Source organism: Squalius cephalus, assembly GCF_949319135.1.
Source record: "Squalius cephalus genome assembly, chromosome: 4".
Classification (NCBI taxonomy): Eukaryota; Metazoa; Chordata; class Actinopteri; order Cypriniformes; family Leuciscidae; genus Squalius; species Squalius cephalus.
In genome coordinates, this window is record NC_137125.1 from 25,904,895 (window position 1) to 25,976,983 (window position 72,089).

Consider the following 72,089-nt stretch of genomic DNA (forward strand, 5'->3'; position numbering starts at 1 on the left):
GTTATGCCGATGATACTCAGCTCTATATTTCTTCAAAACCTAACGAAACTTATCAATTCACAAAATTAACGGAATGCATAGCGGATATAAAAAATTGGATGACTTGTAATTTCCTACTTCTGAATTCTGAAAAAACAGAGTTTCTAATTATTGGACAAAAAACTTCCTCACGTAATAATCTAGAATACTGTCTAACACTTGATGGCTGCTCTGTTAAGTCTTCGTCGTCGGTTAGGAACCTGGGTGTGCTCTTTGATACCAATCTTTCATTTGAAAGTCACGTGTCTAGTATCTGTAAAACTGCATTTTTCCATCTTAAAAATATATCTAAATTACGCCATATGCTCTCATTGACAAATACGGAACAATTGGTTCATGCGTTCATGACCTCAAGGCTAGATTATTGTAATGCTCTACTGGGTGGTTGCCCTGCACGCTTAATAAACAAACTACAGCTGGTTCAAAACGCAGCAGCTCGAGTTCTTACCAGAACCAGGAAGTATGACCATATTAGCCCAGTTCTGTCAAAACTGCATTGGCTCCCTATTAAACATCGCATCAATTTTAAAATATTGCTGATTACTTACAAAGCACTGAATGGTTTAGCTCCGCAGTACTTGAGCGAGCTCTTAACGCATTATAGTCCGTCACGTCTATTACGATCTCAAAATTCCGGCCAGTTGATAATACCTAGAATATCAAAATCGACTGCTGGCGGTAGATCCTTTTCCTATTTAGCACCAAAACTCTGGAACAGTCTTCCTACCATTGTCCGGGAAGCAGACACACTCTGTCAGTTCAAAGCCAGATTAAAGACACATCTCTTTGACCTAGCTTTCACATAATACATTATAGACTTCTATAATTTAATGTTAGGCTGCATATAGTAGGTCAGCCGGAACCGGGAACACTTCCCAAAAATCCTGATGTACTCGTTACATCATGAGAAGAATGGCATCTACGCTAATTTTAGTGTCTGTGTTTATCCCGAGGTTTTCCTGCAGCCTGCCGGATCCAGGCCGTATCCAGATCTGACGAAGGACCTTCGCCTGGACCGATGACAACGCAGTGCTGAAGTGCCAACTAGTCTCTCCCTATGGAGGATCCCACTACCACTCTACAGATAAGGCGTTGTCGGGAAAATTCGTCTCGCGGTCATACCCCAAAGCAACAAATAAAATAAAATTCCTTATCAAAATTTATAAGGAAAGACAAGTATTTTGTTTAGGCTTGGCTTGTAGGGAATTCCAAACCTGCATATATTCAAACGCACATAACTATAGAACTCATTCTAAATGCGCATGTGAACGCCATCAGTGTTTCTCACAGGTTCGCGTTTAAAGTCTGTGTAGAGAGAATGGTGTCGTCTTAGCGGCCTCTAATTTAATAACAAATGATCATTGCGACGGAAGCAAATCAATTAAAACTAACTTTAGATGGAAATAACTTAATTCTGCTGTAAAGCCGAAACAATCTCTGTTGCCTTAAATTATACGCTTATCTCTGTAAAGCTGCTTTGAGACAATCTACATTGTTAAAAGCGCTATATAAATGAAGATGACTTGACTTGACATTGTAAATTTAATTGTTGAATAATTCTAATAATAAAACTATAATGATAAACTTATACAACAAAAATGACTGTGCCCCCAAATATTTGTCTGTGCTCCTAATTTTTTTTATTTAGGCGCACCAGTGCTCCTTGTTCAAAAAGTAAGTGTAGAGCCCTGGTATAGGGGGCGATTTCGGACTCAGCCTTTGTGTTTCGTCTTTGTCTGCCTTAATCATTCATTTGTTGTCACTGACACTAATTATGTTCTGCAGTGCACTCATCAATCATTATCACCTGTACATAAGTTCAGTTCTGTTTCAGTCCAGCTGTTCGGTCTCATCTATTGTATGATTGTGTCAGTTTGCTGTTTTCCTTGTATAGTTTTTTATTAAATAGTGCCTACTTTCTTCATCTTCGTGTGCATTTGCATAGCGCAACCCATGACAGAATGAAGAGGACGAGGAAAAGGATCTCAACGATTGGCAAATGTATTCAAAGTATGCATTTATTATTATGTATAAATAATAAATGTATGTAAGAAGAAAATTTATGTCTGAAAAAAATATGTGTATGTAAGAGAATAATGTATGTATGTGTGAGAGAAAATATACTTCGTGCAGGTCTGGCACGATCGGGGTCACCGGACTGTTGTCAAGCCAGCCGCTGTTTGAAAATGCATGGTCAAGCCATTCGCCAAAAAAGTGGGTGTACGCCTATTAAAGGATTAGTTCACCTCAAAATGAAAATTTCCTGATAATTTACTCACCCCAGTGCCATCCAAGATGTTCATGTCTTTCTTTCTTCAGTGGAAAATAAATAAATTTTTTTGAGGAAAACATTTCAGGATTTTTCTCCACGCAATGGACTTCAACGGTAACCAAATTGTTGAAGTCAAAATCAGCCCTTCAAAGGGCTCTGCACGATCCCAGTCGAGAAATAAGGGTTTTATCTAGCGAAACGATCCAGATATAAAAAATGTTTTATCCAGATATCAATAGCTGTATTAGTATCAGTGATACTGGCCTTCATTCATAAAAAGATGGCATTAAAAAAGTATTTAAAATATACTGTCTTTTTGTTGTCTCTACATTCATTTTATAAATAAGCTGATATAAACCTATAAAAATATAAGTGTTTTAATTGCGATTAATCACAGAAAAAATGTGTGATTAATCGAGTTATTTTTTTTAATCGATTGACAGCACTAATATATGTGTGTGTGTATATATATATATATATATATATATATATATATATATATATATATATATATAAAATATTCGTGGTTAGTCATGGGTCATGTATGGCATTAAAAATGTAAACATTTAATTTAATTTGAAGATACCTGCAGAAACCCTGCCACCCTCACCTGTTGAACTTTTTACGGTGCGAGGACACGCCTTTATTCTATTCATCAGGAACAGTGTTCATGTTTTATGAAGAGTTTATGTTAGTATTTTTTTTTTTACCATTGTAACTGTTGTTTCTGTAACCTTAACCCAAAATATCACTTTTATACATTGCGTCATTATAAAAAAAAATGTATGACCTTGTTGGCTAATACCAGCTCACTAACTGTATTGTATTAACAAAAAAATTGTTTGGGACTGCAATTCAATAGCCTTGACTTATACTGTTTATTTATCAGTGTTAGTGATATTCTTACAATTGATGTGTATCTAAGGTAAAGTGTGTGTGTGTGTGTGTGTGTGTGTGTGTGTGTGTGTGTGTGTGTGTGTGTGTGTGTGAACCATTTTTGAGCAATAAATTTGCAATATCTTAATAACCATGTAAAAATGTTGGTCACATGGCCAAACCAGTTGAGAACCACTGCTCTATTGTATATTTAGCAAGGAAAGGCCAAAAGACAAACTGCTTTGGATTGTTTATTGCACCAAATTGATTTGAAAGGAAACAGTAAGTATCAACAAAGAATCAACTGTGCTGATAAAAAAAAAAAAAAAAAACTTAATCTTGACCATTATTTTAAAATTAAAGTCAGGAAATTCAGATATTACAACAATAAATAAAAAATTACATGACAAAATAAGCTATAATCAGCAGAAACAATTAATGTTCATTTCTTAGTCCTGGAGGAATCCCAACACTGCACATTTTGAAAGTCTCCTCTGAATCTGAAACTGAATCAGGTTTGTTTTAGGGAGGAACACAAAACATGCAGTGCTGGGGGTCCTCCATGAGCATGGTCAAGTATTATTTCTTTCAGTTTATGTCCTTTATTTATCATCTCTGTTACATTGTGGCATTTCACAGCAAGACAGAAGTTCAACTATATTTTGATTCAGAGGCATCAATATATGGAATTGAGTAGGGGTGTAACGATACCTTCATGTCACGATTCAATACATATCACAATACTGGACTAATGATACAATATTATTGCGATACTCCAAGACATATGATAAAAGGTTAACAAAAAATGTACTTTTGATTAAAGTGCTAAATTTGATATTACATTGTGGTTGTAAATGAATAGGCTTGGACTTGGTGCTGGAAACCCAATGCACAGGACAATAGAGACACCAGAATAAAAATATTCATGATTCTGAAGCTGAAAATACAGAATTACTTTAGACGAATATGCTTGCACTCTGTCACTGACTAGATATATTTAAAATAATGTAGGCCACTTTTTACTGGCAACATCAGATATTTGGCATTATCAGGACCCACAAAAATTCCCCCATAGCATTATTATACATTATATTCAACATTTATATATAGTGGGGTAATGTAGTACTGACACTAAAACTCTGAAAACTTGAATGTTTTCTCAGAGTAATTTTTATTTTGGGTGAGCTATCTTGCATTTTTGAATTGCGATATATTGTGACACGATATATTGTTATACCCCTAGAATTGACCCTTCGCAAAGACCCGCCCCCCTTAGTTAGTGTCGCTATGTCCGACAAGCTACGCTGCTCTCACGCCACACCATGTTCTCACGCAGTGAAAAACACATCGCGGAGCAGAGAAGAGACTGACAACACGCTGACAGACAGGACAGACCAGGTTACTTTTCGGTTACTTTTGATATTAAACATATTAAACAAAGTCTCACCTTTCAAATTTAGTAATTTTTTAAAAGAAATTTAAACGATACATACCGTTTTGTGGCTCTTAAATGTGTCTGACAGATCGCTGTAGACAAAGCATCAGTTAAAGCTGCTCGTGAACCGATCATCTCTTCCTTCTAGTGCATTTATAGCATCAAATAAACATGAATGAACATAAGAAGGAATGTTGTTTTAAACCGCGGAAAGGCGTCAGTACATTCCGTTTTTCAAGTTAAAATCCTCCCATGTTAATCTGCTATCTCTCCTGACTGCTTTGTCGGACAAAATGGCGGATGGCGGATTATGATTGGTTAGATCGCCTGTCAATCAAGCTCCCTGCGAAGGGTCAATTGAGTGATACCTCTACATAGTCGAAATTATAGGACATCTACCTCAAACGCTCAATATTTGAAACTATAGCAAAGATGACGGTCAGGTGGGGCCAGAGGATTACACATGCACATAAAAAAATAAAAAGCCACAAGTCAAAGTATAAAGAGGTGAAGGATGCAAATAATATAAGTGGTCATGAAGGTAGACAACCAGAAATGGCCCATATTCAGCTGCGGTTAATTTGACACAGATATGCATTTTCTGTTGCCCTACTCTTTAACAAATAATACAAACAGGATCTCACATTTGCATTAAGTGTAAGTGCAGTAAGTAAGTGTTAAAGGCAAAAAAAAAGTTTGTATTACATTGATCACAATTGAATTGTCTTCCTCCAGAGTGAATGCACAGGTGATTTTTGAAATTGCTAGTCTTTCTAAACCTCGTCACACCACGGAACACTGCATTTTCTTTCCAGAATGAGTTTGCAAATGACGTTTCAGGATTGTGTGATATGTGAAACTCTTCTCACACTGAAGACACTTGTAAGGCTTCTCTCGAGTGTGAACTCTCATGTGAATGTTAAGGTTTCCTTTAACTGTGAAACACTTTCCACAGTGAGAGCAGGTGAAAGGCTTCTCTCCAGTGTGAATTCTCACATGATCCTCACGGTTTGCTTTCTTTGCGAAACACTTTCCACAGTGGTGGCACATGAAAGGCTTCCCTCTGATGTGAGTTTTTACATGCCTCTTAAGGCGTTTCCTGTCTGTGAAACCCTTTCCACACTGATGGCATACACAACATTTGTCTCTTGAGTGAATACTCGCGTGCTGATTAAGGTTTTCTTTACATCGGAAACTCTTTCCACACTGACATATGAACGGCTTCTCTCCGGTGTGAATAGTCATGTGAGTCTTAAAACTTTCTTTTCGTGAGAAGCTCTTGCCACAGAGATCGCATAAGTAGGGGCTCACTCCAGTGTGATGTCTCATGTGGGTATTAAGGTTTTTTTTGTGTGTAAAACTCTTTACACAATGAGGGCATTTGAATGGTTTCTCTCCATTGTGAATTCTCATGTGAGTCTTAAGATTTCCTTTTAGTGAGAAACTCTTCTCACACTGAAGACATGTGAAAGGCTTCTCTCCAGTGTGAGTTCTCATGTGGGCATTAAGGTATTTGTTCTGTGTAAAACTCTTTGCACACTGAGGGCAACTGTAAATCTTCTTTCTGGTGTGAATTCTTATGTGCCTGTTAAGGTTTGCCTTTTGAGTGAAACTTTTTCCACACTGTTGGCAGGTGTAAAGGCTCTCTCCCGGGTTAAATTTTTCTTCCAAATCATTCAGTTCTTGACACTCCTCTTTCAGCAGCATCAGGTCTAAGTCAGAAACAGACAAATACCAGTTAACCCCAGTTTAATTGGCACAAAGCAACAGACATGATGATATGCTGGATCCTATATTTCTTTAGGACATGCCCCAAATACTTTCAAGCAGGCACTAATCAAACCCCTTATTAAACACCCAGGATCCTGCAGCACCAAACAAAAACCTTGAGGGAGCAGGTAATTATATACACTAATCTAAAATAAAATATAATAGTATATTAATAAAACGACTAAATTCATTCTGCTCCATCAAAAAAAAAGGGATCGAGTCTCTTCAGAAAATTTGGACTAAACCGCTCAATTAATCCGTATTAGGTTTATTACGATCTCTTTATGAACTTTTTGAAGCGTCAAAGTAGTGGTTGCGTAGCTGTCAATGGAGGAACAGAAATCTCTCCGATTTCATCAAAAAGATCTTCATTTGTGTTGACACTTTAATAAGCATCAAATGACTGAGTTCAGCTTTGAGAATGTAACCAACCTTTTTGTTCCTCAGTTTCTTCTTGTTTTATGCTGAATGTTTCTTCAATCCTTATTTCTTCACTCTCCTCTTTAATAAACGCCATCTTTATAATAGTGTGTCACATGGATCGCAGTCGCTTCACCAGGACTTTTTCTGTTTAGACAAATTGTCATGATTAAAATGAGAATAATTAACAGAAAGAAAAGTAAATCCAAACTAAATCTCTGGGTGCGTCTCAATCTGCTCTAGTTCAGTGAACTGGTAAGAGAGTGATACCTAGTTAATGGCTTGATTAGCTAAACTAGCGCTACAAATAAATAAAAGGACACCCATTATACAAACACTTCATACTTAGTTACTTGTGAATTATATTTAATTTTGATGATTTGTAGATCTTGTTTAAAACGTCATTGTCATTATTCACATTTATGTAACGTTAGTGCTCTTGTTGTATTTACACCAATTTGACCAGCATGTGTTCGAGCTATACGAATCACTGAATCATTTTAGGAAGCAATTGATTCAAATGAGGTGGAGTTTCAAACCCCCGTTTCTCTCAACACTATTTGCCAGTGACCGAATTCAGTTTTTTGAATGAGCGAAATGAGACGCACCTTTTCTGTTACTCATGTCTACATGCACTTTACTCACAAAAAAAACGTTCATAGTGTCAGATAAAGTATTACAATGGTACTTTCAATACTAATTAATTCAGTTCACAGTTCTTGTAAAATTATATAAAAAGTCCTGAACTGTTTTACACTGATTTAAACACTCTAAATGTTTAAAACACAAACCTTTTTGCAGCCGAATCACAACACAGGAGCGCGGCGCGACCTTGTGACGTCATATATCCAGACCAAAATAAAAGTCCCGATCACACACTGCTGTCTAAAAATCATGAGAGCAAATTTTTTTTTTTTTTTTAAAATGCATACAAATAATAAAATAGATGTCCGAGGTATTCAAAGTTGTATTCTTGATCATTTTTTCTAAAAGGCAAAACAGTAATGTTTGCAGATGTTTCTAAACACTGTATAAAACATTCTTCAGTTCCTGAATTCTTCACTGATGAAGCTGTGTACCAAGTTTGTCCTGGTAAAAAAATAACCATGCTAAGTATTTTAATGTTGGCATACTTTTCAGACTAATGATCAGCATACTTCAAGTGTGTTGATGATTAGTTTACGTAAAGCTGGCTATTTTGAAACAATACATTTTATACTAAGCATATTTTAGTTGTAATTGAATTGTAGTGAAGCATAATTTCAAGACGGATACTTAGTGCACGTTAAGTATGTCCCTGTTTAGGAACTAATTATATGCTTGATTAGTGAAATTAAAGTATACCTTATTTGTGTTATTAGTACATTACAAATTCTTGTAAACACACCAGCAATATACCATTAACACTAGAACTACTGGAATTATATGGCCATAGCAGTCGTTCTGACCGTTCATAGACTGCACCGAATGTCATTCTTATCATGTCATATTTACATTTGAAGCTTTTGGATGTCTGTCATCATATTTTATGACGTCATCACCCTAAAAATGTTTAAAATCCTCAAACAAAATCCTCAATTTGAATTAAACTGAAAAATATGGATTCAATGGAGCACCGAGCGCCAAGCGGACACAGATAGGCCTACATAATATGTAATGGTACATAATATGATATTTTTTGTAATGGTGAATTCAGGTTGATTGGGACACTTTTTCCAAATCATATCAATGGAAAAAGTGCCCTAATCACCCTGAATTCACCCGATAAAACTGAGTAAAGGCTACTAGACCGCTCACAGAGATGCGCACCTCGCTTTGTGTCTGTCAAGCGGGAGAGCAAAGTTTCTAACCGCAGTGAAATGGTTGTTTTTGAAAGTCAAAATGCCAACAAATGTGGATTGAAGCAGAATATTTCGTTTGAGAAAAACATGTGAATTTTGGAAATGATTACATCTATCTTTATTCAAAACATTTTGACTTTTGGACTTTACAACACTCTGGAGTTACTGGAAATATTTGGATCACATGAATCGGAAACAATCCTATGCAGCCACCACTGAAACCAAAAACCATGAATAAATGGATCTGTTATGTTAAAATAGGTAATAATAAACATCAGGACATGAAATTGAAATTCTAATGAATGTGAAAATATATAAGTTCATCAACAACCACAGAACAGCTAATTACAGATACAAATTCAAATTAGATAAATATTCTGCTAATTTCTTTGTAAAAAAAAAATCTTATTAACTAATAAATAATAACTAATAAAAACATCTCTAATGTGAATTTCAATGCATAGTAAAAACTTTTATGTACATGTATGAAACACATACACTCTAAAAAACGATTCGTTGGCTGAACAACCATTACTTACAAAAGTAATTCTATTAAACACAAAAAAAAAGTATTCATAACTTTTCAACCTCTACTTAACATATATAGTGTGTGTAACAAAAAGTTACCAGGTGAACTTAAATGTATGCATAAATAAAATGAAAAAACGTAAGTAATGTCAACTACTATAATAATTGCTTCAAAATTAAGTAAATCTAGCATAACATTTTAAGTAACTATACAGCCACGTGATATGCAATTTCCTGTGATGCCTTTCCAGCCAAAAATTGGAGCCATTTTGTGAAGCACATGTGAAGACGCAGAAAAGAGGTAAGCTTAACTTTTTTTAACTTAAGTTACACTTGATCGTTTATTGCATTTTTGGTCAAGAAATTAACTTTTAAACTGAATTTCAGAATTGCTACGAATTTTACATCAACAATTTGAAACGTGATACAAACACGTATGAAAACGTTTGTAGTCTACATGTTAATGTATGAAATGAGTGACTTTGCCCGCGACTATATATTTGAATTATTAAGCGAGTGTGCTTCCATTGAATGTATCAAGTGTCAAGTGTTTATAGTAGTCAGAGTATTTTATTGTGTTTTTCGAAATATATGACCATGCATCGCGTTGGCACGTATGCATTAAGAGGAATTCGGACGGCACTCTCCCCCACGGATAAATTCATAGGCCTACTTTATTCACTAGTTGTCATGTAGCTTATACTTTAGTATTTTTTAAGTAGGCCTAAATGTAATTGCCATTTATTATATGCAGGCTATGAGTTTTCGGATAAAAAAAAAATTGTACTTTGCGTATTTACAAATTCCCATATTCTCTAATCTCTATACATGGATCACGGGAAAGTCAAGTCAAGTCAAGTCATCTTCATTTATATAGCGCTTTTATCAACGTAGATTGTTTCAAAGCAGCTTCACAGAGATAAGCGTATAATTTAAGGTAACAGAGATTGTTTTGGCTTTATAGCAGAGTTAAGTTATTTTCCATCTAAAGTTAGTTTTGATTGATTTGCTTCCGTTGCAACGATCATTTGTTATTAAATTAGGGGCCGCTAAGACGACACCATTCCCTCTACACAGACTTTAAACGCGAACCTGTGAGAAACGCTGATGGCGTTCACATGCGCATTTAGAATGGGTTCTAGTTATGTGCATTTGAAAATACGCAGGTTTGGAATTCCCTACAAGCCAAGCCTAAACAAAGTACTTGTCTTTCCTTATAAATTTTGATAAAGAATTTTATTTTATTTTGTTGCTTTGGGGTAGGAACACGAAACGAATTTTCCCGACAACGCCTTATCTGTAGAGTGGTAGAGGGATCCTCCATAGGGAGAGACTAGTTGGCACTTCAGCACTGCGTTGTCATCGGTCCAGGCGAAGGTCCTTCGTCAGATCTGGATACAGCCTGGATCCGGCAGGCTGCAGGAAAACCTCGGGATAAACACAGACACTAAAATTAGCGTAGATGCCATTCTTATCATGATGTAACGAGTACATCAGGATTTATGGGAAGTGTTCCCGGTTCCGGCTGACCTAATCTATGCAGCCTAACATTAAATTATAGAAGTCTATAATGTATTATGTGAATGCTAGGTCAAAGAGATGTGTCTTTAATCTGGCTTTGAACTGACAGAGTGTGTCTGCTTCCCGGACAATGGTAGGAAGACTGTTCCAGAGTTTTGGTGCTAAATAGGAAAAGGATCTACCGCCAGCAGTTGACTTTGATATTCTAGGTATTAGTAACTGGCCGGAATTTTGAGATCGCAATAGACGTGACAGACTATAATGCGTTAAGAGCTCGCTCAAGTACTGCGGAGCTAAACCATTTAGTGCTTTGTAAGTAATCAGCAATATTTTAAAATTTATGCGATGTTTAATAGGGAGCCAATGCAGTTTTGACAGAACTGGGCTAATATGGTCATACTTCCTGGTTCTGGTAAGAACTCGAGCTGCTGCATTTTGAACCAGCTGTAGTTTGTTTATTAAGCGTGCAGGGCAACCACCCAGTAGAGCATTACAATAATCTAGCCTTGAGCTCATGAACGCATTAACTAATTGTTCCGCATTTGTCAATGAGAGCATATGGCGTAATTTAGATATATTTTTAAGATGGAAAAATGCAGTTTTACAGATACTAGACACGTGACTTTCAAATGAAAGATTGGAAAGGGGGGCAGCCAGACCTTGGGTGCGGGTTAGCCTACTTTTGGTAATGTTAACATATTAAATTCGAAAACACATTGGCTACAGCTCCATATGTGTGCACGATTTATCATTAAATAATAGCGATCTTGATTCAAACACAATATTATTCCTAAATGACAGCGACAACCCTGTCTCTTAAACCTTCAAAATTATTATCAAAATAAGTAAATACCCTTTAAAGGTCCCGTTTTTCGTGTGTTTTTTAAGCTTTGATTGTGTTTACTGTGTGCAATATAACATGTGTTCATGTTTCGCGTGTAAAAAAACACAGTATTTTTCACACAATTTACTTATCTGTATACCACTGTTTTCACTGTCCTAAGAAAGGGCTGATGACTTCCTTGTTCTATGAAGTCCCTCCTTCAGAAATACGTAACGAGTTCTGATTGTGCCAGCGGTTCCTGTGTTGTGATTCGACAGCAGCTTAGCGCACGTTGCCCGGAAAGGTCACGCCTCTTACCATAACGGGGAGATGCATGCGCTCAGGGAAGGCCAAACAAAGGTGATTAGACTCTGGGATGAAAATAACAGCGTCTCGACGACATGGCGACAAACACACTCTACAAACGCAACTCTTCCTCTTCTCCGTGGGAGCGCAACAAGACCACGCCCCCTTTTTTTGTGTATTCCTGTGGGCAGAGGTTAGTCAAAAAACTGTTCTAGTGACGTCATTAAAGAAGGAAGTAGAGGGATGTAGTCCAAATCGACCGTTCGCTGTAGGCGACTTCTGTTAAATAAATATCTCGCTTGGCATTGAACTTTGAGCTTTATAATTTTACAGATATTATTTATACTCTAACAACAACATTACACACTAACTAAAGTTTGAAACATGGGATCACGAAGAACGGGACCTTTAAACAAAAGTTTAGCTTCAAATAACGATTGTAGATCTTTATTTACTGTTTGGCTATTCCAGTTTGGACTGTTAAAATGTTTTCGAAGAGATTCGTTCAAAATCTCTGGACAAAAGTCTACATTAATTAACTCCTGTTTTGTTTTTAATAGATATTATTTAATAGACTCATTTTTAACCTAGGCTATTTTAATAGACTCATTTTTAACCTAGGTCATTTTTAACCTAGCCATTAGGGAGGCACAAGCCAGTGCACTCTTAGTGCCGGTCCCAAGCCCGGATAAATGGGGAGGGTTGCGTTAGGAAGGGCATCCAGCGTAAAACATGTGCCAAATCAAATATGCGGGTCACGAATAAGAATTTCATACCGGATCGGTCGAGGCCCGGGTTAACAACGACCGCCTCAGGTATCGTTAGCCATCAGGGTACCGGTGGAAATTGGGCTACTGTTGGCCGAAGGAGGAGGAGGAGAGGAGGAAGACGTCTACAGAGGCGACAGGGAAAGGAGAAGTGTAGGAGAGTGGAGGTTCGGGTTGGTACTTTAAATGTTTGCACTATGACTGGTAAAGGGAGAGAGTTAGCTGATATGATGAAGAGGAGAAGGGTAGATATGTTGTGTGTTCAGGAGACCAAGTGGAAAGGGAGTAAGGCCAGAAACATTGGAGGTGGGTTTAAACTGTTCTATCATGGTGTGGATGGAAAGAGAAATGGTGTAGGGGTGATTCTGAAGGAAGAGTACAGTAAGAGTGTAGTGGAGGTGAAGAGAGTTTCTGATAGGGTGATGATCGTGAAGATGGAAGTTGAAGGGATGATGATAAATGTCATCAGTGCCTATGCTCCACAAGTCGGCTGTGAGATGGAGGAGAAGGAAAGATTCTGGAGTGAATTAGATGAAGTGGTAGATGGTGTACCTAGAAATGAACGATTGGTGATTGGGGCAGACTTTAATGGACATGTAGGTGAGGGGAACAGAGGTGATGAGAAGGTTATGGGTAGGTATGGCCTAAAGGAGAGAAATGTGGAAGGGCAGATGGTGGTAGATTTTGCTAAAAGGATGGAAATGGCAGTGGTGAATACGTATTTTAAGAAGAAGGAGGATCATAGGGTGACCTATAAGAGTGGAGGAAGGTGCACACAGGTGGACTATGTTCTATGTAGGAGATGCAACCTGAAGGAGATTGGAGACTGTAAGGTCTTGGCAGGGGACAGTGTAGCTAGACAGCATCGGATGGTGGTCTGTAGGATGGTTTTGGAGACGAAGAAGAAGAGGAGGAGAGTAAGGACTGAAAGAAGAATAAGATGGTGGAAACTGAAGGAGGAAGACTGTAGTGTGAGGTTCAGGGAAGAGGTCAGACAGAGGCTCGGTGGTGGTGAAGAGGTGCTGGATGATTGGGAAACTACCGCAGGAGTGATGAAGGAGGCAGCTAGAAAGGTACTTGGTGTGACATCTGGAAATAGAAAGGAAGACAAGGAGACATGGTGGTGGAATGAGGAAGTGCAGGGGAGCATAAGGGGAAAGAGGTTAACAAAACAGAAGTGGGATCGACAGGGTGATGAGAAAAGTAGGCAGGAGTACAAGGAGATGCGGCAACAGGTAAAGAGGGATGTGGCGAAAGCCAAGGAAAAGGCATACGAGGAGCTGTATGAGAGGTTGAACACTAAGGAAGGAGAAAAGGATTTGTACCGATTGGCCAGGCAGAGAGATCGAGCTGGGAAGGATGTGTTGCAAGTTAGAGCAATAAAGGATGGAGATGGAAATGTGTTGACTAGTGAGGAGAGTTTGTTGAGAAGATGGAGGGAGTATTTTGAGCAGCTGATGAACGAGGAAAATGAGAGAGAGAGAAGGTTGGATGATGTGGTGTTAGTAAAGCAGGAAGTGGATAGGATTAGTAAGGAGGAAGTGAGAGCAGCGATTAAGAGGATGAAGAGTGGAAAGTCGGTTGGACCAGATGACATACCGGTAGAAGCATGGAGATGTTTAGGAGAGATGGCAGTGGAGTTGTTAACCAGATTGTTTAACAAGATTTTGGAAGGTGAGAGGATGCCTGAGGAATGGAGAAGGAGTGTGCTGGTACCGATCTTTAAGCATAAGGGAGATGTTCAGAACTGCAGTAACTACAGGGGAATTAAGTTGATCAGTCACACCATGAAGTTATGGGAAAGAGTAGTGGAAGCCAGGCTGAGAGAAGAGGTGACCATCTGTGAGCAACAGTATGGTTTCATGCCGAGGAAGAGCACCACAGATGCCATATTTGCTTTGAGAACGTTGATGGAGAAGTATAGAGAAGGACAGAAGGAGCTGCATTGTGTATTTGTGGATTTAGAGAAAGCGTACGACAGAGTGCCAAGAAAGGAGTTGTGGTGTTGTATGAGGAAGTCAGGTGTGTCAGAGAAGTATGTGAGGGTGGTGCAGGACATGTATGAGGACAGTGTGACTGCAGTGAAGTGTGCAGTAGGAACGACAGACTGGTTCAAGGTGAAGGTTGGACTGCATCAAGGATCGGCCCTGAGCCCTTTCCTGTTTGCAGTGGTGATGGACAGGTTGACGGACGAGGTCAGACAAGAGTCTCCCTGGACTATGATGTTTGCGGATGATATTGTGATTTGTGGTGAGAGTAGTGAGCAGGTTGAGAAGAGCCTGGAGAGGTGGAGGTACGTGCTGGAGAGGAGGGGAATGAAAGTCAGTAGGAGTAAGACAGAGTACATGTGCGTAAATGAGAGGGAGGGCAGTGGAGTGGTGCGGTTACACACAGTAAATTTTGCAGTGTTAAATTAACTCTATAAGAGTTAAATTTAACACTTGGTCAGAGTGTATTTGGTCCCACTCAGAATTGGTGATAAATTGACTCTAGTCACAGTGTTCAATTTTCAGAGTAAAATTAACTCTATTTTGAGTAAAAATGCAACACTGCTCTACACTGAATAGTGTTACCACAGTTTAACACTGGGGGAAATTAACTCTGTTTGGTGTTACCACAGTTTAACACTAGGCGGAAGTTAACTCTGTTTGGTGTTACCACAGTTTAACACTAGGGGGAAATTAACTCTTATTGGTGTTAATATTTCACTAATGTAGAGTTTATTTAAGTTTTTTATAGTGAAAAATTCTCACTCAAGTGTAAAATTTTTAAAAACCCATTTGTGGTGCAACCGGTTAATAAGTGTCAGTATTTCTCTTTGTGTGCAAGTATAGTAAACAATTACTCTTCTATAATGTCAAATTAACTCTTAAAACAAGTTTTCAAAACAAAGAAAACAACTTCAACAATGTCAAATTTAAAACATTTATTAAAACAACATTCTGGCTCAGGACAAATGCACATACATGAACAAAAACACATCACATCTGCATTAAATGGCAATACGGCACTACATGCAGTGCAGAATCTGTTGTACCATATTTCATCTGAAGATCAAATGGTTTGAAAGAACACAGCTCATTAACATTCACTACCTTAAAAACTCTGTCTGGATGGAGTCTGACTGTAAATGCATGGTAATGGTCATCAAAACATATAGGCTAGTTTCCATCAGTGTTCCACACAACAGCACATTTTCGTCTTTTACAGCAATAATCTTGATCTTACAAAACACTGGCATCTCACATGCTACTTCTGTATGGCTTCAGAATTTAACAAAGTAAATGGATTTTCTAAGTCTTGAAATGAATTTTCTATTTTTCTTTTAGTAGCAGTGTCCTGTGAAGGCAGACAGAGCAAAGCTGCATCCTGGGCCTGACTATGAATCTCAGAAACCATTTCCTCCATAGATGAAACAAAACCATTTATAGCAGATTGACTTAATCCAGCAACTTTTAGTTGTGCAATAGCAGACGCACACATATTGAAAGTGCTCTTATTTGACGTTAACAATTCAGATGTTGTGGCCACCTCTCCGGCACTGTCAATCTGATCAAATATTTCAGCACTACTTTGTCCATCTGCCTGGGCAGTCTCATGGCTATCAGTGGTGTCAATTCTGCTCACTGTCAATTTGCTCAGCATGTTTTGAGTGCAGATGTTTCCTAAAACCTGAAAACGTACCAAACACAGAACCACAACCTGCTTCTATGCATTTAAGGCGAAGATTATTTCCAGGAACAAAACCATGAACTAATCTGAAGTGCCTAAGAAGCATTTTAGAACCACTTAAATCAGCTTGACAAACAAAACACTTCATGGGGCAGAAAAACTTAAGGGACCTAACTAAGCAGCCTTGCTCTGACCTCAGCAACACGAGGACTCTCTTTCACTTTGCCAACATCTATGTTGTACACAGTGGTCTGAATGAAAGTGTACATGTTGTGTAGCATAGTGTTGTAAGAGGTACCGAAAACAAAGTGTGCCTTAAACAGTTCGTCAAAGGCACCAAGAGAAGAGGTTGACTTGCATGGAATGGCATGCTGATCGAGAATGATGAAGTACTGGTGAACTGATTTCTTCTGAGGTCCCACAGCCAGAAGATAGGGCTGAGCACTAGCAGTGATGTTTCGAAGATGCTCCTCAATGTTTGTTCCACTCTGAGAACACCAAGCAAATTTAAGAGAACCATCACTCTTCTATGTTAAATAAAAGAAAACTATAAAAAAAAAATAAAAAACGAACCTTCTTGAAGACAACAAGATGTTTCTCTGCTTGAGAAGCAGACACCTTTCCTGGTCTCTTCCGGCCTTGGGCAGAAGGTGGGATCAGATGCAACAGCAGTAGTATAGAAGAGAGGTCAGTGTCCCAAACTGTTTAGACAATATTAATTATGTTAGCAAAACTTCATCAATAATGAAAACTGATACTAAAGAATAAATATTAAAAACATTTGTAGGGACTAAATACCTCAACCTTATGTTCCTCAAAATACACTGCATGGCCAAAAAAAAGTCACTGTTTGGATTTAAATAGGCAAATGCTTAAAAGAGTTTATGATTGGATCATCATTGCAGTTATTATTATGTTTCTATCATGTTATATGTTTGGGAACAGTTTTTTTAATCCTATAATTGATGGAGTGTGTAGCTTTTCATTTCTTAAACAACTATGTAGGAAGACACAGCATGGTCATATTCCAGGATTGACAATGTGAAGATTCATCAGGCTCAAACTGTGAAAGAATAGTTGGGAGGTGCATTAAGAATAATTTCCACGTATGAATTGGCATCTCTGAATCCAGACCTTAAATGAATTGAAAGTTATGTTAAGGGAGACTTTACAGAGTGTTTAACTCTTGCATTGTCAATACAAGATCTTGACCATAAATGTCTGCACCTCTCAGAAAAGCTTCACTCTCCATCAATTAGGATTAAAAGAACTGTTCCCAAACATATGACATGATAGAAACATAATAATCACTGCAATGATGATCCAATCATATACTTTTTAAGCATTTGCCTATTTAAATCCAAACAGTGACTTTTTTTTTTTTTTGGCGAGGCAGTGTGTTGAATTACTAAATTAATCTTAAAAGTCTTACCAAAATTAACACCCTCTTCAGAGTCATCAGAAGGAGATTCAGCTGCTAGCAGGAGTTCTCCAACATCACTGGTGGTTGGAAGCTTTTTGCACTGCTGAATCACTTTTTTCTTGAACGCAGTCGTCCACTTCTCCAGTAGCTTGCCTGACACTCCTTCTCCAAACATCAAAACAAAGTCTTGCTCAATCTAAGAAAGGGAATCATTATTAGATATAAACCCTGAAGAAACTTATTTTTAGAAAACAGCAATGAATTTTTAAAAATCCTTAAATATTTGATTATAAAGACTTTACTTACCAAACCTTTAACGTCTTTGAAACGTGGAAAGACTGTCAATATATCGCTTGACTGCATAGGGTCAAGAACCATGTTGCGGCGATAGTCGAATGTCAGTTTCATCTTCTTCTTGACTGCATCCTCGTCAGCAGAATGGTTCATGAATGCAATAGCTTCCTTGATTTCATCCTCACTCAAGACAGTCTCCGGAGTAAACTCTGACTCCCGTCTTACAGTTGGTCCACCAGACATCACCTCAGCAGACAATCCTTGTCCTGATGAATAAAGCATTTAAAAAGCTTCAACACTGCATAAAGAATACTATATACAGTTCATACTATAAAAAAAAAAAAAATTACAAATTGAAATGTCACAGGCACAATGAGCTATGAAAAAAAGCAATAAAGGTAATTTCTGAATTTCATTCTGTACCTTCAAATGATGCTCTTCGTTCTTTAGCCAGGCCTCTCTGTATAGTTTTGATTCTCCATGCTAAGTACCCAGTGCCACTCTCACCATCATAGTAATGCTCCTTAGAAAGACAAGAATACATAGACAAAAAAAAAGAGTCTTAATTCAAGAGCAAAATACACCACCTGTATTGTGTGTGATCATCAGCATTTAAGACATGTCAACACAGAATTAAAATTTAAAAAAGGTGTGATACTTACGTATCCATTTTTGGACATGGGGTCACTGAGGTAAGGGAACAAGGACACAATTCCTCTGGCGTATTTTTCTTTAACCTGCCTTGGTGGTGATGTACTGTATAATAATAAAAATAAAAAAAAACCTATCTTTAGCACAGGTTAAAAAAAACAAGAAATGATAGAACTACAGTGAGAGATCATATACACCAGTTAAAGATATGCAGATTACCCATTCTTTTCTGTCAGGTCAGCTGCCAGGATGTTCACCATTTTCCTCCTCGTTTCATCTCCCAAAGTCTTAAATCGGTTGTATTCATTTATTATATGCTCCCCACCAGGTTTATGGACAAGAACGGATTCCACCAACTTAATAATAATAAATAAAAATAAAATAGCATAAGTTTGGCATGTTAAGTACAAAACATTACCTCAAACCAGATGCGTAATTTAAAAAAAAAAAAAGGCTGTTTCAGATTGATGAATTTTAACTTTTCCCCCCAACATTTATAAATAATAACAACTTTGATGCTCACCTTTTTAGCTTCATCATCTAGTCTCATTCTTTTACTTGAAGAGCTTTCTTCAATAATTACTGTATCCTGTGAGTCAGTGGAGTCAATTGATGAACACAGGGACAGATTCAACTGCACATGAGAGGCTTGTGGAGAGGAAGATTCCAAGTCTAGTTGCATATAGGGTGGTCAAAGTCTTCATGATACTAATAAATAAGCATTGAGAAATGTTCTAGAAAGTAATAAAACAAACACGAACCTGCACCATGTTTTATGGTGAGAACACCAACTGAGGGATCCTTAACAACATCCTCAAAAACATCATCATCCACCTCAGTCCCCGATTCATCAATAACCTTCACATTCTCGGGTACAGTTGGGACACCGAACTTTAAAAAAGCTGGAAAAAAAAATGTATGCAAATTAATGAGAAAGGGTATACATTACAAGGTTGATCAATTACTTGCTGGTAACTCTTAACATCAGAGCAAATATAACATGTGACAGTATATTCTAAAATAAAATGATCAAATACCAAACACATACATACATATATGTATTTTTATTATATTATTTTTTTACAAATTCATTAAAATACTAAAATTAATTGAGAATCATGATTTTTTTTTTTGTTTCAAACTGAGATTATGGTTCACCCATGATTCTGAATAGACAACAAAATAACATGTAATTTACTAAAGACTCCAACAAAATGTTAATTGCTGCAGTCCAAATATTTTTTTTTAACTTGAATGAATTATTTAATTAAATTAAATGTTTCTTTGCCGAATGAATCAGCCTTTTGAACTAATCTTTTGAATGAATGATTCAAGGACAAATACATTTTTTACAGTCTCTTGGCGCCATCTTGAGGCGTAACGATGTAATTGGTAGCTACAATCTTAATTTGAAGTGTAAAAAAGGTGATTTGCTCGATTTTTAATCTCTACCATGGACATCAACTGGGGTGCGTTTCCCGAAAGCATCGTTAGCCAACTATGGTCGCAAGTTCCCTCGTTACCAATAGAGTTCAATGGACATTGCGATGAACTTGCGACTAAGTTATAGTTGGCCAACGATGCTTTCGGGAAACCCACCCCAGTGCTTATATCCAGACATTAAACGTTTATCCCAATACTTCAGTTATTAATTGTAATATTTGCAACACAGAAACAAGGATTCGAAGGATGCGTGTTTGAAACGACTGAAAAGCAGAACACATTTAAATCGAGAACGCGATAATTAAACGATTCACCGCAGTAAAAGTATAAGTTATTTTTCTTACCAGCAGACAAAAATTCCTTCACACTCAGTTCGGTTATTTTAACAAATTTTTGACCATCCCCAAGTTTCACCTTAACCAGCATACTCTGTAATAGGAGACAGACACATCTTTTACACAGATGACAGTGGAAAAGGGCTGCTATTTATAACAAATAAATAAGAAACAAAATTCTGTTGCAACATGTTGCATACAGTATTTTTTAAATAACGTTAACGTTAGCCTAACGTTAGGTCTTTGAATTTGAACATTGCCATTTTGACCGTCCCATAAAATCGGGCGGCTAATGCATTGCAGAAAACTCAACGTTCAAAAATAACAATATACAAATTATCAGGATATAACAATACCAACTTCAACCAACAGAAATACAAATTAAATAAGATTTTTGACATCATTCTAGATTAAATTACCACATTGTGACGAAAAAAATATTTCTCCACCACATGAACTCACCGCGAAGTTGTTCCATTCGGAGTTTGAACCTATCAAATTACACAAAGTTCATCAAACTACAACATATACAGTAATATTAACACATGTATTCACATAAAATGTTAAAACTATGTTTTAAAGTGTTACTTAAAAGAGCTTACCATTTGGTGCGATGTAGAAGAAAATGGCGACAACCACGAGGAAATTCAAGTCAGATCTGGTTAGATTGAGGGGCGGAGCTTAACGGTGTAAAGTTAACGAGACATATTAACTCTGATAATTTTCACCAACACTAGGGGGTATCTTTCACTAGTTGTTGTTAAATTAACTCCTTAAGAGTAAATGTAGAGTAACACTGATGGTTTAACACTGTTAGTTTTACTGTGCAGGGTGAAGAGGTGAAGAAGGTGGAGGAGTTCAGGTACCTGGGGTCAACAGTGCAAAGTAATGGAGAGTGTGTTAGGGAAGTGAAGAAAAGAGTGCAGGCAGGGTGGAGTGGGTGGAGAAGAGTGACAGGAGTGATTTGTGATAGTAGAGTATCTGCAAGAATGAAAGGAAAAGTTTATAGGACTGTGGTGAGACCTGCAATGTTGTATGGATTAGAGACAGTGGCATTGAGTAAAAGGCAGGAGGCGGAGCTGGAGGTAGCAGAGCTGAAGATGTTAAGGTTTTCATTGGGAGTGACGAGGATGGACAAGATTAGAAATGAGTTTATTAGAGGGACAGCGCATGTTGGACGTTTTGGTGACAAGGTGAGGGAGGCGAGATTGAGATGGTTTGGACATGTGCAGAGGGACATGAATTATATTGGTAGGAGAATGCTGAGGATGGAGCCACCAGGAAGGAGGAAAAGAGGAAGACCAAGGAGGAGGTTCATGGATGTGGTGAGGGAAGACATGCAGGTAGTTGGTGTAAAAGAGGCAGATGTAGAGGACAGGGTGGTATGGAGACGGATGATCCGCTGTGGCGACCCCTAATGGGAGCAGCCGAAAGAAAAAGAAGAAGATTTAATAGACTCATTTTTATATTTATAGGCATTTAATAATGGACTAATTTATAACATTTAATTATTGTTTTTTTTCTTTTTAGATAGATTTTTGATCACTAGAAAAAATAAATAATTATATACACACATATATATATATATATATATATATATACACACACACACACTACCAGTAAGATTGTTTAATGTTTTTAAAAGAAGTCTCTTCTGCCCACCAAGCCTTCATTTATTTGATCCAAAATACAGCAAAAGCTGTAATATTGTGATTTATTTTATATTTTCTACAATTTAAAACAACTGTTTTCTATTTGAATATATTTTAAGATGGACCAGGACCAGGATTGAAAAATCACTGCTTTAAAGTGTTTGATTTAATATTTTGTGTTGTTTGTTATATTTCATTTTAATAATGTGAGGCAATATTGAAAGTGGGAGAAGGTGCCAGATTTGACTTCCAAAAGTAATATATAATAAAAATTGTAATTCTAGCATTATCGGTAATTTTATGCTGCTAAATACTGTTTTTTTTTCTCTCCATCCTTTAATCCATGCAGCTGTGCAAAAGGTTATGGTGCAAGAATTTGGATATGAATAATTTGAGATGTTAATTTCACACTTGTCTAATTATTGTTTTTGACAAATTAGCTTTGACAAAAAAAAATTGATCATATATCACATTTAGTTCATATGTTTCTCCTTAATTTTAGATATAATATATTTACTGAAAAAGTCTGTGCTAGTGAGAGGCTGCAATGTCTTGCACGTTCACACAAAATATAAAACAATGTATTAATTTTTTTTCCTTTTCTAGTCCACAATGAAATGGATATGCAAATTTTGTAGTACAGTCATTTCTGCAAAGGCAGACATTCTTTACTTAAAAATATATGTAACGTGATGCATATATTTTTAAGTAAAGAATGTTGCGTGAACTCAAATATTTAAGTACATTTAACAAAGGTTTTCTTGTTTATTTTATGTAAAATTATTCCAAGTTGGGGTTACTTAAAAAGTATGATGCAAAATGGTGCATATATATTTAAGTAAATCCAACACATCATTTTTTAGAGTGTAGTCTAGGGCCTAAAACAAAATGGCCAAAACAGTTAAAATATAGAATAAAGAAAGAAAATTAGCTAAACTGCAGGAAAACGAACTGATTTAGAAAGCACTGTTTTATAGAGAGCAAAAATATCATGCTGTAAAATTATAATGAAAGCATTCTCCTCTAAGTGGGCTCACGTGAACAAGGCATCTGGTTGTTCTGGGGGCAAACACTGCACATCATTCACTGAAGCTTGTGGATCGATTACTCACAGTCAACAGAGGTAATGTCTACTTTCCATGTGCAGCTCCCACATTTGTCACACGTGTCTTTTGTTTTGTTTTTCTTGCTGTTTCTCCGCAGTTGGGACTGCCTTCTCTCACTGCCTGGGTCTTGGCTCTTGCACCATCAGCGGTGTGTGGCTTTTGCTCTCATGTGGCTGGAGAGAAGTTCATGTGCGAGTGGCATTATGAAGTTCCTCTGTAACATTCTCTCATTTGTGCATTTCTTGAACAGTATGGAAGCATTTATCGCAGCCAGGTCAAGGATATTATAAAACAGGTATGGACATCAGCGGCGAGCCAGGACTTTATCTAACAGCATGTTTTTCACAACAGAACATGCTTTTGTGTATGTTGTAGTTTTTTGTATTACACTTGAGTGAGTAAAAGGAAACAATAAAGTCAATCTCCCCTTGTGATAATGATTACTGTTCTTAAAACCCTCGGAAGCAGCGGTGAAGAAGTAGTTTGCCGGAACAACACCAAGAACATGGTGTTTCGTGTGGAGTTGCTGAATGCTTGAAGAAGAGTTGTGTTTGTTAATGCGGTCTAAAAGATGAAGGGGAAGAAGATGGAATGTCTATCCATTAAATTTCACCAGATGGCGGCGAATACACTACTCTTGTCAGACTAATGCATGCATTGGACGAGGAAATGCACTTCAGAATGTCTGCTCAGCGGTTCGACGACTTGTTGCTTCACATCAAACCCTATTTTCAATGTAAAAGAACCCACAGGAGCCCAGTAAGTTTGCGAGAGAGACTGGCTGTCACGCTCTGCATACTTGCGTCTGGTAGTAGCCAAAAATGTATTGCCTCCAGTTATGAATTGGGATCGAGCGCAGAATCAGTGATTGTGAGGGAGGTCTGCCAAAAGGTTTGCTTTGAAAGGCGATTTTTGTCTCCCAACCAAAAGGCAATGGTTGTGGCTTGATCAGGCAGGAATTTTGGAGAGTGTGGCACTTTCCCAACAGTTTAGGGTGTGTGTCCTTACAAAAATAACCTACAGGATATTTGCAGGTATCCTGTAGGAATGATGAAATCCTGCAGGACACATTGACAATATGTGCAGGAAATATTGTGTCTATATATATATATATATATATATATATTTATTTATTTATTTATTTTTATATATATATATATATATATATATATATATATTATATATATATATATATATATATATAGGAATTACTAATGGAATATATCTAATGGATATATATATCTTGAGATGGTATAGTGTTACTTGTTATAGTGCTCTAAATTACTAAATTGCTGTGTATTTGTAACACTTAAACATGAAAATCGTTTTTCTTTTCGCTGTAGATGATACATTATAATGTAATGTAACTAGTGCAAATACCATACATCACCTATGTCAAAACTTATTTTAAGAAAGCTTTATGCGTTATCAAAAAACATTGTTTTGTAACAGATGATTGTGAAAGATGAGACCATGGAGTTTTGTAGACCTTTGGTTTAATATATATATATATTTAATTAGTGTATACATGTATTTGTTGACATACAATTGTACATTCTATTATTTATTTATTTTTATCTTAAAAAATGAACAAAACATGGGTTCTGGGGAATGGAGCGAGGACCCTCCCAACTATGACATCGTCCCTAAAATGGACATACTGACATAAATGTTGTGCATGTGGCCTATGAAGATGGAAGTTCACCAGCCACAATTATAGACATTGATGGTAAAAAAAGTACAGCAAACAAGACTCAGTCATGATATAAAATATATGTATTGCCTACATAAGTATTTTTGTCCCTTTAGAGAGCAAATAAAACCTCAGGAGGAGGAATTTCAGGCTAGAGGGGGGAAGAAGAAAAAACAGCCATGTTTGCCAAATGCTGAAAAAAAGAGTGGCAAAGAAAAGAAAAATGACTCTCCAACTTAGTCCCCATCATCTGATGCAGAGCCTCCATTCAAACATCAAGTAATACCTACATCTTTTAAATTGCTACTTTTACTTTTCATTATGCTTTTTTTAAATCAGAAATATTAATGACACTGTTGTGTGTCCGTCTTTAGGTCATTCACAATGTAATCATTGATAAGTGGAACTGCATTTACAGACACAGTACAGAAAAAAATTCCAGATGTTCCAATAAAGTTTAAATGGGTAGCACTCAGAGAATCTTTTTTAACTTGAACAAGTTACGAGTAAGGTAATAATTTATAACACACACACACACCTGGTTCACTATCTTTGTGGGAACTCTCCATAGACGTAATGGTTTTTGTAGTGTACAAACTATAAATTCTATTATATTTAGGTTGAAGTCCCCACAGAGATAGAAAAACATGTACACACACACACACACACACACACACACACACACACACACACACACACACACACACACACACACACACACACACACACACACACACACACAGGTATGGGTGGTTACTAAACCTGCAAAAGTAATAGCACACTGTTGCACTATTTCCTTAGGTGTGCGTGTTGCTATATCAGCCATTGGGTGCAAAATGCAAGTTAAATTAACTAGTCTTGTCTGAAGTGTACAACATGCTGATCTTTGATGATTGAATTTTCTCCAACCAGGATAAAGGTCAATAAGATGAAGTAATAAAACTAGACAACCAATAAAACCAAAATTAAACTGAAAGGGCAATAAAAAAAAATGATATAAACATCAGGACCTTTATGGGACTAAAGTGCATCAGGGAATGGGCCTCAAAATTACCTCAGCATCACAGTACCAGTGGAAATGAAACCAAATTATGTTGCCTTCCAATAAAAATGCATTTATTTGTAAATTTCTATAAAAACAATGTTTTAACAAAAGCAAATAAAAAGATGTCTTCGACACCAAGTATAGTCCTGAGTCAGCCTGTTCTGCTTAAGACTTTAGAGCAACACTTTAGAGAACTTTACAGAACAAAAGCCACAGACATTAAAAGGCATCACTGATATCTCTAAGAACATTTATTTTTCAACTTCAAACCTCGGTTCCTCACGAAATCCCTTATATTCTGGAGCGTTCTTTCTCTCAGAACAGTGCTCTCTGCAGTCTTGCACCGTGCACACTCTGCCGTTGTTGCGAGGTGTCCCTTTGAAATATGGACTTTGAAATGTTTCATGACAGCATTCACTTCATTTGGGCTCCATTGCCTTCTCACAATTTTCCTCAATTTGGTCTCTGCAAAACAAACAAACATAAATATATACATACCTTTATGTACTTTGAATAACTTTTATATACCCAAATGTTTAAATACCTCTGTGGTTATCAGTTTCATCCTGATTGTTTTTTATTTTTCCTGAGGGGGGAAAAAAGCAACAATTAAAATGTATTCCAGTCCTACAATGCAAACGTTTTCAGAACACCTCAAATATCAGATGAAAGCATACGGGAAAACTAGTTTCTGGTCCAGAGTAACATGACAAGGACCACATTTACACTGAATTACTGTGGAAGCATGTGTGTGTGTGTGTGTGTATATATATATATATATATATATATATATATGATCATTTTTATAAAGCTTGTATATTTAAGTTAAGTAATTTCACTTAAATGACAATTAATAGGTAATTTGCATTGCCATTTAAGTGAAATTATTGAACTTAAATATACAAGCTTTATAAAAATGATCATTCTAGAAGAAAATTTCAGATGGCACTTAGAGGCTTTTGCATCTGAACTCTACATACATACATACATACATACACACACACACACACACACACACACACACACACACACACACAGTATCTCACAAAAGTGAATACAACCCTCACATTTCAGCAACCATTTTAGTATATCTTCTCAAGGGACAACACTATACTAATGAAACTTGGATATATTTTAGAGTAGTCAATGTGCTGCTTGTATAGCAGTACAGATTTACTGTCCTCTGAAAATAACTCAACATACAGCCATTATTGTCAAAATACCTGGCAACAAAAGTGAGTACACCCTACTAGTTCAAAGAACTTGCCCAACCGGACAAATGTCCTGATTAAAACAATTTTTAATATAAAAAAATAAAATAAATAATAACTAGGGAATCAACGAAAACGCGAGGATGATTCTGATTTTATTTAATTTAATGTAAGTGGCGTTTGATAGCCTATAGTTGATAATAATATAGGCCTACCTAATGTAGGACTACTGACAGTAACAAAGTTGCGCTGTTGAGGCTTGCGCAGTTATTTATAACATAATATATAGTTAAGAATCATCACACAACCAGAGTGCTGTTTTCCTGAATACCATCACGACTGAAACCAAGACACTGATTTCATAACAGTTCAATAAACAAATAGTAAAAATTAAGTCACTTACATTTTAGACGCAATGACTGTTTTTGTTCTGTTTCAGCAGCGAAAATAGTTCCAAAGATCACAGCAGAACCATAGCGCATCTCAAAGGAACACTCAGCCATGTTTCACTACTGAATGATTCAGCGTTTTGAACGAATCGGTTGAGTCAAGGATTCAATTACCCATTCATAAACTGCCTCGTTCTGAATAAATCAGCCATTTGAATGAATGACTCAATGCGGTCGTCTGCCGCCATCTACTGGCGGTTTAGTTTCAAAGTGCCCTTTATAAAGGTAAAAAAAAATGTATTCTGATAAGAGTGTTTTCCAACAGTGATGGACAGTAATGAAACATTGACGATTTAAGTTTGAAGGGAGTAAAGCCTCTGTTTAGGCTATTAAGGAAATTTAATTTTGCCAAAAGAAGAGCTTTTATTTTAAATAAATGTTCATTTTAAAGCAGCCTACTTCAGTATGATATTTTAACATATTATCATGCTTAACACTGATAATTTGAATAATTGTAATGTGATGATAAAATGCAGATATCTAAATCAAAGAATATCATAGGTTTGGGCAGTTGGCGGGTAGATTATTTATTTTTAACAGCAGATTCGGGTGACTCAGAATGCACCAGATTAATGAATTTATCTTTAAAATGTACAAAATTTTCTTCCTGGGGGGCATTCCACCAGAGCCCCCTAGAGGTACCGAGCTACACCCACAAAACTACTGTGGGAAATACAGTAGGCTATATGATGGTCTACGAAAAATACAAATTTAATTAGCTTATTATTAAAATACATTATCAGGATTTTACCACCTCCGCCTCGTTGTGAGCCAGGAAAAACCCTGCATTGCATACCTCTTACTCCAGGGACAGTCTCGGACTCTTCGTCATCTTCATCGCTTATTTCTTCCTCATCTAATTCCAGATCAATTTCATCTATAGAAAAACACCCCGACACATGCATTAGTACATATAATTCCTAAACTTCCATTATCTAAAGAAATAAGAGGTACTCTAAAAAAATACAAATTTCATTCACCTCAAAAACTTATTTTTCTGAGTAACATTTTAAAAACTACAAATTAGCTCTAAAGTTTTTCTCTACAAGTAATTTAGAATTTTCATGTTACTTTACTGTAACATTATTATTATTATTATTATATAAAATCATGCACATACCTTCTATCTCAATTTCATCAAGAGACTTTCCTTGGAAATTTGCTAGAGTTCCTTTCTCCATTGCCAAGAGAAGCTTTGACATTTTTGCAATATCTACTGTTGCATCTGGCAACCGATAATAGTCTCTATGGACCCGAATGTCAAGGCCCAAAAAGTTGGCTAACTGATCAAGCTCATTATCCTTAAGATTAAGAATCTGGGACACTGTTGCCACCTGCTCACGGAGCTGTGTAGACCTGAGGTATTCTGGGTGCTGTGCACCACACTGACTTGCAAAAAGCCAGATGCAGTCCTGTCCTCTGAAGAAGCTGGTGGGTGAGCACTTTGGTCTTCCAAATAGAAAGGGGTTGTCCCCGTCTACTTCGCATGCATCTCTCTTGTCCACAAGAAGTTTTATTGCTCTGAAAAGTTCAGAGTTTAACAAAATTACAACTTTTCTCCCGTTCTTGCCCATTATTTCCACTCTGCTGAAATTCTTGGACATTTTTTGCTCAAAAGGAGAGAGACCGACTGCTTTATCATCATGGAGCTCAGTCTGGTCTCTTTTCCTGAAACATTCAAGCGTCATTTTTGAAACCTCTTCTGCACGACGTCTATTAAAGATTATTACTTGTGCAAGTGTCACTTTGGCGAGTTCTGCATATGTTTGTGAAGACTCATGATTTTTTAGGCTTTCAAAAGCATCAGCTGATTTTTTCTCCAGGTGCTGGTGGAGAAGCTGCACATCATGTGTGAACGGTATAGTTGATGGTTTGTTGAACTTTGATTTGCTCGAAGTATCAAGAGGAGCATGGGAGACATGTTCTGCCCATTCACTTGAGCACAGTCGTTTGAATCGCGCTGCTGCTTTTGTCATACCATCATCCTCTGCTGCGATGGCCCTGCAGAGAATGATGTCACCGATCTTCTTGAGTGAACGTCCCAACTTCAGTGCAAGACTTGGTGTCTTATACGATTGGCTCTTTTCATCGTAACCAGCGACATCTTTCACAGCCTCAACGACTTTGCAAAAATTGTTCGGTTTCACAGCATCTTCGAAATTAAATATGGAGTATTTTGTTCTCAAGCTTAGCAAGAGTTTGCCCGTTTCCCGAACCTTCTGTTTGATGTATTCGGATTTTGTTGGATCACTTCCAAGCTTGTTGTAAAGACACTGACTGAACTGCAGTATGAGGAAATCATTTCGAACTACAGATGAAATGTCATCATTCTTCATGTTTCCCAAAATCTTCCAGACCTCTGGAGATATTGCGTGGGAGAATGTTGACTCTGCGATATCAGCCAAAACTAAGACTTTGGCCTTATTAGTTGCTTCAGACTCTGAAAACGTGTTTGAAGGGCATCTGTGTGTATGGCGCCACAGCTCCTTGCGAACAAACAGGCCTTTACAGTATACACAGTGCACATATGTTTTGGCACTCAATTCAATCTCTGATCTTCCTGGCCGCCTTCTAACTTTCAGTGGTCCACTTTTACTTCCCATAACCTCTTGATTGTGTTCATAGTTGCCTCGGTTTCGTAATTTCTCAAGTAACCTTTTTCTGTCCTGGGAGTGTTTAGGGAGCAAGAATGCGGCAGCAATTTCTGCCTCACTGTCTTGATGCTTTTTAAAGTGACGGGCAATTTTAGACTGAGGTTTCTTGCAGACATAACAGTAGTTTTTGTGGGTGGAAAAAGTGTTTTCTGGCACATTGCCAGTCTCTGACCGTTCATAAGAAGACACTGCCGGTGTTCTCTTAAAACTCTGAATGTCAATATTGTTTGTGGTAGTATCATGATCATCACATATGAGGTCTTGAGCAGAACTGGATCGGTCACTAGCCATTTCTTGCTCGGTGGAAGAACAGTGAATGGGTTGTGGTGACACACTCTTTGACCTCATGACAGATAGACTATAAGCACTATCGTTATTTTGTCTAGAGTCCGGGATGAAGTCATCAGAGGAGGATTCTTCAGTGTTTTTATCAGCATAAGAAGAATCCTCTTCATCAGAGCTAGATACTTCAAAACTGGAAAATTCAACGTCTGGCTAAAATAAAATAAAATAAAAGACAACAAAACTAATATCAAAATAATAACAAAAACACAAAATAACATACCCTGTTTATAGTCCAGCACACTTTCAATATAACAAACTTGAAAATGTGTTAGGGCTGTCAAAAAAATATATATATTTTGAATATTCGTCAAAAAAAAGAAAAAAAAAGTGCATTAAAATTTTTGGTGTCAAGGTGCACGAGACATAATGATGACGTAACTAGTGATCGACCGATATTGATTTTTTATAACCGATACCGATTATTTGCATGTTTATGTGCCCGATTACCGATATGCAGAACCGATATTTATTTACTGTTATACTTCTGTTTTTGACACAATTATTACAACACAAATGAACTGAACAAACCATTTTATTTATAACAATCATTCCCTCCTTGCATAAAAAAAAAACTTTATATTTATACACAAATAAATAGAGGGGTCTGACTCCAAAAAATAAAGTGCACTGTTACTAAGTGTCTTTGTTTAAAAATAAAAGCTTTGATGAGGTAAAAAATAAAGCACAAAAATTATTCTAACATATATTCAAAGATAGTTGAGTGATGTATTTTTAGGTGGTTCCACATGTTGGAGGTATTTTTTGTATTGTATTTTGTATTGAAATGTAATTCATTTTAAACAGTTTTAGAAGGTTTATGTGCCGTTTAATAGGTTTAAAGAGTGAGGAATAATTCACTGGGTAATATTAATTCACTGAATAATATTAGCTGGAATATAACATTGTCAGGAAAGTAACAAACAAAACAGCATATTTGCATTTTCCAACTAGTATGTTATTACTTATTAATAATGTTTTTGTCGGTCTAGATCATGAAATCCTTTCTGACAAAGTGCTTTTTATCTATGCATTTACACAGAACTATAACTTAGGCTACTCAACCGCGATCGCGCGTGGAGATAATAAATAATTAATTTCCACAGAGCGGTATTTATTTAGATTTGTATTAGCGAAATAATGGTTATGTAGTAAATGATAATATCATTTAGGGTGTTTAAACGAGATAATCTTGTCAAAAGTTTCATCCAGTGGCCGCGTACTTGAGCATTCCTGGTCATCAACCCAGTGAGTGCTCAGTATGAACAAACTTTTTTTTCCGAGACTAATGGTGATCAAATACAACAGATAGAGAATTAAATTCACCGCTTTTATTTTCAACATGCACTCATTCATGTCTGTTTTATTTAATTAATGTAAAGTTACGTCTTTATTGGGGCAGGACATGACGGATTACGCTACGTGACTCCATGAGTTCGTCACAATTTTTTAGAGCCAAGCTGCATAAATAAACTATATCAGGCATTTATGTCTCAAATCTCATTTCTGCATGTCTGTTATGTTAAAGGGGGGGTGAATTGCTGTTTCATGCATACTGAGTTTTTTACACTGTTAAAGAGTTGGATTCCCATGCTAAACATGGACAAAGTTTCAAAAGTTAAGTTGTACGTTTGAAGGAGTATTTTTGTTCCAAAAATACTCCTTCCGGTTTGTCACAAGTTTCGGAAAGTTTTTTTCGAGTATGGCTCTGTCTTACGTAAGATAGAGCGGAATTTCCTTATATGGGTCCTAAGGGCACTTCTCCGCGGCCGCGCGCGCACTCGCAGACCAGAGAGAGAAGAGAGCGAAAGCAGTACGTTACCTCAAAGCGCTATGCTCGGCTTTTAGGGAAGTCAATGTCACCAAAGAAGTGGGTTTTTGGTTGGCAGGGCAAGACAACCCTGCACAGATTCCCAAAGAACCCAGCGTTAAGGGAATAGTGGATGGAGTTTGTTTTTTCGAAGCATCAACGGAGGTTGTGCACGACTCTTTGTTCCCTGCATTTCGACGATGATTGTTTTATAAACAAAGCCCAGATCGACTTATTTGCAGATCGTCTAATGCTTAAGGATCGAGCAGTCACGGTGAGTAAACTACTTCAAATGTCTCTCTGTGTTGTTGTTAGATCAGTTAGCACAGCTATAGCACACCGCCCACACGGCCCGCCCCCAGCCGCTCGTTTTTTTCCGGAAAGACTCGGTACAGCCAATCTTTAACTTATAAATATAATAAAACTAAAGACGTTTTGGAGATATGAAGGATGCAATACTACTCTATAGGTACTCAAGATTAACAGGAGATTGAGTGAAAATGAGCATTTCACCCCCCCTTTAAATAAAGTTGAATAATTAAAGGGGTGATGAACTGAGAAATCAAAGTTTCCTTGAGCTTTTGACATACAGGATATTATTATAGTATGATGATCTCTTATAAGTTTCAGAACTGAAAACTACCTTGTTAGTTCAATAAAAGCTTTTATAGACATCAGGCTCAGCAAACGACTCGTTTTTCAAAGTGGGGAACTATGACGTCAAAGAGGATAAAACACCGCCTCCACAAAAGAAGATCAACGCCTACTTCAACACGGCCTGTTTAGCCCCGCCCACCGATTCGCCCAAACATGCTAAATAACATAGGACGACATGATAATTGCTACCGGATCGAGCTACTTACAAGCAATAAACATGCTGTTGACTAAATATTGTGCAGTGCCTGTTTGTGGAAGAAGACAGTCTGCATAAGCTTCCTTCGGATTCCAGCATGGTTAAACTTTATTAAATCAGTCAATCACAATTTCCCGACACGGATCTGCCAGCAACATGTAAGTAACCATACTCTAATGCCTGATCTGCGATCAGTGATTTCTGTGTAATTATTCAAGTTCAGATATTTCTCTTAAAATCGTTCAATACTGTTTATGCATCAGTGACTAAACGATCAACTTCACATAATTTCTCGTAGTATTATGAAAATAATCTTTTTTTAAACTGTTATTAAATTATATAGCCTACAGAAAGCGATCAAAGAACGATCCCTTTCGCCCAAGCTGTCAATCAAACAGCACAGCGCGAGCCGCGAGAGCTTATCTGGACACTTACCAAACTCGTGATGAAATAATGACACTGTTACACTACACAACGAAGCTCTTACTGTGCGGCCACAAGATGGCGCCGTTTATCGGCGAATCCGATATTACAAAACCGATACCCGATTATGGGAAAATGCTTAAATATCGGGAAAAATATCGGTAAACCGATACATCGGTCGATCACTAGACGTAACTGATGCGGTTTGTTTTTGTTAGCTTATCCAGTATACAGCGTGCGGTGCGGCTATGTTGTTAATTTGAAAAATGCCAGAAAAGGATCTCAGTTGTGGCAAAGACATAAATGACCATTCCTGGGACATCGGTCAGAGCTGAGTGTGTGTTTTCTTCAGCTGAAAACAAAAAGCGTTCCGCACTCGCTGCAGATCAAGTTGACTAGAGCCCGACCGATATATCGGCGAAATATATTTTCCTAACTATCGGTATCGGCATTTATAACGGCCTATAAATTAATATTTAAAAAAATGCAGCGTGCAGTGATTTATGTAAGGATGGCGCTGCCAATAAAGCACCTAAAAGCTGTTACAAAGAACTGGCAAAAGTGGCAAAAAAATAACAGTCGCGTCCGGTGTAGACACAGTGTTAAAGCTCATTATGTTACAACATCAAGCAATATTCCAATAATTTATGTAATTATAACACTTTATATAGGGCCATTTTGCATTAAAAGTAGCCAGATGGACACGCGAGACGCGACACGTTCAGAATTAATACACTTTTAGTAAACTACAGAACAGCGCGAGCGGGATGCGGCGCACCTCACGCGGGCAGAGAACGCGTCCGAGAACGGACACTGTTAGTGATATAAAACGCACACACACAGGTCTGTTAAATTAAGCAATACTTTTAAGGTAGTCTAATATTTTTCTGACTAACAAAATTACTGACACAGTAAAGGGTAGATTTAAATAAAGAAAAACGAAATTTAAATAAAGAAAAACGAAATTTAAATAAAGAAATTAAACTATTTAAATTTAGTTTTTCTTTATTTAAATTTCGTTTAATTTCTTTATTTAAACTTAAAGAAATTAAACGAAATTTAAATAAAGAAAAACGAAATTTAAATAAAGAAAAACAAAATTAAGTTAAATTAAAAAACGAGATTAATTTAGATTGATAATAACGGGTAAAAAGGCTAATACATTTTGTTTCTATTATTCTATTTTCCACAATGTCAAAGCAACACAGCTTAATCCAAAACTCAAGCTCAGACATGCACTTCGTCCATACAAACTCCGCTGTTCTGCGCTCTAGCCAGAACACTCCCGTTGCTGGAACACTTGCGCGTCGGTTCCATTTCTAGCATGCATGCGTTTTCCGCGTGGCTCGAGCCGCGCCTGAGAGACGCGTGTCTCACGCAGGCAGTGTGCAAACTCCAACCTGTTAACATGGGAGCCGAAATAAAAACGGCCATGCCACGCAGTCAGTGTGTCGCCGGCCTTATTCAAGCGCGAATGAGAACCGTTTCGCGGGGGATCCCAGATGTGAAAAAAAATTTTTAAAATTTGAATGTCAAATTTTCAAATCGAAAACCAACCCACCGAACGAATATTCGAATATTCGGGTCCAGCCCTATAGCCTAGTTTCACGTTTAGTACATTTTGCTTACTACTTATTTAAAATAGTAAAACTACTGTACATATGTAATTATAAACGTTTTCATTATGATATTATTAATTTTACTTTACTAAAAAGATCTGAGTTCTTCCTCCACTGGTAGATATTAGAGAAATTAAGATTAAAAATAGAAGATAAGGTTTTGTCAGTGACACTTTTGATATATTTATTGATACAAGTTATGTTTTAAATAACGTGACTAAATTAAAAGACAAAGTCATTAGTGAAGATTATGCAACAGTATTTAGAATATAATATAATATAAAATGCAATGCAAACTAGTTTGGTTACAGCTCAAATTCTCATTCACCCTGCCTCCATTACATATCTTTGTCACACAAGTGTTTAATCACCACATTTGAGTTATCATTGCAAAACGTTTATATATTTATTCTGTTTATACTGTGTATTCTATATACAGTACCCATCAAAAGTTTGTACACACCAATTGGAAAGTGTGTCCAAACTTACTGTACTATAATACACATAAATAATATTGCTACTGTATTATAATATACACATAAATAATATCGGCCGATATATCGGTATCTGGCTTTTTTTTATCGGTATCGGCGCCCAAAAATCCATATCGGTCGGGCTCTAAAGTTGACCATATGGTGTTTTTGACAAACAATATGTAGATGTGTAGTGAGTAGATGTGGATTGTTTCTTAATGGCAGTTTGTGTTCATGTAGTACATTACGCTCTGTTGAAGCGTGTTTTCTCAGGTTACTGATGCACGAACACAGTTTTATGCACTATTGTAACCTAATTTTCCTAGCATGCACATTAAAGAAATAATTTTATTTAAGAACAACTGTTTAAAAAGTTAATGCACTTTAAAAAGTGAATGTCATTTCATTTCAATAAAAGATGCGATGCTTGATTTGGTTTATATTTACTTATTGCACTCGCTTGCGCTCTCTTGTGGGCATGAGAGACAATACAGTACTTATTTCCTCTTAACATTAAGTATTGCCTTTAGAATTCTAATATAATTTGAATTTTGCAAATATTTAAGAAAGAAATTTGAATTTAGCTTTTCAGCCATTTTGACAGCCCTAAAATATGTACAAAGTGATGTAAAAGAATACCAGCGTCACAAGTAATGAAAAAGAAATGAACAGAGCAAGGTATATTTTACTCAAAGTTGAGACGTAACAACGTCTTTAAGACAACAGTCCATGTAAAGAAAAGCCTAGTATGATGCCCAACCATCCTACACTTAACACTGCCAGTGTCAAAGAGAAGTAAACAATTAAGGAGCATACGCTCACTTACTTTATCTTTAACTGATGAGGAAGGATTCACACTGTGTTCAGTCTCAGCCACTGGTGTCTCGTCACACAATTCCTGTAATTGTGAGAAAGAACATATGTTTGCCAGATGGCCACCACAACTAATTCTAGTATCAACCAAAGTCTAAATATCTACTGCCACTTTTATGGCTATGTCATGCACAAAGCAGACATGCAGAAATGTTTCAATAATCTGTATCATATAAAAAATGTTTACAAATACATGAAATGCAGAACACAGTGCAACATGGTTGAACTTTCAGTGATAAAAAGCTCCTTAGGAAAATTAACCTTGGTTTTGTTATCGATTACTGTTTGTATTACCTTAGTTTTCCGACAAATGTTACGTTTAAATGGTGGATAACATCGTATCTATAATGTATACGAAAATTACAAAAAACACTCTGAAATGTCCTGTGATATCTGTGCTAGCAATGTGCGTGAAATCTGTTCTAGACGATCCTCTTGTTCGTTAACATTGTTAGGGTCTGAATGGGGCTCAAATTGATTTTGAAATTGACTGCATTCTCAATATTTACACTAGAGAAGAACTCACAGTTTTGGAGGGACGAAACATTATCCAAACACGCGCTAAACGCTGCCAATTACAACACACTAGGCCAGCTAACCAATCACAGCACATTTCGTATTTCGGAAGGAGGTTTTAAGCCAGACTGGGGAGTAGAGATGCGCGGTTTGCGGTTACAGCCGCGGACACCGTGGTTGGGCGGATGCCGTGACGAAAAATAATATTTCTATATTATCGCTTTCTAGAACAGGCAAGAGCTTTCTAGCCTCGCGGCTCACGTCAGCAGCGCCTTGCATCGCCCATAGACCTTAAAACAATCAGAGGATGGAGGGCGGTGCGGCTTTGAAAATTGGTAAAAAAACATTGGTGCGGATAGATGAGTTTTGTGATGCGGTTGAAATAATAGCCCATCCTGACAGCCTGGTGGAAATATCATCACATCACAAACTCCAATCAGGCCCCATCTGAACTCACCCCACTCTGGAATAACCCTGATTTCACAAGCAACAAAAAAACACTCAATTTCCATAAATGGGCACAAAAGGGCATCTCACATTTAAATCACATTTTTCAGTCTAACAACTTTGTTTCATTTTCTTACTAATGGCGCTTTTCCACTACACAGTACCAGCTCGCCTCGGCTCGGCTCGACTCGACTCGACTCGGCTCTGTTTGGTTTTCCACTGTGTAAAAGTTGTACCTGTACCTGCTTCCAGGTACTTTTTTTCGTACCACCTCCGGCGAGGTTCTAAGCGGGCTGAGGCGAGCTGAGGTGATACTAAAATGTGACGTGAAATCACGGCAGACTGCTGATTGGTCAGAGAGAATCGTCACTATTCACTGCGTCATCATTGCACGCGCCAGACGCAGTATCCTGAATAAAAAACAGCAAAAACAAAAGCATCCAAAAACAGCATACACTCGATTTCCTCCATTGTCCTGTGTGTGTGGGTAGCGGGTGTGTCTCGCGCGTCTCGCGTAAAAGATTAAGTCACGGCAGTTTCCTGCGGCGTCGCTATGACGACCAGGTACTATTGTGGAGGTACTACAGCCGAGCCGAGCCGAGCTGAGTCGAGGCGAGGCGAGTCGAGTCGAGCTGGTACTGGTAATGGAAAAGCGCCATTAGTCCGGGAGTACGGTATCGGGAGAAATCAATTCTTGAATTATCTGCAACTCAAATCAGCTGTTTTATCCAAAATCAGCAACAGAACTATCAATATTCACCTTCCTACCGCATTAGCAGATTTAATTAATATATCCTCCCCAAAAAAATTACTTTCCAAAATATACAAAATTATAGCCAATTCAAATTCAAATAAAACCATAACTTTACCAACAATCAAATGGAAAGAAGACCTTTCGATTGCTCCTGATACCGACTTCTGGACTCAAATTTGTAAAAATATTTATTCCATGACTAAAAACGCCAACCTTCAGCTCATACAGTACAAGACTCTTCATAGAACACATTACACTGGGGAAAGGCTGGCTAAAATGGGATTCACATCAGGAATTTGCTCACACTGCTCACAAAACTCACTCACATGGCACTGCCCACCCATTAAACACTTTTGGAAAGACGTCACTGAATCCCTATCCCGCCTCCTGGGCTGCCGCATCCCATTATCCCCCTCACTCTGTCTACTAGGTGATCTGTCAACACTCAATCAGGAAATAACAAACAAAAGGATGCTCCTTGTAGCCTTAGCCATCGCCAAGAAAACTATCTTCTTGAACTGGAAATCCCGAAACACTATTCACATAACGCATTGGAAAAATTTGCTCATAGACTACATCTCCCTAGAATATTTTTCACCTCATTACAACTGTATTTCGGAACCACAACACTCCAGATCAGACCTCATTCAACTATTACAAATCTGACACACTCATCCTGATTAATTACGTATTCATTTATTATTATACATGTATACAAGGTTTTAGTAATATTGTGAGTATTTTCATTATTATAATTATTATTGACGTTATGGTTATTAATATTTTCAATATAATAGAAACATTTAGCAGTGATGGAATGATGGCGATGTGATGATAATTTGCTTGATATAAGAACGGTAATGGTATAATGTATATCTTAAATGATTAAGGAAAAAAAAATGAATAAATAAATGGATAAATGAAATAAGGATGATAATAATGATATAAATATCTAAAATATAAAAATATAACCAAATCAAATCAACACCTAACACATACCACACATGATTTTAATGCACCAAATGCTGAATTTAATGCACTTCACCTTCTTTTAATGCACCACCTTAGCTTAGGCATACATACAAATAGTAACTATATGGTGAATGAGAAGAAAGGGAAAGAAAAAGGGGGGAAAAAAAGAGAGAGAAAAGACAAAGGGAAAAAAGGAAGAAAAAGGAGAAAAAAAAAAGAAAAAAAAAGAGGGGACAAAAAACAAACATGCACACTGACACAGAAACTAGGAGAGGTGTGGTATGTGTTAGGTATGTGTCACACGTGTGTTTATTGTTATTATTATTATTATTATTATTACTGTAATTATTATTGATATCACTGTCGCCGTCATCAAAAAATGTTATCATCGCCATCTTTAGAAATACTATTATTTTTTTTATTTTTTTTATTATTAATATTGTTGTTATTATTATTATTATTATTGTTATTATATTATTATCAATATAACTGTTGCAATTGTACTGCCAATACAAAATATTATCATCATCGCCATATTTAGTATTACTATTATTACTGTTATTACTGTTGCAATTATTATTGATATAAATGTTGTTATTATTATTATTATTATTATTATTATTGATTTTATCAATATGTGTTTTAGTATGAGTACCAATACTGTTATTGTTATTATTACTATTATCAATGTTAAATATTATTATTATTGATATTACTATTGCCGTCAACACAACTTATCACCATCCTTAGTATCATTATTGTATTATTACTGTTATTGTTATCACTGATATTACTGTCACCACAAAATATTATTATCATTATTATTATACATGCTATTACTATTTAAATACTTCTACTATTACTATTTTTATTTGTCGTTGCTGCTTTTTTTCATTGCTGTTTTTATTACTGCTGTTTTATTGTTGTTTTTGTGTTGTGTTCTGTGTTCACCTTATGTATAATAAAAAAAATAAAATAAAAAAAAATTAAAGAAAAAAATAAAAAAAATAAAAAAAAATAAAAAAATAATAGCCCATCCGCGCATCTCTACTGGGGAGAGAGGAGCTGTAATAATGTAAAATATGTGAAAAATAATGCGTTTTTTGAACAAGCAAGCATGAAAACATATTCTAGTACACCCCAAAAACAAAATCAAGACTTTGTAAAAGGGCATAATATGACCCCTTTAAGAGACTCACGCTTAAATGCCAGGGCCAAGAGGAATCCCCATAGTTGTATGTGACCTCCTCATCTGGAAAGATATCTCTTATACTAAATAGGCACAGGTGTGGCCTTCCATCAACAATTATTGTCTTGACTTTGCAATTTGAATTTCTGTGATCATTCACCAGTCGTCCAAGTGAACCGTCCTCTTTTGTTGCATCTATGCTGTGAGAAAAATAATGCAGTAAGAAACTTAAAACATTCCTAACTGAAACATAAGGTTCTAACTGAACATTATATATTTCTGGGCCCGTATTCTTAAAGATTCTAAGAATCCTCTCAGAATACTCCTAATTTAGCTTAAAAACTTCTACGTAGGAGTCTTAGCTTAAGAGCGATTCGGGACCGATCTGAGAGCAACTCTGAGCAAGGAAAAGACAAAAAACTTTCATCTTAGTGAGGAGGCGGGGCTGACCCCGTTGCTACAATCTTTTGAAGACTGTGATTGGTTGGTTGTCCAAGAAGGAAAAAAAATAGCGATTTTTAAGTATAGGGTCTACTCACTCACACACACACACACACACATTATATATATGTATATAATTCCTTTTTTTTTTTTTTTTTACCATGCTGTTAATTTCCTAGAAGGCATTTGATTGGCTTAGAATGAAAAAATTGTTCCACTCTTTCCAATTACACTGATTGCTGTCTATTTAAGTGGTGGTTTGAATGTTGGTTTTAAACATGGAATAAAAAACAAGAAGGATGAGAAAGCCCAACTGGACAGAGGAACAGTGTGGATGAACACAAGACCATCCTTAAAGGAAAATTCGGGCCGGGTGTCACAGCACGGGGCAAGAAGCAGACGTGGGAGCTTATAGCGGTTAATAATAAATTATTAATGGTTCATTCCCCCTGATTGTGCGCACCAGGAAGGCCCAGTGGAAAGGAAATGAACTGCGACACAATAAGATGTTCTAAAAGTGCTGTAATTGTGTGTGTGATCACTCTGCTTACAGACCCAAATCATCACTGCTGCATTGTTGCATTTTCCCAGTTGCCAAATATCTTAATGTAGTGATTACTTTTTATTTCTGGCGCTATGGCATTTCTGCGCTGTGTCTGAGATGTTTGCGTGTCTCTAATAAGTTCTGTCACAAACATGATCCCTGCACGATCTAATCTATAGCGTCTTATTAACTCACTGTCATCCATTGTCTGCAACACATTTCTTCTCCCTCTTCGTCTTTCTGCCATTTTCTCCTCTGCTAAAGAAACTCTTAAGCCTCTTAAAAGTCCTCGTCCGTTCTCCTAACAATTTTGACCTTAAGACCTGGTTTAAGGGTTAAGATGCTTTCTGAATTACTTTTTTTTTTACTATGATTTTTTTATTTAATTTTAAGAGTAAACGCCCACATTTCTAAGAATTTTTTTGAATTTTGTCACTAGGAGCTACTCTTTGCATTAAGATTTTTTATGAATACGGGCCCTGGGGTTTTAACCTTTATTCAAAATATACATTGTGACAGTTAACTTCCCTTTCTAATAATTTAATAGGTGAGATGATCCACTTAAGGTAAAAAAAAAACAAAAAAAAAAAACAACCTGAATCACCTAGTTGAACAATAACCATGTTATTGATTATCACTAACTTATAAGTTCCTAATGTTATAAGAACCCTAGCAAAGCTGCTATCGTAATAATAATCTTAATTATTTTAGTTTTATTAGAATGACATGCAACACACACTTTCCTCTGAATATGAACCAAAAAAATAAATAAACCAAAAAACAGCCAGCTTACCAATAACGTGTTCCATTCCATGTGAAGTCAAACAAGTAGTTGCCTTGAGCATCTTCAACATGTTTACTTTGAGAGAGAATCCCACGGTATTCAACAACAAAGGTGGATGGTTCAATGTGCTCAAGTGCAAACACACCTCTCCCTAAAAGGGCAAAAAATAAAACATGAACCCAAGTGCATCTATTTGTTACACAACTAACCAACTTATTTTAAAGAGTTAAATCCTCTAAAAATGTGTAATGTAATATGAAGTGCAGTAAGTGAAAAATAGAAGGACTTCCATAGTAGGAAAAAATACTATGGAAGTCAATGGTGCCATACACCTGTTTAGTTACAAATATTCTTCAAAATATCTTCCTTTGTGTTCAGCAGAACAAAGAAATGTATACAGGTTTGGAACAACTTGAAGTTAAGTAAATGATTGACAGAATTTTCATTTTTGGATGAACTTATCCTTTATGGTGCAGATATGTTGGTTATTTCTAGACACACAACTCTCTTTTGACCACTTGCAATTAATAGTGAGGACAGTCTCCCCGAAAATGGCGGAATCTGATTTGCCTGCAGTCTGAACATAAACGTACCTTTAAATGTGTTGATTTGTCGTCCCTCAATGAAGGCTTTGTCTTTGCCTGACAATATGTGTTCTTTTGCATCCTGCTCAGGTGTTATTCTCTTCTTTCTTACCATGTAGACTGAAAACATTACATAAAACAATGAGTATATATATATATATATATATATATATATATATATATATATATATATATATATATATATATGCTTTATATACAGTACATTATTGTCAGACTGTAGTGAAGTCTATATCAATAAATACAAAATTTGAGAGACAACAACAGATTCTATGATCTGGGTCAACAGCTTGTGAGTCATCAACAGATACGACCACGTTCTGAGCCGCCAGTTTGTGAGGAAAGAGACATTCCCGAACACTACTACGTTCAGAGTTTTCGTCCAGCTAGACAGTAACAACCATATGCCATAGAGACAAAGGCAGATTGACCAAGTCTGAGTAGCCCTCTGCACCTACTTCAGGGTCTTATCTGGCTCTGAACATACTGTGTTCTATATCATTTTTTGGGGGAATGTTAAATTGCAAATTGCAATATTAACCAGAAAGATTACAATTAGATTTATGATATCCCCTAAATCATGCAGCCAACGGTTTCAGCCAGAAACCGGCTAACCATGTCATCAACTAATACGTGTAAGTGAATGGGTTTTGATGGCGCCGCCATTTTAGTTTATGCCGCAGTTCAGAAAATCTTCTCTGTCGGATTTACAACACGTAAATTCATCAGTTTCTCCCAAAATAAATGAAACTAAGTGGTCGGTGACATGAGAGAAGAATAGAGTGACCTTAATATGTAGTTACCTACACAATGCGTGTCTGATATAAATAAAACACGTCAGCAAATTACATTTGAATGGATTATTATTGCCGCTTCCATAGACATCAGAGTGTATTTTACAAACTATAAATGCAGGGCTCGACATTAACGCTTGTCCAGGACAAGTAAAAGAGAATTTGAATTTCCTGACCGGACAAGTAGCCGGATTAGAACGTCAATAACAAAAAAAAAATAATTAGGGAATCACTAAATGAGACAATAATTCTGATTTTATGACATTTATTGTAAGTTAGGATCGATAGTGGATAATAAATGTATTACTGATGGTAACAATGTTGTGGTGTTGAGGTTTGCAACCTCTCGAGGAGAAATCTAAACAAATGAGCTCAGCACTCACAAAAGAAACTCAGTTATCAACATACTGCAGATTTTTTTCAAATATATTTTATATTTAAAAGTTTTTATATTTTAACATGATACAGTTATAAGCAACCGCACACGACGAGTTCTGTTTTCCTGATTATAAAGGTGCACATTTTACAATATGCAGATTTAAATATCAAAGCTGATTGAACACTTATGAGAATATTGTTTCAGAATAAATTAGATTTAAAACACACACAAAAAAAAAAAAATCCAGACAAGCAACTTTTTTACTCTGACAAGTGAATGACAGATTTACTCCGAAGGACAAGCACATGAAAAGGCTTAATGTTGAGCCCTGAAATGTATTGTTTTGCTAGTGCTTGTGTATTTAAATGTCTGAAACCTAAAACGGTGATTATGTGGCTGAAAACACTGTATAGTTGTGATATATGAAAAGCGCATTTGTCTCTGACTCAATAAGTTAACCTGTGATATGTCATTAATTTTGTCATGAGTAGCATGAAGTAAATATAGATAAAGAGAAGCATGACACAGAATGACTGAAGAAAGACTTTGAGAATGAAACCAACCTGCATCTTCTTGTTTCACTCTGAATGTTTCTTCCATCTTCATTTCAGTACTCTCCTCTTTAATAATCGCCATCTTTGTTTGTTCTTCAGTATCTTCTTGTTTCACACTGAATACCTCTTCAATCCTGAATTCTTCACTCTCCTCTTTAATACTCGCCATCTTTGTTTGTTCCTCAGTATATTCTTGTTTCACACTGAATACTTCTTCAATCCTGAATTCTTCACTCTCCATCTTTATAATAATGTGTTCCATAGATCTCAGCTGCTTCAGGAGTTTGAGTGTTTAGACATATCGTCCTGTTTAAGATGAGAACAATTAACAGAAAGAAAAATAAATGTAAACTAAATCTCTGAGCTCTAGTTCTGCAGCGCACAGGTAAGTCAGTCAGAGTGAGAGTTAATGACCTGATTAGCCAAAAAACTCAAAACTAGCATTACAAATGAATAAAGGAACACAGAATACGGACAATAAATATTTAGACGTTAGGTTTACATTCAACATGTATTGATTTGTAGATTATATTTAATAGACTACACTTTCATGAAAACATTGGCAGTTGATTTGTATAAGTAATTACACATATTTTTGTTTTTGTTCCTGCTGCATTTTCACTGTTGTACTGCAGATGTCCTTTTGAGAAGCATTTGTTTAAATTGAATCTGAATTTGTTTCGAAAAGCAAGTTGTTAGTAACCAAACAGCGTGTTTACGATGAAGTGCCTCACAATATACGGAGTGAAATGAGACGCACCTTTTAAATGAATGTGTGAATGCATAAAAACTATGTTCATTCATATTAGATACATTATAATGTTACATTACAAATAATTATTTCATTGGATTGTATCGTTTTATACACTTTAAATGATTACAAACACAAACCTTTCTTCAGCCGAATCACAGATGCAGGAGAGCGGCGCAGTCTTATGACATCATGTCGTCACACCAAAATAAAAGTCCCGTTCACAAGATACAAATAATAGACATTCACATACAGAAAACACATTCAAATGAAAAGATAAAGGATTGATTCAAAGGAGAAATCACAGATTCCCAAAGCTATTAATACCACTGAGATTTTTTCAGTAAGAAAGTAAGAAAGTGCGAAATGATTGCAATTATAATACCTACTACAAAGCATGTGTGATATTCTCAATCATGAATAAAGTTAAGTATTCATATTACAAATGATTGGAAATAACTTGAATATTTCAAACCCATTAAGAATTTGTGGTTGTAGAGAGATCTACTATTTAATTTATGAACTAAAACTGAATCCTTATTATTTTTATTTTATTCTATTCCATCTCAGTTTCTCCACAGAATATAAGGCCAATAAATAAAATCAAAATCTGTCTAGATTAAAGTGCATATCATCAAAGGTCCATGACTGTAAATGATTACACTGATGGTGGGTTTAAAACAATTGATTTTGACTGTGAAAACTGGTGGTACCATAAAATTGGTGGTATAGAATTTGTGCTGAAATATGACTAGCTTTCAGATTCAGGAACAGATACTCATTTACTGGACACTGATTTACAAACATGATTTTATTATCCAAAATAATAACACTATAGAATAACAGATACATAGTGAAAAATAACAAATCTGTCTTCTGTTAGGAATGTATGGTCTGTCTTTGATCTTATTGATTTAATGCTCTTTAATAGCAATTTTGTTTATGATTAAAATTTTGGGCAGTATATAAAAAGTTAATTAATTCAAGTCATACATTTTCATTTTCTGTAATTGGCAAATATATGATAGCATATTCAGTTGTTACTCATCTACCCTTATTAACAGTGAATGGTGTTCAGTTTCTAGATGCAATGACCACTTTACTAGAAACACTGGAACTCTACAGGTAAATCCATCACAGGAGTAGAGAAAAAAAATCTATATAAAGTTACAGTTTTGAGAACAAAATACATTCAATATCCAGTTACACCTGTAGGAACCTCTTCGGAGAAGTTCAGGAGGCTGAATCTGGGTAGACGATATGAAGAAATGGCCAGAGGTAACCTATGGGGACATATTGAACTACTTTGTCCTGTCAGAAGGAGTTGATGGAGCAGCAATGAAAAATTATAAAAGTACTGAGGCCTATCAATATTTACATAGTAGGAAAGTGGGTCGTGTACTCTTACACAGTAAGGGTGATTTCGTCTTTTTTAAAAGCAAATGTGCACCCCAGTCAGTCGAGCAGTCCAAACCACTCTATGTGGGTGCTAGTTAGTAACCAGGGATCAGTGGAGACTACTGGATGTTCGTGCATCGCTGGTTTGGGAGGGTCCTGTAGCCACGCAACCTCTATATTACGGAAGGTAAGACTATCACACACATTATTAGTATTTATTATTCATGATAATATCTTGCAACGTTCGTGTTGTTAACATAAGAATGTTATAAATGTATATATTTAAGTATATTAATATGTGTTTGTGACATCTGACACCTGATGACCTGATGACCATCGGCAGGCTAAGTATCTTGTCAAATCTCTTAATTGTACATTGGAGTAAGGTAAGTGAATGGAGTCCAGGTAGTACAGTGCATGCATAATTATTATGCAATTTGATTTTCTGATGGCACATTTGACCAATTCCAAACCACATCAATCTTAACTACTAATAATTGTGTATTTCAGATGTGCATAATTATTAAGAAGGTTTTCTTTATGCACATCTGAATAAAAGGCGTTTTTTACTTCCAGTCTTCATGAACAATTATATGTCACTTAAAAATAATTAAATACAAAATGAATGCTAATTATTAAGATTGATGTGGTTTGGAATTGGTCAAATATGCTAGGAAAGAAATATGAATGCACTGAATATGTAAATGTTAAGGTAAAGGTAAATTTGGTTGGCCTACATGTACAAGTGTAACATTAAGTCTAATTACGCTATCACCTGATATAAGGAATAAGGTACGTAAACATTAAGTTTAATAATAATGAATGATTTTTAAATAAGACAACAGTGAAAGTTTTGAAATATCTTTTAAGTATACAAGCTCATCAGTGAATATGTTTGGTCTCAGGTAGAAAATGCTGTGTCCAGTGGGCTCACTAGCAGTGCTTGCACAGATGAGCAGCGGCTATGGAATGTGGGGACCCAGAGGAACCTCTGCCTGAAGCGGTTAATGGACATCAGCTCACTGGTGTTTTAGGCCCCCAACGTAGTCTTCCAGGCAGCACTGCATGGAAGGCACTCCCCGCCCCCGACAGTTTCAGCCAATCACAACACTGGTGCTCAAATTGAACTTCGAGCGCCAACGAGCGATCTTGATTCGACTCAACTTGGTACGGTAAGTTGCATAGAGCAATATTCTAAGAAATGTTCATAATTCATAATTCATAATGGAATGCTTTATTATTAAAAAAATGACTATGCTTTGAAATATAGCCCACACTAGCTGCTAGGGATTTTTCTTTGCTGAAGGGACACCTCAGCTAGCTAGCTAACTGTAAACAGATTGCAATGGTAGATTTTAGCTAACTGTTTTAAGCCAAGGTTAGCTCAAATGCAGTCAACCTGTTCAAATAGCTGGAAGTCGGTGAACATTCTATTTATTTTGGCAAGTAGCTTACTACATACTTATCTGTGCAGGACAGCTACTTAGTAATGGGGGCAGCAGTTAGCGCTAGCTATCTTCCAGGCTGCCAATTAATGTCTTTGGGTGGTTGTAAGACCGAGAAGTGCTATGTGTAGTGCTATGTAGTTAGACGTTAGTCTATGTCTCCCAGTCTGCTTATACAGCTACAAGATCACATAGTTTTCAGTGAGCTGCCCAAAGGCATGGTTGGGTGGGTGTCTTTCCAAAACTCCTTTAGGCATCCAGTTGTTTCTAGATAAGTTTTAAGACATGCTTAGACATGTGCTCGTAATACTTGGTAGCTCAAAGGCAGCTGTTTGTTGTTAGATAACTGGAAGGCATTCAGATAGAGCTAGAAAGAGCCAGACTGACTTCTAAGCAGCTTTGTAATACTGGCTTACTCTGAGGCAGCCTGTTGAAATTTAGATAACTCCACGGCAGCTGTGGTGATGTTTTAACACTGGGTAACTCAAAGGCAGCGATTTATTCCTAGATAACTGGAAGGCATCTGGGATAGATAAAGCCAGACTGACTTCTAAGCAGCTTTGTAATACTGGCTTACTCTGAGGCAGCCTGTTGAAATTTAGATAACTCCACGGCAGCTGTGGTGATGTTTTAACACTGGGTAACTCAAAGGCAGCGATTTATACCTAGATAACTGGAAGGCATCTGGGATAGATAAAGCCAGACTGACTTCTAAGCAGCTTTGTAATACTGGCTTACTCTGAGGCAGCCTGTTGAAATTTAGATAACTCCACGGCAGCTGTGGTGATGTTTTAACACTGGGTAACTCAAAGGCAGCGATTTATTCCTAGATAACTGGAAGGCATCCAAAATAGAGCTAGGTACAGACAGACTGAATTCCAACTAGCTTTGCAAGGCTGGTTACCTCTGAGGCAGAGTGTTGGATTGTAGATAATTGGAAGGCAACGCAGACAAGGGGCCCTATTTTAACGATCTGAAACGCAAGTGTCAAAGCGCAAAGCGCAAGTAACTTTGTGGGCGGGTCTTGGCGCTGTTGCTATTTTCCCGGCGTGATAAATGACTCTTGCGCCAAGCGCAAATCTAAAATGGGTTGGTCTGAAGTAGCTTCATTATTCATAGGTGTGGTTTGGGCGTAACGTGAAATAAACCAATCAGAGCGTCATCTCACATTCCCTTTAAGAGCAGACGCGCTTGTTCTAAAGCGGATTCCTATTATAACAGCGGATTTGTCACGCGCGCGCCAGGATCGGTTCACAGCCAAGGAGAGCAACGCTCTCGTCAGGGACGTTGGGGATGGAGAAACCCACCCAAATTAACTTCGGTTAAAAAGGCGTATGATAATTTGGGTAAATGTGTAAGCTAGATGTATGCTTTTATAATAAATTGTCTATCTATCTATCTATCTATCTATCTATCGTAATAATGTATGATTTGCAAAAATGAAAACTGCTGCTTCTATGTAGATGAGATAATCAAAGTGTATGCGCGTTGTGCACACGCTACATTGATTATGGCCAAGCATGCGCCCTTAAAATAGCATATGAATAACATGCGCAACGCGCCACTGACTTTAAACTATTTTTTCCTGGTTAGTGGCGCAACTGTTTTCTAAACCTGCAAAATAGCATGAAGGAACGTTTGCGCCTGAACACGCCTCCTTTTTTGCGCTGAACCGCCCAGGGAGCGCAAGTTCATTCCCTAGTTTAGCGGCGTGCTTCTGTGGAGGGAAAAACGCACTTTGCGCGGGTGCAAAATAGGAATGATACATGCGTCGGTGTACAAAGTCAATTGCGCTGGGTGCAAGATAGGGCCCAAGGTCTTTGTAATACTTGGTAGCTCAAAGGCAGTGGTTTGTTGTTAGATAACTGGAAGGCATCCACATAGAGCTAGATAAAGCCAGACTGACTTCTAAGTAGCTTTGTAATACTGGCTTACTCTGAGGCAGCCTGTTGAAATTTAGATAACTCCAAGGCAGCTGTGGTGATGTTTTAACACTGGGTAACTCAAAGGCAGCGATTTATTCCTAGATAACTGGAAGGCATAGAAAATAGAGCTAGGTACAGACAGACTGAATTACAACTAGCTTTGCAAGGCTGGTTACCTCTGAGGCAGAGTGTTGGATTGTAGATAATTGGAAGGCAACGCAGACAAGGTCTTTGTAATACTTGGTAGCTCAAAGGCAGTGGTTTGTTGTTAGATAACTGGAAGGCATCCACATAGAGCTAGATAAAGCCAGACTGACTTCTAAGCAGCTTTGTAATACTGGCTTACTCTGAGGCAGCCTGTTGAAATTTAGATAACTCCACGGCATCTGTGGTGATGTTTTAACACTGGGTAACTCAAAGGCAGCGATTTATTCCTAGATAACTGGAAGGCATCCGGGATAGATAAAGCCAGACTGACTTCTAAGCAGCTTTGTTATACTGGCTTACTCTGAGGCAGCCTGTTGAAATTTAGATAACTCCACGGCAGCTGTGGTGATGTTTTAACACTGGGTAACTCAAAGGCAGCGATTTATTCCTAGATAACTGGAAGGCATCCGGGATAGATAAAGCCAGACTGACTTCTAAGCAGCTTTGTAATACTGGCTTACTCTGAGGCAGCCTGTTGAAATTTAGATACCTGCAATGCAGATTGGGTGGTGATGTCACCTGTCAACTGCCTACAAACATCCAGTTGTTGATAGATAAATGGAAGGCACCTAGATGTAGGTAGCTCCTATAAGTGGTAGCTCCCAGGGAGCCATTGGTTGTTAGATAACTGGGAGGCACCTAGACGTAAGTAGGTTAAGACAGACTAACTTCCAGGCAGCTTTGTAATACTGGCTACCTCTAAGGCAGCCTGTTAAATTGTAGATAACTGGAAGGCAGCTAAGGTGATGTCGTAACACTGGCTAACTTGCAGGCAGCCATTTGTTATTAGATAAATGGAAGGCATCTAGAAAGAGGTAGGTGCAGACATTGACTTCCAGCTAACTTTGTAATACTGACTACCTCAGAGGCAGCCTGCTGAATTGTAGATATTTTCAATGCAGTTTGGGTGATGTTGTCACACTGGGTAACTCACAGACATTGTTGTTGATAGATAAATGGAAGGCACCTAGACGTAGGTAGCTCCTTTACTTGGTAACTCCCATGTAGCCATTGGTTGTGAAATAACTGGAAGGTACCCAGACATAAGTAGTTAAGACGGACTAACTTCCAAGCAGCTTTGTATTCCTGGCTAACTCTGAGGCAGCCTGTTGAATTGGCAGTTCAAGGCAGTTGAGGAGATGTTGTCACACTGAGTTCCCTTTCGAAAGCTACAATCGATGCTGCGCTGCTCAGCGCATTGGGAACGTCTTTAGTCGTGACCAGCTGTGAATATTGTGTGTAACACGTCGATAGAATTGACCCGGAGGTAATATAGCCTCGGTCGATGACGTCATCGGCGCGCACCCGCAACACAAGGCTATAAATAGATGAGCCACAGGTGCATCGTCAGGTCTTTTGTCTTCAGACCATTCTGTGCATGTGTGTACGCAAACACTCTCTCTCTACCTCTTATCTGACTACAGATCTGTGTTAGGAGTTAGTTTTGTCAGGCAGTGTGCAGAAATTTCTCATTCTCAAATCTTTTTCTCTCACGCTACATAAAGAGTTTAAAAAGTAAAAAAAGAAAGAGAAATGAGTCAACAAAGCAGTAAGCGTTGTGTTCCTCCATGCTCCCGTCCCATGTCTGAGCTGGATACACACGATTACTGTTTTGTTTGTTTGGGGGAAGAGCACACGGTTCTGGCGATAGAGAAAGGCGGGTGCGAGCATTGCGACCAGCTTACAGTCAAAATGCTTCGTTCTCGTCTGAACTATTTCCAGACCGCACCCGCATTACCATCGTGGGGCTCTCGTATGGATCTGCATGATGAGCAAGAGACGGGTCCGGCCCTTTTCGCTTGCTGCATCACCAGATCCACGCATCCTTCCTGGTGATCTCGAAGCGCGCTCCGGCGCTTCTTCGGTTCACGAGGGGGATGATATATCTCTTGGGTCTTCGGACCACGAGCAGCCCGCCTCTGAGCATTCCTCTCGCGATAAAAGATCTGTCGAGGAATTACTCGAGGTGGTTACTCGCGCGGTGGCCAGGTTACAGCTTGACTGGCCACGCGAACAAGAGACCCCCAAACAGTCTAAGCTAGGGGATAGGTTTCTGTCCGGTGGCAGGGGGGAGAGAACGCAACATCAGTCTCTCCCCTTTTTCGAGGACCTCCATGACGAACTATCTAAGTCATGGAGTAAACCATATACTTCCCGTGTCTTTGTACCCTCGACGTCGACTTTTTCGACTATCGTGGGTGCGAAGTCGCGGGGGTATACGGAGATGCCACAGGTTGAAGAGACGCTCGCGGGCTCTCTCTCGCCTGGCGCGGCATCTTCGTTAAAGAGACCTACCCTCCCTTCGAAGCCATGTAGAACAACATCAGCGCTCGTAGGGAAAGCTTATCAAGCTGCAGGTCAGGCTGGTGCTGCGCTGCACACTATGGCAGTGTTACAGGCGTACCAGGCTGACCTGTTGAAGGATTTGAGTGCAGGCACTACTATCGATGAGGAAGCGTTTTCTGAACTGCGCCGAGCCACAGACCTGTCTCTTCGCGCGACCAAGCAAACGGCTCGCACCATCGGCCGTTCTATGTCCGCTTTGGTCAGCACGGAGAGGCACCTGTGGCTCAATCTCACTGGCATCAAAGATAAGGATCGTGTTTTTTTATTAGACTCACCTGTGTCACCATCAGGCTTGTTCGGCGATGCCGTTAATACAGTCGTTAATAGGTTTAAGGACGTAAAAAAACACGAAGAGGCGTACGTTCAGTTCCTTCCTCGCCGCACTCAAGGGGAGGGGCCGTCGGCCACCCAGCCCCGCCCCGGTCCTTCAGAAGCCAGGGAGGTGAAAAAGCAGAGCGTGGCGAGTCGCGCTCCCCCTCAGAGAGACTGGAGGCAGACTCGCCAGACTCAGCAACCTCCCAAGCCAGACCTCAGGACTATTATCAATAGAAAGAGAAAGTCCTGATGGTCTGGCGCCCAATCTAGTGGGGGTAGTCCCCCGCGGGATGGGGCGCGTTCAAGAACTATTCGTCCCTTCCCGCTACCCTCACAAAACCACTCCATCCCCGCCACCTCTCGTGCTTCGGGGGGCAGCGGTTTCCAGCGAAATGTTAGATGTTCCGTTGTTTCCTGCCGTCATTCAGGACGCGGAACATCTAACATCCCCTCAAAAGGAAGTATTAAAATTGATACCACTCTCAGAAAGTCTGGCAGCGTGGATACTTCTGCCAGGCATTTCTGCGTGGGTATTAAGCACAGTACAGATAGGATACAGAATCCAATTTATTCGTCGTCCTCCGCGTTTCAACGGCGTGGTTTTCACTTCCGTGAAACCGGAGCTGATGCACGTACTGTCACAAGAGCTGCAAACTCTTTTGAGTAAAGAGGCCATAGAACATGTTCCTCTTCCAGAGAGAGAGTCGGGCTATTACAGCAGATACTTCCTGGTTCCCAAAAAGGATGGGGGGGTGCGTCCAATCTTAGATCTTCGAGGCTTAAACCGTTCAGTCAAAGCGCTCAAGTTCAAGATGTTAACCGCCAAGACGGTCGTGACGCAAATTCAACATCACGATTGGTTTGTCACGATCGATCTGAAGGACGCATATTTTCACATAGAAATATTGCCACAACACAGGAAATTCCTGAGGTTCGCTTTCTGGGGCGAAGCGTACCAATTTCGGGTTCTTCCATTCGGCCTAGCCTTGTCACCCCGCACATACACAAAATGCATGGATGCAGCACTGGCTCCATTACGACTCCAGGGCATTCGCATTTTGAATTACATCGACGATTGGTTAATACTAGCACAATCGCGAGAGATGGCGCTTCAACACAGAGACATCGTGTTAGCTCATCTAGTTTCTCTAGGGTTGAGACTCAACACCAAGAAAAGTGTTCTTTCTCCTGCCCAGAGAACGACTTATCTCGGGATCGTCTGGGATTCGATCACGATGCGGGCACAACTGTCTCCCGCTCGAATCGAGACCATTCGGCAGACCATGAGCAAAGTCAGGTTAGGCCAAGAACGCACTGTTCGTCAGTACCAAAAAATGTTAGGTTTCATGGCGTCAGCATCCACGGTGATTCCTCTGGGGCTGTTGCACATGAGACCGTTTCAGTTGTGGCTAAAAGCCAGAGGATTTCATCCAAGAGCCAATCCTCAAAGGCTAATAAAAGTGACGCGCCGCGGGCTTCGTACACTATCTCCGTGGCTCAGACCCCGGTTCCTCACCTTGGGTCCCACTCTAGGGGCGCCGTGTCGTCGCAGACTGCTAACGACGGACGCCTCCCTGTGATGGGCTGGGGAGCGGTCTTAGATGGCCGTCCAGCTCAAGGGGAATGGGAGGGCCATCAGCTCGATTGGCACATCAATTGCCTCGAGCTGATGGCCGTATTTCTGGCTCTGAAATATTTTCTCCATCAATTGAGGGGCTGTCATGTCCTAGTGCGGGTGGACAACACAGCGGCAGTTTCTTATATAAATCACCAGGGAGGTCTGCGCTCACGCAATCTGAACAGAATAGCGAGGCAGATTTTTCTCTGGGCCCAGGACAAGTTCCTGTCACTCAGGGCAGTATACATTCCAGGGCATTTGAATGTGGGAGCAGATCTATAGTCCAGACAGACACTACCGACGGGGGAATGGAAACTCCACCCGGAAGTAGTGAAACAGATTTGGACCAAATTTTACAAAGCGGAGGTGGACCTCTTCGCCTCACAACAGACAGCGCAATGTCCCCTTTACTTCTCTCTGAGTCACCCAGCTCCATTGGGTCTGGATGCGATGGCGCACACATGGCCCAAATTGCGCCTGTATGCATTTCCTCCAGTCTCTCTGCTCCCGGGAGTTCTAGCCAGGGTTCGCCAACAAGGGTCTTGCCTCTTACTGATAGCGCCACATTGGCCGAACAGAGTGTGGTTCTCGGAGATAATATCTCTCCTCGACGGCTCGCCGTGGGCGATTCCGGAGAGGAGGGACCTTCTGTCTCAGGCGGAGGGCACGATATTCCATCCCAGGCCCGACCTGTGGAATCTTCACGTTTGGCCCCTGATGGGAACCAACTGAGGGACACTGGGCTTTCGCCTGTCGTTATTGAAACCATTATAAGTGCTAGGGCTTCCTCCACTAGACAAAGTTATGCCAATAAATGGGGTGTTTTTGAAAGATGGTGTGTTGTACACAATGTAGATCCAGTCAACTGCCAGGTTGCTTCAGTTCTGGACTTCATGCAAGAGAAATTATCAACGGGCACATGCCCTGCTACTCTTAAGGTTTATGTGGCCGCTCTTTCGGCTTGCCACGCCTTGGTTGACGGGGCACCGCTCGGGAGACACCCTCTGCTCTCTCGCTTCCTTCGTGGGGCCAGGCGACTGAGGCCTCCAGTAAAAACCAAGATCCCTTCATGGGACTTAGCTACAGTTCTCGAGGGTCTGGTTGAAACCCCCTTTGAACCTATAGAATCAGCGTCTGATAAACTTCTGACTCTAAAAATGGTTTTTCTCATGGCAATAACTTCCTTGAAGAGAATTGGGGATATGCAGGCTCTGTCTATCTCTCCACCCTGCTTAGACTTTGCCCCAGGAATGGTGAAAGTGATTTTGCATCCTCATCCTGATTACCTGCCTAAGGTTCCATTTTCGGCTGTACATCCGGTCATTCTAGAAGCCTTCTGTCCTCCACCGTTCACAACGCAGGAGCAGGAGAAATCTCATAGACTGTGTCCAGTCCGTGCTCTTCAGGCTTACATCCACCGCACTAGCCAGTGGCGTAAGTCAGAGCAACTCTTCGTCTGTTATGGTGGTAGTAACAGAGGAGCAGCTGCTACCAAGCAGACCATGTCTCATTGGGTCAGGGATGCTATTGCTCTTGCTTATGAGGCGCGCGGTCAAGCTTCGCCTATAGGTCTTAGGGCTCACTCCACCAGGGGGGTCGCCTCTTCTAGTGCTTTGGCAAGAGGTGCCCCCCTACAACAGGTTTGTGATGCGGCAGGTTGGTCCTCTCCGCACACATTCATAAGATTTTATAGTTTGGATGTTCATGCCACTCCGGGCTCTCATGTCCTTGAGTCGACATCACAAGCTAATGTCTAGGCCTTCTTGCGTTCTTGTGAAACACACCTGCACAACCGTGGGGGTCCAGACATGTTCAAGCACGGCGGCGTGGGTATTCTCGTTCCCAATGCGCTGAGCAGCGCAGCATCGATTGTAGCTTTCGAAAGGGAACGATCTCGGTTACTTGACTGTAACCTTGTTCCCTGAGAAAGCGGAACGAGATGCTGCGCTACTTTGCCGTGCTGAAGATGTCCCAGGACTGCTCTTCAGACAAAATATCCTGACAATGCACCTGTGGCTCATCTATTTATAGCCTCGTGTTGCGGGTGCGCGCCGATGACGTCATCGACCGAGGCTATATTACCTCCGGGTCAATTCTATCGACGTGTTACACACAATATTCACAGCTGGTCACGACTAAAGACGTTCCCAATGCGCTGAGCAGCGCAGCATCTCGTTCCGCTTTCTCAGGGAACAAGGTTACAGTCAAGTAACCGAGATCGTTACTCACAGACATCCAGTTGTTGCTAGATAGCTGTAAGACACCTTGACATAAGTAGGTTAAGACCGACTGACTTCCACCTAGCTTTGCAACGCTGGCTACTTCTGAGGCAGCCTGTTGAATTTCAGATAACTATGGCACCTTGGGCAAGTTCAAAGTTACTCACACACAGTGTTGCGAAGCAGATAATTTATAATCAGGATAGCGCAAGAAAAATATCAAATATACTTGATGGTGCAGTGATTTTTACATCATGTTTGGTCATGGGAACACCTATAAGGGACTGACGAATTAGATGAGGAGTTGACTTCTATATTGCTTTACAATATTGGTTGCTAATAGTTGACAAGATATGGAGGTATGTGTACGTTTGCTATGTATCATCTGTTCTATTTTCCTCCTCTTTAGAAAATGGAGACATATTGGAGAAAGTCCATTGAGGATGGTCTTAGGAAAGAAAGAGATCCTAGAATACAGCGCACAATAGAAAATGTTGGGACTATTCCAGATGACCTTTTCATGAGGAACCACCTGGATGGCCTACATGAGAATGGAAAAGGGAGATTCAGCCATATGAAGACCAGGAAAAATGTAATCCAGTGGAGGTGTGAGCGGTCAAACCATGAAACAGGTTCTTCGGCTGGTGAACCTGAGACGACAAGGGCAAATTCCTGTTCGGCATATGTGTCCTTCCATTTCATAACATCTGCCAATATCAGGGGTTGTGTTGTAAGGCAGATGTCTGAGCATAGTGGCCATGACCTAACTAACAGAAAAGAAAATAGAATGAACCGCATAGACGACGACTTGGTAGAATTCATTCATAGGTGTATTTCTCAAGGGCTCTCAAATAGCGCCATTCTTTTAAAATGCATTGACTGGTCTCAGAGCCGGGGAAAAACAGACTTTATGGACAGAACATTCTTTGTCTCTCCAGAGGACATAACACAAATTAGAGCCAGCTTCAATAAATACATCAGAATGGACGGAAATGACAGTGTATCTGTTGAAAAACTAATCCAGTCTGAGTTGAAAGACAGTATTTTACTTTTTCAGCCACTCTCACATAGTGAGGATCAGCCCCTGATGATTGTCTACAGTTCCACATGGCAGCTGGAACAGCTTAAAAAATTTGGGGGACAAATGTTGTTTTTGGATGCTACCTACAAAAGTATCACTCAATATGGATTTGCCTTTTATGCAGTCATGGTGAAAAATGAAGAAGGTAAAGGAGTACCTGTGTCATTTTTTATTTTGAGTGAAGAGACGACATCTACTCTAGAAGCATGCCTTAAGACACTAAAAGAGGCAGCAGATGATGTCACACCAAGGTATTTAATGGTTAATGGTTCCAGTTGGTTGGGTTTCAGACTGTACTTTCTTTACCACCTTTTATGATAATTTTATGAACTCAACACTTCAATTTCCAAGTTCAATTTCTATTCCTAGGTGTGTTATGGTTGACAAGGACCAGACAGAAATCAAGGCAATTAAGACTGTCTTCCCGCATGCCTCCGTGTTGCTTTGCTGGTTTCATGTCCTCCAAGTAAGCATAACTTATAGGAGTAATGCAGATGTGTAACCTTGAAAAAATATATTGCTGTTTTCAAGATTTCAAAGATTACTTACTAAATGAATGGTAGGATCTTTTTTACAAAAAGATCTAAAGAGTCATCAGTAATTCTGTCATTGTTAATTTTGTTGACATGAAGGCAATCTATCGTTGGCTTGTTAAGAAAGATGGAGGCCATGTCCACGATCCAGCTGTGAGAAACATCATTATTCAAGGAGTATGTTCACTGAAGCAATGCCGTTGTCACGACAGACTAAGAACAAAAGGTGTGAGGACTCAAACGCTGGAGAAAAATAAGTATTTATTAACAAAAACACAAAACAAAACCCACGATGGGGAAAACAGAACTAAAGAAGTACAACAATAATAACAGAACAAGAACACTCTAGAAGATCACGGGGAACAGGAAACAAAAGACAATGAACCGACACAGACTGCAAACAAGAGGGAACTAATAAAGGGAAACTAATCAGGAGGGAACAGGTGGATGAACTCAAACAATAATCAGATAACAAGGGGGAGGGATCAGACAATAACACGAGCACATGGCCCAAAACAACAAAACACCCATGTGCAGCACAAGACAGGACAGGCATGTGACATTACCCCCTCCCTACGGAGCGGCTACCAGACGCTCCATCAGACCATGGCGGGACGGGAGGGACAGCCCAGGGCGGGACGGGAGGGACAGACCAGGGCGGGACGGGAGGGACAGACCAGGGCGGGACGGGAGGGACAGACCAGGGCGGGACGGGAGGGACAGACCAGGGCGGGACAGACCAGGGCGGGACGGGAGGGACAGACCAGGGCGGGACAGACCAGGGCGGGATGGGCCAGGACGGAGCAGACAGTCCATCGGGCGATCTGGGCGGAGACGACCCTTCAGGTGGCCAGGGTGGAGCAGGTAGTCCATCGGGCGGCCAGGGTGGAGACTTGCCCTCGAGCGACCACGGCGGAGACTTGCCCTCGAGCGACCACGGCGGAGACGACCCATCGGGAGGCCACGGCGGAGACGACCCATCGGGAGGCCACGGCGGAGACGACCCCTCGGGCGGCCAGGGCGGAGACGACCCCTCGGGCGGCCAGGGCGGAGACGACCCCTCGGGCGGCCAGGGCGGAGACGACCCCTCGGGCGGCCAGGGCGGAGACGACCCCTCGGGCGGCCAGGGCGGAGACGACCCCTCGGGCGGCCAGGGCGGAGACGACCCCTCGGGCGGCCAGGGCGGTGGAACAGACACCGGCTCAGGAACTGGAACAGACGACACCGGCTCAGGAACTGGAACAGACGACACCGGCTCAGGAACTGGAACAGACGACACCGGCTCAGGAACTGGAACAGACGACACCGGCTCAGGAACTGGAACAGACGACACCGGCTCAGGAACTGGAACAGACGACACCGGCTCAGGAACTGGAACAGACGACACCGGCTCAGGAACTGGAACAGACGACACCGGCTCAGGAACTGGAACAGACGACACCGGCTCAGGAACTGGAACAGACGACACCGGCTCAGGAACAGACACTGGCTCCGGCTCAGGAACAGACACTGGCTCCGGCTCAGGAACAGACACTGGCTCCGGCTCAGGAACAGACACTGGCTCCGGCTCAGGAACAGACACTGGCTCCGGCTCAGGAACAGACACTGGCTCCGGCTCAGGAACAGACACTGGCTCCGGCTCAGGAACAGACACTGGCTCCGGCTCAGGAACAGACACTGGCTCCGGCTCAGGAACAGACACTGGCTCCGGCTCAGGAACAGACACTGGCTCCGGCTCAGGAACAGACACTGGCTCCGGCTCAGGAACAGACACTGGCTCCGGCTCAGGAACAGACACTGGCTCCGGCTCAGGAACAGACACTGGCTCCGGCTCAGGAACAGACACTGGCTCCGGCTCAGGAACAGACACTGGCTCCGGCTCAGGAACAGACACTTGCTCCGGCTCAGGAACAGACACTGGCTCCGGCTCAGGAACAGACACTGGCTCCGGCTCAGGCTCAGGAACAGACACCACCGGCTCAGGAACAGACACCACCGGCTCAGACACAGGCTCGACGGCGGCCATCTTGTCAGGGGACACAGGCTCAGCAGGCGTGACGTGAACAGGCTCGGCGGCGGCCATCTTGTCCGAAGACACAGGCTCGGCAGGCGTGACGTGAACAGGCTCGGCGGCGGCCATCTTGTCCGAAGACACAGGCTCGGCAGGCGTGACGTGAACAGGCTCGGCGGCGGCCATCTTGTCCGAAGACACAGGCTCGGCAGGCGTGACGTGAACAGGCTCGGCGGGCGTGACGTGAACCGTCTCTGGCTGGGCAGACGTGACGTGAACCGTCTCTGGCTGGGCAGACGTGACGTGAACCGTCTCTGGCTGGGCAGACGTGACGTGAACCGTCTCTGGCTGGGCAGACGTGACGTGAACCGTCTCTGGCTGGGCAGACGTGACGTGAACCGTCTCTGGCTGGGCAGACGTGACGTGAACCGTCTCTGGCTGGGCAGACGTGACGTGAACCGTCTCTGGCTGGGCAGACGTGACGGATCGCTGGGGTGGCGCAGGCAGTGCGAGCAGCTCGGGCGGGGCCGGTAGGGCGAGCAGCTTGGGCGGGGCCGGCAGGGCGAGCAGCTTGGGCGGGGTCGGCAGGGCGAGCATCTCGGGCGGGGCTGGCAAGGCAGGGTACCAGGGCGACGCGTCAGGGATGGCAGTCACCTCCGGGATGGCCTCCGGGTTAGGAGCCGCCGGACAGGTCATTGAGGAGGCCTTTCTCTTCCTTCTCCGTCCCCGGACCACCGGAACTGGGACCACCGGAACTGGGACCACCGGAACTGGGACCACCGGAACTGGGACCACCGGACTCGGGACCACCGGAACCACCGGAACTGGGTCCACCGGAACTGGGACCACCAGACTCGAGACCACTGGACTCGGGACCACCGGAACTGGGTCCACCGGAACTGGGTCCACCGGAACTGGGTCCACCGGAACTGGGTCCACCGGAATAGCCACGGAGGGGTTCTTCCTTCTCCTCCTCCGTTTCGGAACCACTGGAACTGGGACCACCGGAACTGGGTTCACCGGAACTGGGATCACCGGAACAGGAGTCACCGGAACAGAGACCACTCCCCTGGCGATCCTCTCCTGATGGCGAATGTAACCCTCCACCATCGCCTCAAAACTGACGTGATCAAAAGCTCTACAGATCAGCCAGTCCATCGGTTCATCCAGCGCATAATTAAAGAGATCCCTGCAAGCCTCCTCACCCAGGTTCAGCCCTTCAGCAGCACGACGGAAAATCTGCCCGAACTCCCTCACCTCCATCCCCTGCTGACGGAGAGAGACTAACTCCTGAAACTGGAGAATCCGCTCCCATTGCGGACAGGAGACTGGTTGCGCCTCTCTTCTCCGCTGAGTCCTCATAATTGGTCGGTTCATTCTGTCACGACAGACTAAGAACAAAAGGTGTGAGGACTCAAACGCTGGAGAAAAATAAGTATTTATTAACAAAAACACAAAACAAAACCCACGATGGGGAAAACAGAACTAAAGAAGTACAACAATAATAACAGAACAAGAACACTCTAGAAGATCACGGGGAACAGGAAACAAAAGACAATGAACCGACACAGACTGCAAACAAGAGGGAACTAATAAAGGGAAACTAATCAGGAGGGAACAGGTGGATGAACTCAAACAATAATCAGATAACAAGGGGGAGGGATCAGACAATAACACGAGCACATGGCCCAAAACAACAAAACACCCATGTGCAGCACAAGACAGGACAGGCATGTGACAGCCGTACAGTTAAGTGTTCTTCCTTCTGAAACTTCACCTTGATAAACGGAATTGTGCTCAAATAAAATGTCCTGTCAGCCATTATCCAGTCAAGCCCACTAGGAATTCAGCAGGAATTTGTCAGTGTAACAGTAGGCTGAGTTCATACCCCTCCCTTCTTATGGGCTGTATTTGTGTGCAGAGTAAGAAAATGGAGTAAGAGGGGTGGGGGATCGTAATAATAAAAATGGTCTAATCGTCCTAATTTCACCTACATTTCTAGGAGAAAGAATTTCACCAGACAGCTTCTATGGTCCTTAAAAATATTCAAAAAGAGACGGGGTCAGACAGAGTGCTGAACTACCTGAAGGACAATTGGATACAGTGTGGTGCCATGTGGTCCAATTTTGGCCGGATGTTTTTCCACCACCAGAGTGAAACAAATAATGTTGTGGAGAGGTGGGCAAATCTTTCAATGTGCCTAAATACAAGAGCAAATTCAAGGGGGAACTGCTCTTGAAAAATTTAATGATTTAAGGCTATCCAGAAGTTATTAAATCAGTGTCTACAAGCAATTTGACACTGTATAATCCAAAAGTTAATACAGATATCTCCTTTTAAAGGTTCTTCTTTGGGATCAAGTACAACTTTCTTGGGGGATATTGCAACAAGAGGTTGGATGACTTATTACTTATCCTTCATAACCATGTTGTGAAATACTACTGGTAAGTCTCTATATCCATACCTTTATGTGGGTTCTTGGTTCAAATATTCAGTACTGTAAACAGAATGAATACTATAACTGAAGAACATTAACAAGTTGAAGGTCATTAAAAAGTTCATATTTAGTATAGCCAGAATTTGTGTAGGTGGGTGGTTGTTGGTTAGTCTAAATCTATGAAACACTGGCAACCCATTGATTATAAACCCTTATGCCTTTAGCCATTTGGATGATCTTAAACTTGCTGGCCGAGTCCCATCCCAAGTGTCACATTCCAACGACAGTGCTAAAGCAGCTGAGAGGATGAGGTCTCATGGACTTGATCAAAACATCAGTCATCTGTCTGGAGGTCTCTTTCATGTCCCCTCAGAAAATAAACCTGGTATTTTTTATGAGGTTGATTTGCTGCACTGTTTGTGCCAATGTCCAGTCAATGGACAGGGTCAAAAGTGCAAGCACTTAGCATTAGCTCAAGAGGTGGCAAAGGATAAGGTGGACATAGTTGCACTGCGACAACAAAAAGCAGAGACGTTAAGTGCAACCCAGCAATTCTTGATTGATGGGAACACGATTGTGGTCCACTATAATGACCATGTGGGCATAGTCTTTGTTTCTAAACAACAGTGCTCTTGTTTAACCAACAGTTTGGGTGAATTATGTGTGTGTTTGTTGGTGGCAAATAAAGTGTATGAAAGTCAGACAGTCAGAAGTGAAATCAATGATGAGACAGAGCATATTCATTCAGATGATACACTGGCACAATTGGACAGCACAGACATAGCACAGCCACAGCACTGTATTTGGAAAATGCTCAAAGATTTGAGTAGTTGGTGTGACAGCGAAAGTTATAATCCTTCATTGGCCCTATATAACAACATTAAAGCAGCTCACCAGCTTGCCTTTGGTAGGTTCCAAACACAAAGCAAAAAGAGTAAGATAGAAAGGCTACATAAATACAGGAAAGCAATTGAACTCACAAAAAGGAAATTGGCAAGTGCACACAAATGCACAAACAATCCAGAAAAAGAAATCCACACTGTAAATAAGGACAGGACTTTTAAGCCTAAAGGTACTAAAAGAAAAAGGGGTCGCAAGTTGAACTTTGCTCAGAGTGGAGATACTTAGGGGGGTTAGGGTTAAGGGTGGAGAATATGTTTGTTTATATTATTGCTGTTTTTGTTTGTTTACGTTCAAATTTCTTAACAGACACTTTTGTTGCATATTTGTAATATATGTTTTACTTGAGATCCCAAAGACATGAGGGACAAGTTACATTCACTCAGTTTTCTTTGAAATATGTGCTTGTCTTGTAATGTGCTTGATCCCATAAAGAATAATGATTTTTCATAGCTCATATCTGTCTCCTGTTTTTGTTTGGTGTTTTATACAGCTTAATGTTGTACATTGTGTGTTCTTTATAATGTATGATGATGTCTTTTTAACTAAGTGCTGCCTTGGTTGGCCAGGGCTCATTGGTGCCTGAGGCTAGTGTGTTGATAACTAACCCTAGTTAAAGGATAAATGAAAAAAACACACTCTGGAAGATGTCAATAACTCTTTATAAAACCATTAATCTTACATAAAAGAATAACTGAAAATGTGCAAAAATGCATCAAATTGTGCAAAAATGTGGAGGGAAGGGATTATGACTGCATTTTTTTTATGTTGTCATCTATGCATTTTGACAAAATCTCCACCACAACGTCAACCATTCCTGGCCCCAGACCATGGCTCAAGTTGTGGAAGTCCTGGCCATTCCTCTGAACCTCCTGAGCCAAATTTTGCAACTGATATCTGGAGGGAAACATTGAATGTTCTCAGTATATAGCTTTATCTGTGCATTTATATCAACATAGTGAAGCTTCTAACCTATTGTAATTGACGTTATATTACAAGACTGACAGAGCTTAAAGCAAGAAATCATTCTGTGCCTGAAATTATCTAAATGTCATTATATATGACTATAAACTATCTATCAAATGTTGAATGTACTGGCCCACACTTGAATTCAGGCACAGTGCCTTTAAGCCCTGCAAATAAAATTTTAGTATCCCTGTCTGAGCACACAGATGTATAAAGTAAAATATTTATTTTGCAAATGCTTACTTTAACTCTGCCGCTTTCCCAATAGCCACAATTGGGTCAGTGGTCATCGGCATGGTCACTGCCTCAAAGTTGATGCCCTTGGCTGCAAGGACACCCACCGACTGACAAAGGTCCTTTGCTTCCCCTTTAATAACAAAAGGTAAAACAGAAAATAAATGTGAATAGAATGAACACAGCCTTCGATACACTGTTATGTCAAAGTGCATTTTTTTACAACTACATAGCAACATAACCAACTTTGCAACCAAATTTAATGTAAAACTGTTAATAATTGAACTGTACCCTCTGTCAGTCTGGTGCACAATGATGTCACCTGGGTGACAGGCCCAGGGACCACTCCCACATTCTTCAGCTCCTCCTTCAGGTTCCTTTTTTCATTTTTATTAATTCTGAGGAGTGACGTCAGTGTATTGACAGACATCATCTCTGGAGGAGCAGTCCTCCTCTTCACCTCCTCCACAGATACAGGGTACCTTTGTCAGACATATTTAAAAACAGAGGCCAATGAGTGATAAGTCTAAATCCAAGACATTAAAACGGTAGAGATGCTTTTGCAAACTTGTGATTGGCAATCATTGTCAGGTTGTTCTAGAAAATTACAGACATTCTATTTTTCCTATGAAAGCCCAGAGCGGTATGTGTTGTTTCTATCGAGCTCCATTTGTCTGTACCATAATTAACTTTAATCCTATTAACTTTCCTGTCATCATCATGCCAGACAGATGCTAGATGCTATTTTGTTGTTATGAAACAAAATGTGATAAAAAGTTTTTTTCTGCTGCTAAGAAAAAACATATTAAGCCTAAATGTTTATCTCTTTAACATAACTCTTACCTGTGTGCACGGTGACCAGAGCACACCTTTAGAAGGCTTGGCACACACCGAAAAGCCTGGGTGTCCTCGGGGTCTTCAGGGTCTTGTGCGCCCTGGGGATCTAGTTTGGGGTCTTGTGCAACCTGGAGATGTAGTTCGATGTATTGTGCGCCCTGGGGTTCTGGTTCGTGGTCTTGTGCGTCCTGGGGATCTGGTTCGGAGTCTTGTGCGTCCTGGGGATCTGGTTCGGAGTCTTGTGCATCCTGGGGATCTGGTACGAGGTCTTGTGCACCCTGGGGATCTGGCTTGGGGTCTTGTGCGTCCTGGGGATCTGGCTTGGGGTCTTGTGCATCCTGGGGATCTGGTCCAGGGTCTTGTGCGTCCTGAGGATCTGGTACGGGGTCTTGTGCACCCTGGGGATCTAGTTCGGGGTCTTGTGCGCCCTGGCAATCTGTTTCGGGGTCTTGTGCACCCTGGGGATGTAGTTTGAGGTCTTGTGCAACCTGGGGATCTTCAAGGTGGTCTTGGGGCAGGTGAGCAGACGGTCCTGGGGCGTCCTTGGAGACAGGGGGTGGGGGCTGGAGGGCCAGTGGAGTGGTCACCAGAGGTGATCTATGAAATATTTGGATTTTGGACCGTTTCGCTGGCCCTTGAAAGTAAAAAAAAGACAAAAAAGATGAATAGCTGGAAGTGACTAGATGGGGTTGATTCATTTTGGTAAAAGTATGGATAGATGGATGGACAAAAATGGTAGATGAATGAATTAATTAATTGATGGGTGAGATAATGAATTGAAAAATAGTGAGTTAGATTAATTTACAGGGTTTCCATCAATGAAAAATCAAAAAGTCGAAGAAGACCCTTACCCCGTGAGCGAGCTGTTTGTGTTAATAAGCAGAATTGCATACTTACTTCCATTTGAATCATGTTGCTTGCTGTTCCTTGCTTTTGCTGGAGGACATTACAAGGTATGGTTTAGTACATTTCTGTCATTATATGTAAGGGATAATGAATAGACATTTATGGAATGCAAATACTGAAGAATAATGTATCATGAAAGAATGGATGTACATTTTCTCCCTATAAACACAATGAGACTTTAAAAATGGTAAATTGATATTGTAATTTAGAATAACCCTAAAATGTATTCAGGTTTACCCTTACTTCGTGTGAGCACAGGCATCTTTTCCAATAAATAGACCTACATGATAAAAAGAGAGGCAAAACAGTAGGGTAAGCAGGGTATACAGTTAAATATCAAATAATTCAAATGATGTGGCTACCTCCTAGTTATGTCAATGGAAGACAATTATTTAAAATGCAGTTATCTGAAATTAACAAGTGGATGAAGCTAGTTTTACAAAGCAGCAGAAGTCGGTTTGTATGTGTACATGCCTCACAGTTATCTAACAACTGGATTATAGTTACTTAGCAAAATACATATCTACAATTCAACACCCTGCCTCAGAGATAACCAGCCTTAACCAGCCCAGTCAGTCTGCCTGTGCCTAGCTCTATCCTGGATGCCTTCCAGTTATCTAGGAATAAATCGCTGCCTTTGAGTTACCCAGTGTTAAAACATCACCACAGCTGCCTTGGAGTAATCTAAAACTCAACAGGCTGCCTCAGAGTAAGCCAGTATTACAAAGCTGCTTAGAAGTCAGTCTGGCTTTATCTATCCCGGATGCCTTCCAGTTATCTAGGAATAAATCGCTGCCTTTGAGTTACCCAGTGTTAAAACATCACCACAGCTGCCGTGGAGTTATCTAAATTTCAACAGGCTGCCTCAGAGTAAGCCAGTATTACAAAGCTGATTAGAAGTCAGTCTGGCTTTATCTATCCCGGATGCCTTCCAGTTATCTAGGAATAAATCGCTGCCTTTGAGTTACCCAGTGTTAAAACATCACCACAGCTGCCGTGGAGTTATCTAAATTTCAACAGGCTGCCTCAGAGTAAGCCAGTATTACAAAGCTGCTTAGAAGTCAGTCTGGCTTTATCTAGGTCTATCCCGGATGCCTTCCAGTTATCTAGGAATAAATCGCTGCCTTTGAGTTACCCAGTGTTAAAACATCACCACAGCTGCCGTGGAGTTATCTAAATTTCAACAGGCTGCCTCAGAGTAAGTTAGTATTACAAAGCTGCTTAGAAGTCAGTCTGTCTTTATCTTGGTCTATCCCGGATGCCTTCCAGTTATCTAGGAATAAATCGCTGCCTTTGAGTTACCCAGTGTTAAAACATCTCCTCAGCTGCCGTGGAGTTATCTAAATTTCAACAGGCTGCCTCAGAGTAAGTCAGTATTACAAAGCTGCTTAGAAGTCAGTCTGGCTTTATCTAGCTCTATGTGGATGCCTTCCAGTTATCTAACAACAAACCACTGCCTTTGAGCTACCAAGTATTACAAAGACCTTGTCTGCGTTGCCTTCCAGTTATCTACAATCCAACACTCTGCCTCAGAGGTAACCAGCCTTGCAAAGCTAGTTGGAATTCAGTCTGTCTGTACCTAGCTCTATTTTGGGTGCCTTCCAGTTATCTAGGAATAAATCGCTGCCTTTGAGTTACCCAGTGTTAAAACATCACCACAGCTGCCGTGGAGTTATCTAAATTTCAACAGGCTGCCTCAGAGTAAGTCAGTATTACAAAGCTGCTTAGAAGTCAGTCTGGCTTTATCTATCCCAGATGCCTTCCAGTTATCTAGGAATAAATCGCTGCCTTTGAGTTACCCAGTGTTAAAACATCACCACAGCTGCCGTGGAGTTATCTAAATTTCAACAGGCTGCCTCAGAGTAAGCCAGTATTACAAAGCTGCTTAGAAGTCAGTCTGGCTCTTTCTAGCTCTATCTGAATGCCTTCCAGTTATCTAACAACAAACAGCTGCCTTTGAGCTACCAAGTATTACGAGCACATATCTAAGCATGTCTTAAAACTTATCTAGAAACAACTGGATGCCTAAAGGAGTTTTGGAAAGACACCCACCCAACCATGCCTTTGGGCAGCTCACTGAAAACTATGTGATCTTGTAGCTGTATAAGCAGACTGGGAGACATAGACTAACGTCTAACTACATAGCACTACACATAGCACTTCTCGGTCTTACAACCACCCAAAGACATTAATTGGCAGCCTGGAAGATAGCTAGCGCTAACTGCTGCCCCCATTACTAAGTAGCTGTCCTGCACAGATAAGTATGTAGTAAGCTACTTGCCAAAATAAATAGAATGTTCACCGACTTCCAGCTATTTGAACAGGTTGACTGCATTTGAGCTAACCTTGGCTTAAAACAGTTAGCTAAAATCTACCATTGCAATCTGTTTACAGTTAGCTAGCTAGCTGAGGTGTCCGTTCAGCAAAGAAAAATCCCTAGCAGCTAGTGTGGGCTATATTTCAAAGCATAGTCATTTTTTTGAATAATAAAGCATTCCATTATGAATTATGAATTATGAACATTTCTTAGAATATTGCTCTATGCAACTTACCGTACCAAGTTGAGTCGAATCAAGATCGCTCGTTGGCGCTCGAAGTTCAATTTGAGCACCAGTGTTGTGATTGGCTGAAACTGTCGGGGGCGGGGAGTGCCTTCCATGCAGTGCTGCCTGGAAGACTACGTTGGGGGCCTAAAACACCAGTGAGCTGGACATCACCTTTTCCCCACCACCGAGCCACTGATGCACTGACATCAGAGGTAATGCCCAACAATGTCCCTCTGCCTCCCACTCCTTCATTTTGCTCCCAGGGTGAGCTGAGAGAGGGTCTGAAGCATCTTTGACTGCCTGTGTCAAGCCTTCAACACAAATGTCTGAGTGCTGCTCAGAAGCCAGAACAGCCTGCATCCTCACCACATGCTGACCATGATGGCAGAAACATCTGCCAGAGGTGCATGTTGTTTTATGACAGTTTTGTGGCCATTGATCTGAACAAATGTACAGCATTGGAGCGTGTAACCCTTGAACAGAGTTCCTCTCACTCACCATGGCTTAGAAAGCGAGGCATCTGCCATACAGTGGCTAGAGGGTTGTGGGTTTACAGTCAGCCGCAGAGGCACAGTCGTGTGTGCAAGCGAGCCCTGGCTGTCATCAAGCCCAGATGGAGTTTTGAACTCAGAGGAACTGCTGGAGATCAAATGCCCTCTCCTTAAAAGTGGTGAGTCTCTAGAGGACCTGTCCAGAAGTCAGAGGTATGATGTGAAGATGGTGGAGGGGACACCTCAGCTACAGCCAAATGGTCCACGGGGCTTCTATGTGCAAGTGCAACTTGGCATGTTCTGTACAGGGCTGAGGGCCTGTAAGCTGCTCATCTGGGCTCCATCACAGCAAGTTCTCCTACAAGTCCCATACAATGAGCAATTCTGTGCCAAGACTGTAACTAGACTAAAAGCCTTTTATTTTAAGTATATGCTCCCTCATGTGTCAGATGAGTTTCAGGCAGGCTGTCTTTTGCTTTCCACAAGATACTTGCAGCTTTGTAGATAAGCAGGAATTAGAATAATTAGGGTTAAAGATAGGATATTAGGTAATTGTGGTGGGATGCATTTTAAATTGGTTGTGTTAAACGAGATACATTTGTGATTTTGTGTTTTAGAAAATATAAAACACAAATGATTAAGTTGTATAAAATCAGTTGTAAGAAGTGTTTGATGTTTTCAAGAAGCTAGAGACACCTTCTACTGACCTTCATGTTGATACAGTATATTTCAACATTTAATTTTCATAAGTATTAAACTAAGATGGTATTTATTTGCAAACTTGACATGACTTATTCCTTCTAACCAGAAGACTTAATTCCTTTAAGTTAAGGGGAATCTACAGAGCTCACATTATATGGTTTTATAATAAATGACTGACAGGTAACATCTGGTCACATTGTAAAGGTTTATTAAACATCTGGTCACACTGTAAAGGTTTATAAAAATAACTATTCACAACAGGTAAGATCTGGTCACACTGTAAAAGTTTATAAAAAATAACTATTCACAACAGGTAAGATCTGGTCACACTGTAAAAGTTTATAAAAACAACTACTTACACTATTTACACTGATTAGTTAAAGCAAAACCAAAGCAATAAGTATGGACAGACGTGGAACGCACCTACAAATAAACATTTATTCATCCTCAATATCAGAAATGACATCGCTTCGAAGGTTGCAAAGGGCTGCACAAATTCTTAGAATTTGATCTATTTTAGGGGTGAGGTTAATTGGAGCGGTTTGAAAGAGGACTTTGACGTTTTTAAGTCGGCATATGACCCACTCAACGTGGACACGTACATTGGCGATGCGCCTAGTGTTAGTGGTGTCTTCTTCAGAGAGTTGCATGCCTCTCTTGAGCCCCTTTCACACAGAGATTCCGGAAAATACACGGATAAAGTGACCCGGGATTTGACCCGGGTTCGTTTGATTTTGGTTCATTCACACTGCCAGTGATTTTCCGGAATCAGAGAGCGCGTTCACACACAACCCGTGTATGTCCCGGAAAGACACGTGACATCGATGTGACTTGTAATGTCTCAGCAGCGTCTTCAGTTTGCTTATGAGCTGCGATTTCTCTCTCGAGAAACCACGCTTGTGCATTTATTTCTCTGCTTCGATCATAAACTTGTGCATTACATACCGCTTCACAGCTGGCGAACTATCCCGCCCTTCAGCGTCATCACTGCGACACGGCATTATTACGGCTTTTGTTCACACAGCGCGCGTTCCGGGACTGAACACGGCAATGTTACTAGGTCCCCAACCCGGCATCGATGCCGGCATCAATCCCGGGTCGTGTTTGCGTTCACACAGAAGGCGTTCCGGCAATTTGCCGGCAATTTCCCGGGTTCAATGCGCTGTGTGAAAGGGGCTTTGGTGAATGCTGGAAGGACAAGTTTCACCTTCCTTTCATAGAGGAGATCGGTAATAGTGAAGCCTCTGTCTGCCATTACTTCATCGCCTGGATGAAAGTATTCCAGGAACCCTGAATTTGCAGTTATGAATTTATCACTGCACCTTCCTCCATACGCTGGAGAGATGAACATGATCAGTCCACATGGTGCAATGGAGACCAGGTATTTGATGGTGTTCTGGCCGTAGTAATGCCTGTAGGACTCACCTCTCGAGTCAAGGTTGCGTTGCTTTTGAAGGGGTGTCTCTGAACAGTCGATCACACATGTTGTGTTTGGAAATTGCTCTCTGAAACACTGAGGCATTGTTGCCTGGATTGTCTCCCTGGGAAGCCATGGTATGTAACACCTCATCTTCTCCACCATGATGTCAAGCCAACACGAAATCACCTTGTTTACAATGGACTGAG

The 72,089-nt window shown here is 40.0% G+C and overlaps 3 protein-coding genes across 3 annotated transcripts; all 3 read right to left on the bottom strand.

Annotated features, from left to right (window-relative positions):
• Positions 1–3,424: 3,424 nt before the first annotated feature.
• On the bottom strand, positions 3,425–7,662 carry LOC307157069 (uncharacterized protein). The gene is made up of 3 exons (XM_079868839.1): positions 7,604–7,662; positions 6,825–6,959; positions 3,425–6,334 (listed from the first exon to the last, which is right to left on the bottom strand). The coding sequence occupies exons 2-3, from the start codon at positions 6,907–6,909 to the stop codon at positions 5,406–5,408; spliced, it is 1,014 nt and encodes a 337-aa protein (XP_079724965.1). The 5' UTR covers positions 6,910–6,959; positions 7,604–7,662; the 3' UTR covers positions 3,425–5,405.
• Positions 7,663–15,510: 7,848 nt separating this feature from the next.
• LOC307157931 (uncharacterized protein) lies at positions 15,511–19,406 on the bottom strand. Its single transcript, XM_079869925.1, has 8 exons — positions 19,162–19,406; positions 18,858–18,994; positions 18,650–18,743; positions 18,411–18,510; positions 18,000–18,253; positions 17,703–17,889; positions 16,844–16,971; positions 15,511–16,758 (listed from the first exon to the last, which is right to left on the bottom strand). The coding sequence occupies exons 1-8, from the start codon at positions 19,318–19,320 to the stop codon at positions 16,441–16,443; spliced, it is 1,377 nt and encodes a 458-aa protein (XP_079726051.1). The 5' UTR covers positions 19,321–19,406; the 3' UTR covers positions 15,511–16,440.
• A 5,251-nt stretch (positions 19,407–24,657) lies between these two features.
• Positions 24,658–45,551, bottom strand: LOC307156760 (uncharacterized protein). Its single transcript, XM_079868275.1, has 10 exons — positions 45,487–45,551; positions 44,605–44,901; positions 42,860–42,970; positions 42,276–42,417; positions 40,508–40,697; positions 36,573–36,644; positions 28,693–30,721; positions 28,369–28,449; positions 26,457–26,498; positions 24,658–26,377 (listed from the first exon to the last, which is right to left on the bottom strand). The coding sequence occupies exons 2-10, from the start codon at positions 44,855–44,857 to the stop codon at positions 26,154–26,156; spliced, it is 3,144 nt and encodes a 1,047-aa protein (XP_079724401.1). The 5' UTR covers positions 44,858–44,901; positions 45,487–45,551; the 3' UTR covers positions 24,658–26,153.
• Positions 45,552–72,089: the final 26,538 nt, after the last annotated feature.

Bases quoted from the DNA above. Each gene is read 5' to 3' on its own strand.
- LOC307157069 (XM_079868839.1), bottom strand. From the start codon at position 6,909: ATGGCGTTTATTAAAGAGGAGAGTGAAGAAATAAGGATTGAAGAAACA. The intron at 6,335-6,824 runs GTTGGTTACATT...TTTCTGACTTAG, and splicing joins AGAAACTGAGGAACAAAAAG to ACCTGATGCTGCTGAAAGAG.
- LOC307157931 (XM_079869925.1), bottom strand. From the start codon at position 19,320: ATGCAACTAGACTTGGAATCTTCCTCTCCACAAGCCTCTCATGTGCAG. The intron at 18,744-18,857 runs GTAATCTGCATA...ATTATTATACAG, and splicing joins GACCTGACAGAAAAGAATGG to TACATCACCACCAAGGCAGG. The intron at 18,254-18,410 runs GTACAGAATGAA...TTTATTCATCAG, and splicing joins ACGAAGAGCATCATTTGAAG to GACAAGGATTGTCTGCTGAG.
- LOC307156760 (XM_079868275.1), bottom strand. From the start codon at position 44,857: ATGGAACACATTATTATAAAGATGGAGAGTGAAGAATTCAGGATTGAA. The intron at 40,698-42,275 runs GTAAGCTGGCTG...TTTTTCTCACAG, and splicing joins TGGAATGGAACACGTTATTG to CATAGATGCAACAAAAGAGG. The intron at 26,499-28,368 runs GTATGCAATGCA...TTCCCCCCTCAG, and splicing joins GACTGTCCCTGGAGTAAGAG to GAAAAATAAAAAACAATCAG.